Here is a 72,089-nt window from a genome sequence, read left to right on the forward strand (position 1 = left end):
TGGAGTTTTGTCGTCGGCCAGGTGTCTACACTGCCTCGGGGTCGGTGTGGAAGTCGGAGCGACGGCTCCAAAGATTTCCTTTGCGTGCTGGTGTTGCCTTTGGTCGCTTGGGTAGCAAAGCCATCGACTCGGCTGGATCATGACCAGTGTGGATGTCGGAGCAACGGCTCCGCAGATGGTTGTAGGGTGTCGACTTCAGTTGCTCAGGTGACGAAGCGGGGGCTCGCCCGAAGCGCGACCTTGGGTTCGGCATGTGTTCTTGTTGGTTATAAGTAGAAGCAGCGGCTCTGAAAAAGGATTATAGTGTGTCGATTTCGGTTGTTCGAGCGACGGAGTTGACGGCTCATCAGATACGTGGCGTCGGGGTCGATGCATGGGTCGTTGTTGTATCGGTTTTCGGTCAGTTTTTCTTATTAATTGATCAATTCTTCATGTTCTATATGAAAAGGCAGAGCTCCTCCTGGTTTTCTCAAAAAAAAATAGTGGAGCTAGCGGGGTTAATGCGTAATGGCGATGCACAGGTGCCCACAGGGGCAAAGCGAGGAAAAGACCTCTTCCAGAGTAGAACCGGAATTTATAATCATCCAAGATAAATAGTACAATTATTGGTTGCACATACTGGCCATGATAGCTGCACTATTCGACAAGGTTTTGTTGGGTTTTGTAGACACAAATTAGCACCTGCGATCAGGCCATGTGGTTTTTTCCGTAGAAGTCGATGGATCCTATTTGAAACCTAGGATTGGCACTAGATTCTCTCACACGTAGAAACCGAAACCTGGCAAAGCCGAGCAAAGCTTATTTTTAGTCGCAATGATAATATATAATGCAGCACGACTATATCAGCCGATAATATAAAACCATAAAACGTACCGAAGTACATTTGCCTTCCGTCTCTTGTCAACGGTAAATGATTTCCTACAGAAACGGCTGCTGAAGATTACAGAACTCCGAGCATCAATAGTATTCCAGGTAGACCCTTGGCCTGTGCTCCCTTCAAGGACCCTGCAATGCAACATTGTTAGTGACTTGCAGAATATCATCATTTTAAAGAAGGTTAAAAGCAGGCAAAGCTACTGACATACTACTATCAAACAAGCAACTTCTATTAACAAAATGAATAACTTGAGTAGCAGGTAACACCTTTTGCATAAAAACTGCTAGTACTAAAATTAACAATGTTGTTAGCGAAAGAGCAACAAAAATGGCAAGACATGTTATGGGTGCAGGAAAATGTTGCGTCACGGAATATATCCAGAGGGGTAGGAACGGGAGTAGGGAAACATAATGGATTATTCTCTGATTAACTGATAATAAGATATGTGCTCTCCCTGTGGCCGTTGTCACATCCCCTAACCAGGCTATCTCCAACTTCTGGAAATTATATTCTTTACATGGAATCTAATCCTAACAAATCCCAAGGAGATAAAGATGTTCAACTGAGCTGCCCTGCATGTGTGTCCCCTGTAGGGCTATAGGCCCATAACAGGCACTGACGAGTTATTTTACGCACATAACATACAGCATAAGTTTGATAGTCATTATACAAAATAGAATCACATCAGACAGACAAGGAACAGGTTTTGTAGTAAATGTACCAGTCCATTGGATCCCTCTCGGGAGCATCATTAGCTGACATCAAATCATATGACTCCAACTCACAAGTTTGGCCATCACGCACCTTGTACATTAGCCAACATCCTGCAAAATGATTTTGTACATCAATAAAATTCCCCAAATGTAAGTAGTTGGAACAATTCCAGTAGCGTTCTTAAGCACAAGATGAAGATTCTTCAGAACATCAGCTCAATAGTGGACCAACACTAAAGTTGACTGGCCCCATATGATATGAAAAGAACTAGACTGATTTCAAGGTGGATACTGGCGTTGACAATCAAGGAGCAGAATAGGTCTACCAGCGAGCATTTTTAGTCAATGGGGATTAGTGCAATTCTGCAACAGTTTGAAAAATAAACTCAAGACAAGTACATTCTTACTGGACCCTGTGAGATTAGTTGAAAAGTTCCAATCTAGCAAATGGGTAGATCCATATGGCAAATAAAAGAGATGGAAGTGACAGAAAATATCATTCAAATGCCAAGCTTCTTCACAGTTATTATGATTGACAAAAAGTATAAAAAATGAATCCACCTAGGTAACAAGGCATGCACAGTTAGGCAACACCATTTTCATCGGACCAAGAATAAACCAATAAGTTCAAAGCTCCAAACTCACAGGAGTACAAACCAGAAAATATATGCTACTACCTCTGAAAATATATGCTACTACAGGAGTACAAACATTAATGTCTTATATTTAGTTATAGAGCTAGTATTTTATAAAGAAAATGAATAATACTATTGTGAACAAGTTATATTTGTAGAACCAAATTACCTTTGGCTCCATCAGGTTCTTCCCATTTGGACAAGCGAATGCCGTCAAAGGCTGCTGTTGCCTGAAATGATTTCCATATTTTAGGACAAACCCTGATAAATGGATACATGAAAAATGATTAATTTGCAACACATACAATTCCAATTGGGAGCTGCTCACAGCTTGCAAGGACTGAACCTGAACAGAGTCTATTGCCTCTAGGAAATTGATGACCTTTTGTGTAAAAGATATTGCTCTTATAGTTACTTAGTATCTCATCAACTGCATCTAGTGCTACTGGTAATGCTAAGGATGTATGTATTAGATTTCCATCTGTAGCCACGGATGGATCTCCATCATTGTGTAAGTCTGCTTTCAAAGAAACTGCAGAAAGCAATCTTTCAGCAGAGGGAAGTATCTCCTCAAAAATTTGCTGCGATTTTTGATCTAATGTGACTCTCCTGCTTTTGAAGTTGGCATCTTTAAGGTTTTGCATCAAGCTCCTCAATGTGACGAAAACTTCAATGATTCTTTCATTACGGATGTTATTATCACAAAAACAAGAAAGAATAGCTGAAAGAGCATCATATATTTTTGAAACATGAGCATCCACACATCTCCGAATAGGACACGACGAGCAACTGAGTGAGTCTGCTTGGCCCAATTCTGACCTTGCTGTTCTCCATTCCACAGAACCACTTTGCCTTCCAGGTAGAGATATGCTGTTGTTGATTTCAAGATAGATAGCTTTACTAAGTTCCTTGGACTCTTTCCTGTCACGGTTTTCTAAGGCTAAGAGTTCATCACTTGACAATCCACTGCGACACTTTGTAGTTATATTCATTAGAATAGCTGAAACTGTATCCTCGGAGGTAATGGTCCGCCTAGAGAGAACCTGAAAATGTAAGGCATGTGGCATATTAGGTAAAAATGAGAACAATTTCTTCAGAAACAACAAAGATCCCCCCCCCCACCCCCACCCCCATACACACACAAATTGCTCACACACTGAAGATTGTGCATATGGTTGCAGGCGCAAGTAAACCATCGCTCCTGTAGTAAGCACCCTTTTAGAAGGTTTCTTGTCAGCAAAGTGCTTGTATTTGCACTGAGCCTTTGCCAGATGTTCCTTCAGAGCAGCAGTATGTTGTGTATGCTCACTCAACCAAGTCTGCACATCTGCATTACTTGAACTGCGATGACCCGCTAGCTGTTCCACATTTGGTTCATGGCCATACAATGCTCTGTAAGGAATGCAACCTAAGGAGGAATGATAGGTTGTGTTATACCAGAACTCTGCCTGGGGTAACCATAAAGCCCACTTTGTTGGAAACTCATGCACAACACACCTTAAGTACATCTCTAAACATTGATTCACCCTCTCAGTTTGACCATCTGTCTGAGGGTGGTAAGCTGTGCTCATGTGCAATTCTGTACCCCACACCCTAAACAATTCCTTCCAGAAAGCACTGGTGAAGATCTTATCTCTGTCAGATACAATAACCAGAGGAAGACCATGCAGCTTGACAATGTTATTGAGGAAAACTTTGGCCAAAACACTTGTCCAGAATCGTGTATGGTCCAAAATACTTCAGTGCTAGTTTGGGACATGGTCTATTCACCACTGAAGATTGTGCATATGGTTGCAGGCGCAAGTATATCTTCTCTCCTGTAGTAAACACCCTTTCAGAACATTTCTTGTCAGCAAAGTGCTTGTATTTGCACTGAGCCTTTGCCAGATGTTCCTTCAGAGCAGCAGTATGCTGTGTATGCTCACTCAAACAAGGCATGCACAGTTAGGCAACATCTGCATTACTTGAACTGCGATGACCCACTAGATATCCCACATTTGGTTCATGGCCATACAATGCTTTGTGAGGAGTGCAACCTAAGGAGGAATGATAGGTTGTGTTGTACCAGAACTCTGCCTGGGGTTACCATAAAGCCCACTTTGTTGGAAACTCATGCACAGCACACCTTAAGTACATCTCTAAACATTGATTCACCCTCTCATTTTGACCATCTGTCTGAGGGTGGTAAGTTGTGCTCATGTGCAATTTTGTACCCCACACCCTAACACCTCGTTTGGATGTTGATATTGGGCCTTGGAATTAGACATTGGTATTGGTCTGCCCCGAATATCATTGTTTAGATGGCTGTGGCATTTGGAATTGGAAACTGCCACCAATATTGACTCCACCGCCGCAAAGTGCGCGCGATGTCTTCTCCAATTCGGAGCCCCGGTGCTCGATATTGCCTTGCGAAGCCTCTCCCCGCCAAACATACCCCTTCGTTCCTGCGACGCGGAAAGGAAAACGCGGGAGCGATGGCACGACTGGGGAGGTTGACCCGCGGCGCAGGTGAGATCCCCTCCCCTCCCCTCCCCTCATCCTCCCCATGTATCCCCGGCGAGGCCGGGTCGCCCCCATCCTGCTCCCTCCCCGCGCCATTCCTCTGCCCCCTCTCTCACCAGCAAATCTGGCCGGCGACCGAGGTGGTTCCACCCCGTGGCGGCGGCGGCGGCGATTGGCCAGCACGACAAGAGCCTCCCTCGCCTCCCCTCCCTACCAGGACTTGAGGCCCATCTTAACCTCCCCCCTGTTCTCCTCTCACCCGCATCTAGCACGGCGGCTGTCGATTCAATTGATCCCTTTTCTCCTTTTACTTTTGCAAGTCACTTGTTGGTGGTTGTATGGATCTTTCTCAGGAGCCCAATCCAAGGTATGTGATGTGCATATGTGTATATGTGAAATGGATCTAAATCTGGCTAGATATTTGTGTTGGCATTAGGAATTGTAGTTGTTTTACATCACACATGCTCTTGCAATCAACATATATATGTTTGTGGTGCATCTTTTACTTGTTAGAGTTATAATATAAGTCATGTACCCTTTTGTATTTATCCCAATATATAAGGGGTTTCATGCATATAGTCCACCACCTGTACATGTATATCTACCGGCCTATGGCCTCATGGGAATATAAGTTGCTTTCCTAACATGGTATTAGAGCCCTAGGTTCTTTTTTCGCACGCGCAACTCGTGCTTTTTCCTCCTTCCCGAGCTCTCGCTGCAGCCTCTCTCGCCGACGTCTCCTCCCGCGTTGTGCAAGCTGCAGCCGTTCTCCTCCTGCTGCTGCAGCGCTGCTTCTCCAGAACCGCTGGAACGAGACTGCTCCCCGCTCCCGATCCGGTGTGGTTCCTGGCCGCTGCCGGGCTGCTCCCGCTCCCGATCTGGATTGGTTCCAGCCGCCGCCACTGCTACCGCTCCCGATCTGGTTGGTTCTAGGCAGTCGCCGCCTCCAGCCGCCGCCGCCACCCCATCTCGCTTCCGCGGATCCAGATCGAAGGCGGCTCCAGATCAACCCGCCGCCTTGCCTCGGATCCAGATCGAAGTGGATCCAGATCGACGCGGCTCCTGACGAAGCGGACGCGGTTTCAGAAGCAACTGCGGTTCGTTGACTGCGATTCCTAAAAAAAAATATGTCTGCTGCATCCGGCTACGTTGTTGTTCCTCGTTGTCCGGTGATCTTTGATGGCACTAACTACACCGAGTTCATTGGCTTCATGCGCATTCACATGCATGGCATCCGTCTATGGGGTTTTCTTTCTGGCGAGGTCTGATGTCCGCCATGTCCGGTTCCTCCCGTGGCTCGCACTCCTCCGACCCCACCGGCTCTTCCTGCGGATGCTCCTCAGGCCGCAAAGGATGCGGCTAAGCTTGCTGATGAGGCCGCTATCCGTGCTTATGATGAGAAGGTTTTGGTTTATGAGGAGGCTCTTCAGACGTATCATGGTGCTCTGTCTGCTTACACCCAGTGGCTTGATGATGATGCTCGTGCTGCAGCTGTTCTCACTGCTAGCGTTCTGCCTCAGTTTGCCTCTGAGTTTCTGGGCCTTCCTACTGTGTTTGAGATGTGGACTCGCCTTCGTCAGCGCTATGAGCCCTCTGGTGATGCCTTATACCTCTCTATGGTCCGTTACGAGCATGCTCTTCAGTAGGGTGACTCTACTGTTGATGACTTCTATGCAAAGAGTTCTGCTATCTGGCGCCAGCTTGATTCTCTCCGCAGTGCTGGTTGTCGTACTTGCCCCTGTTGCCAGGCTGTCCAGGCCAACTTGGAGTTTCATCGCGTCTACGAGTTCCTGTCTAGGCTTCGTAAGGAGTTTGAGCCTCGTCGTGCTCAGTTGTTTGCTCGTGGCCGTATTTCTCTCATGGAGGCGCTTTCTAAGATTCGTGCTGAGGAGACTCGCTTACGTGGTGCTGGTTTGCGGGAGGTTCCCTCAGTGCTCGCTGCTCGGGCTCTTTCTACGCCACCTGCTGCACCGACCCCTTCTCGCTCGAGTGCTCCGTCGCTCTTGCCCACTCCTTCTGGAGGCTCAGGTCGCCCCCGTCCACATTGTGGCTACTGCAACAATGATGGTCATATTGAGTCCAACTGCTACACGAAGAAGAAACACTTGCGCAAGGCGCGATCATCATCTACAGCGACTTCGTCATCTACCTCGACAGCTTCAGCCATCGCTTTGACTGGGCAGGATATTCTGAGACTTAAGCGTCTGCTCGTTGTTCGAGGTTCTTCCTCGACGGGTACTGCTGGTTCTGTGACTGAGGCTTCCCGCACTGAGCAACCACCTTCTACACAGTCAGGTACATCCCCATGGGTTCTGGACTCTGGAGCTTCCTTTCATATGACTTCTAATTCTTCCACTCTGTCCTCTCTTCGATCACTTGATTCTCCTGTTCATGTCCTCACCGCTGATGGTACTCCCCTTTCTGTCGTTAGTAGAGGCAATCTTACCACTCCTTATTCTGTTCCTGATGTTGCTCATGTTCCTCGACTTACCATGAATCTGTTTTCCGCTGGTCAACTTGCTGATTCTGGTTGTCGTGCCATCCTTGACCTTGACTCTTGTTCTGTCCAGGACCGTCGCACGCACACTCTGGTTGGGGCTGGTCCTCACTGCCGTGATTCTGAGGGTCTTTGGGAGTTGGACTGGCTTCATGTTCCTTCCGCTGCCCACTCTATCGCCAGTTCTTCCGCTTTGGTCGCCTCAGCTACTGGTTCCTTCCAGAAGTGGCATCATCGACTTGGTCATCTGTGTGGTTCTCGTTTGTCGTCGTTAGTTCGTCGAGGTCTTCTGGGGTCTGTCTCAGGAGATGCCTCTTTAGAGTGTCAGGGTTGTCGTCTTGGCAAGCAGATTCAGTTACCATATCCACATAGTCAGTCAGTGTCTAAGCGTCCTTTTGATTTAGTTCATTCCGATGTATGGGGTCCGGCTCCCTTCGCTTCGAAAGGGGGTCATAAATACTATATTATTTCATAGATGACTTCTCTCGTTACACATGGCTCTATTTCATGACTTCTCGTAGTGAGGTGTTGTCCATTTATAAGCGTTTTGCTGCCATGGTTCATACTCAGTTCTCTTCTCCCATTCGTGTGTTCCATGCTGACTCCGCTGGCGAGTATATCTCTAAGATGTTGCGTGGTGTTCTTGCTGAACAAGGGAACTCTCTCTCAATTCTCTTGTCCTGGTGCTCACGCTCAGAATGGCGTGGCTGAGCGCAAGCATCGTCATCTTCTTGAGATAGCTCATGCATTGATGATTGCTGCCTCTCTCCCGCCTCATTTTTGGGTTGAGGCCGTCTCCACCTCCACCTATCTCATCAATTTCCAGCCTTCCGCTGCTCTACAGGGTGGTGTTCCTTTCGAGCATCTTTTTGATCGTTCTCCCGATTATTCGATGCTTCGCTTGTTTGGTTGTGTTTGCTATGTTCTTCTTGCCCCCCCCCCCCCCCCGCGAACGCACCAAACTAACCGCTCAGTCTGTTGAGTGTGTCTTCTTAGGCTATAGTGATGAGCATAAGGGCTATCGTTGTTCGGATCCTATCGGTCGTCGGATGCGTATCTCTCGGGATGTGACTTTCGATGAGTCTCGTCCCTTCTACCCACGCCCATCTTCCTCGACCTTTTCAGTGGAGGATATCTCTTTCCTCACTTTTCCTGACACACCTATCACACCCATCGAGCCTTTGCCTATTCGTTCCACTCCCTCTGCTTCTCCACCTCCAGTCGATTTGTCGCCACCATCTTCCACGGTCTCCTCGTCTAGCATGTCACCTGATTCTACACCTTCATCTCCGGTGACTTCTTCGTCGCCACCCCCCGATTCTACCTTGGCGATTCCTCCTTCCATTGTTCCATCTTTTCCTCAGTGTTACACTCGTCGTTCACGTTCTGTGGATGCCTCTGTGGATGTGCCGTCATCCTCGTCTCAGCCAACTTATGGCTTGCGTTCTCGTCCTCGTCCGCCTGTTGATCGCTTTGGATTTTCCACCGCTGGTGCTGTTGTTCTTGAGCCAACTACTTATCATCAGGCTGTTGTTCATCCTGAATGGCAGTTTGCGATGGCAGAGGAGATTGCTGCTCTTGAACGCACTGGTACGTGGGATCTTGTTTCCCTTCCTCCCGGAGTCCGTCCCATCACTTGTAAGTGGGTCTACAAGGTTAAGACTCGCTCCGATGGTTCTCTTGAGCGTCACAAAGCTCGTCTTGTGGCTCGTGGTTTTCAGCAGGAGCATGGTCGTGATTATGACGAGACTTTTGCTCCTGTGGCTCATATGACCACTGTTCGTACACTTCTTGCCATGGCCTCTACACGCCACTGGTCTATCTCTCAGCTTGATGTTAAGAATGCTTTTCTTAATGGTGAGCTGCGTGAGAAGGTGTACATGCAGCCACCACCTGGGTATTTTGTTCCTGATGGCATGGTATGTCGTCTTCGTCGCTCTCTCTATGGCCTTAAGCAAGCCCCACGCGCCTGGTTTGAGCGTTTTGCCTCTGTGGTGACTGTCGCTGGTTTTTCACCCAGTGTTCATGATCCAGCATTGTTCATTCACCTTTCTCCTCGTGGTCGGACTCTTCTTCTTCTCTATGTTGATGACATGGTCATCACTTGGGATGACCCCGAGTATATTGCCTTTGTTAAGGCCCGTCTTAGTGAGCAGTTCCTTATGTCTGATCTTGGACCTCTTCGCTACTTTCTTGGGATTGAAGTTTCTTCTACCTCTGATGACTTCTTTATATCCCAGGAAAAGTATATCCAGGATCTTCTTGCTCGTGCTGCTCTTAGTGATGAGCGCATTGTTGAGACTCCTATGGAGCTCAATGTTCACCTCTGTGCTACTGATGGTTGTTAGGAAGTATTAGTATTAGTCTAGGAGTCCTTGTTAGTCTATTAGTATTAGTCTATGTTTACTTTCCTTGCACCTCAAGTCATGTGTAATATATATATATGCCCCTTGGGCCTTCAATATAGAAAGTTGCTTATTCCTAACATGGTATTAGAGCCCTAGGTTTTTTTTCGCACGCGCAACTCGTGCTTGTTCCTCTTTCATCACGGCCGCCGGTCTCTCTTCCCGTCACAGCCGCCGGCCGCTCGTCCCTGATCCAATCCCGCCGGCTCCATCTCCCGCGGGATCCCGTCACTCCCGTGATCCAGCCGCCCCCGTCGAAGCTACTGGATCTCGAAGCCCCGGCCCGCCCCGATCCCAGCGGCTCCAGGCGAAGTCACGACTGGAGGCCGCCGACTCCTCCCGACGCGACCTGCCACGATCCCGCTGCGGTGCTGGATCTCGAAGCCCCGGCCCGTCCCGATCCCAGCGGTTCCAAGCAACGTCACGACTGGAGGCCGCCGACTCCTCTCGACGCGACCCGCTGCGGTCCCGCTGCAGGTCGGACTCCACCCGCCGCGATTCTTGATCTGCTTCGATCCGGACTCCGCCGCTGTTTGGACTTGTTCCCGATTCGGATTCATCCGCAGGCCTTCTTCAAGTAGCCGGCTCCACTCGAAATTTCTCCTGAGATCGAACCAGGGTCCTGATTTCGTCGCCCCTGTGCTGATTTCGCCAGATCCAGCGCTGCTCTCGTCCTCCCGTTGCAGCGCCCGCCAGCCGCCGCCCTGATCTCGTTTTAATCTCAATTTGATCCGGCTCTCTGGTTCTCAAAAAAAAATTGAAAAAAAAAAATTGTCTTCATCATCAGGCTACATTGTTGTTCCTCGTTGTCCGGTGATCTTCAATGGTACTAACTACACCGAGTTCACTGACTTTATGCGCATTCACATGCGTGGCATCCGTCTCTGGGGTGTTCTTTCTGGCGAGGTCTGTTGTCCGCCATGTCCGGTTCCTCCCGTGGCTCCCACTCCACCGACCCCACCGGCTCTTCCTGTGGATGCTACTCAGACCGCAAAGGATTCGGCTAAACTTGCTGCTGAGGCCGCTGTGAGTGCTTATGATGAGAAGGTCTTGGCTTATGAGGAGGCTCTTCAGGTGTATCGTGGTGCTCTGACCGTTTACACCCAGTGGCTTGATGATGATGCCCGTGCTGCAGCTGTTCTCACTGCTAGTGTTCTGCCTCAGTTTGCCTCTGAGTTTTTGGGCCTTCCTACTGCCTTTGAGATGTGGACTCGCCTTCGTCAGCGCTATGCGCCCTCTGGTGATGCCTTATACCTCTCCGTGGTTCGTCAGGAGCATGCTCTTCAGCAGGGTGACTCTACTGTTGATGACTTCTATACACAGAGTTCTGCTATCTGGCGCCAGCTCGATTCTCTCCGCACTGCTGGTTGTCGTACTTGCCCCTGTTGCCAGGCTGTCCAGACCAACTTGGAGTTTCATCGCGTCTACGAGTTCATGTCTCGGCTCCGTAAGGAGTTTGAGCCTCGGCGTGCTCAGTTGTTTGCTCGTGGCCGTATTTCTCTCATGGAGGCGCTTTCTGAGATTCGTGCTGAGGAGACTCGCTCACGTGGTGCTGGTTTGCTGGAGGTTCCCTCGGTGCTCGCTGCTCGGGCTACTTCTACGCCCCCTCCTGCACCGACCCCTTCTCACTCGAGTGCTCCGCCACTCTTGCCCACTCCTTCTGGAGGCTCAGGTCGCCCCCGTCCACATTGTGGCTACTGCAACAATGATGGTCATATTGAGTCCCACTGCTACACGAAGAAGAACCGCTTGCGCCAGGCGCAATCATCATCTACAGAGACTTCGTCATCTACCTCGACAGCTTCAGCCATCGCTTTGACTGAGCAGGATATTCTGCGACTTAAGCGTCTGCTCGCTGCTTCAGGTTCTTCCTCAACGGGTACTGCTGGTATTCTGACTCAGGCTTCCTGCACTGAGCAACCACCTTCTACACAGTCAGGACCGTCTCACGCACACTCTGGTTGGAATTGGCCTTCGCCGCCATGATCTTATTTTTTCTCTTCCGCTGCCATCATCCCTAATCTAGTGTGTGTTTTCTAGTTTTCTTTGTTTTCCGCTGCGTCCACCAAATCCGTTGATATTTTGTGTTTTCTCATGCCATGCGAGTCCACCATACCTTTGTTCGTCAGCCTTTCTTTGGTCCTGATCCTTTCTATGCAACTTTTGTGGCCTACTTGCCCTTGTTGTTTTCTATAGGATTGTCTGGATTTCTTTTGCATTGTCGATCTACGTGCATCGTGCCTTATCCGCCGAGCTTCTTTCGCCGACGGTTGTCGTGGACTATGATTTTCTGCACAATATTTTATTCTCTTGATGTGCCATCTTCTTTTGACAACCCATCTTCTCTTGATACTTTTGTTGTATCTTCAAGTGATGCGGCGTCTTCCTCTGATGTGCCATCTCTTCGATGTCTTCCTCTTGATGTGCTATCTTCTTTTGACAACCCATCTTCTCTTGATACTTATCTTGTATCTTCAAGTGATGCGGTATCTACCTCTGATGTGCCATCTCTTCGTTCACTCCTTCGGCGACTCGACAAGTTTTGAAGACTCTTCATGTTACGACGACACTCTCAAGACGCGAATTTGGATTATCATTTTTTTTAGTATTACACTTCTTCAAATGCAATGCTATTGCATACGCTTTGCATTTGAGGGGGGGTGTTAGGAAGTATTAGTATTAGTCTAGGAGTCCTTATTAGTCTATTAGTCTAGGAGTCCTTATTAGTCTATGTTTACTTTCCTTGCACCTCAAGTCATGTGTAATATATATATGCCCCTTGGGCCTTCAATATAGACAAGTTGCTTATTCCTAACAATGGTGATCCCCTGCCTGACCCGACGCGTTATCGTCATCTTGTTGGCAGTCTTGTTTACCTAGCTGTCACTCGTCCGGATATCTCTTATCCGGTTCATATTCTGAGTCAGTTCGTCTCTGCTCCCACATCGGTTCACTATAGTCATCTCCTCCGTGTTCTCCGATATCTTCGGGGCACGATCTCTCACTGTCTATTCTTTCCTCGCTCCAGTTCCTTATAGCTCCAGGCCTATTCGGATGCTACGTGGGCTAGTGATCCTTCAGATCGCCGTTCACTTTCTGCTTACTGTGTTTTTCTTGGTGGTTCTCTCATTGCCTGGAAGACGAAGAAACAGATTGCAGTTTCCTGTTCGAGTGCAGAGGCTGAGTTGCGAGCGATGGCTCTTTTGACGACAGACGTGACTTGGTTACGGTGGTTACTTCAGGATTTTGGTGTTTCTGTCACTACACCGACTCTGCTCTTATCTGACAGTACAGGTGCTATTAGCATTGCGCGCGACCCTGTGAAGCATGAGCTCACCAAGGATATTGGCGTTGATGCTTTCTATGTGCGCGCTGCTGTGCAGGATCAGGTTATTGCTCTTCGGTATGTGCCTTCTGAGTTACAGTTGGCGGATTTTCTGACGAAGGCCCAGACTAGAGCACAACATGGCTTTTATCTCTCCAAACTCAGTGTTGTTCATCCACCATGAGTTTGAGGGGGGGTGTTAGAGTTATAATATAAGTCATGTACCCTTTTGTATTTATCCCAATATATAAGGGGTTTCCTGCATATAGTCCACCACCTGTACATGTATATATACCGGCCTATGGCCTCATGGGAATATAAGTTGCTTTCCTAACATTACTATCCTATAGCAGGTCTTCATAGTTGCAACTTGTTGTGCGTTTTTGCTGTTTGATGTTTGCTTGATTAAATTATTATCAACTTATTTGATGGCTGATAACTAAATTATTGTGTAGTTCCATTATGTCAGACCAACTAGACTTGGTTTCCTACATAACTGAAGAGAACAAGAGAAGAAGAAAAAAACAGATTGTTTTGACAAAACTTTACTTTGAATCGGTTCTTCTTGGGATGGCATACCTTAGTACATTGAGAGCACCTCACGGACTGGGGAATTTTAGTGATGATGAGCACAAACACACAATTATGAAGTATTTGTTGGAAGATATGTATGATGGGTCAGAAGTTGCATGCTATGATCAGCTTCGTTTAACAAAAAGAAACTTTCATGATTTGTGCATCATGTTGCGTGAGAAGTGTGGTCTACTTGATAGTGTGTACGTGGCTATCGAAGAAAAGGTTGCCATGTTCTTGCTAGTAGTGGGGCATGGTCTGAAAATGAGATTGCTTCGAGGCACATACAAGCGATCTTTGGGAACTATTAGCACTCATTTTTCTGAAGTGTTGAATGCCATTCTATCGCTGCATGGGGACTTCATTAAGTTGCCTGATGCTAATGTTCAACCTCCCGATGATTACAAATGGAAGTGGTTCGGTGATGCACTCGGAGCATTAGATGGCTGCCATGTAGATGTTTCTGTTCCTGTGGCTGCCCAAGGGAGATATAGGAATAGAAAACAAGCTATCACTACTAACATGCTCGGTGTGGTGGACTGGAATATGAAAATTCTATATGTCTTGCCTGGTTGGGAGGGTTCAGCTTCCAACTCTGGTTGGGAGGATTCCATGAGAACTGACCGTCAAGATGCATTTGTTGTACCTCATAGTATGGCTATTTCTCTTGGCATCTTGTTCTCTTTAATTAGATATGCTACCTAACCAACTTTGAATTGTTTAACAATAGGAAAATATTACTTGGTTGATGCTGGTTACACGAATGGTCCTGGATTTCTAGCTCCATTCAGATCCACTCAGTATCACTTGAAAGAGTGGGCATCAAGTCAACAACAGCCCCAAACAGCCAAAGAGCTATATAACTTACGCCATTCTCGTGCTAGAAATGTAGTAGAGAGAACCTTTGGGTTGTGGAAGAAGTGGGGTATCCTTCGCAATCAGAGTTTTCTTTGACATAAAGGACCAGGTAACATATGTCCATGTGGTGTTCAATAAGAGGCCTAACTACATGACAAATGCTTACTTAAAAGAATCTTCTTGCAGATTCGAATCATCAATGCTTGTGTGTTACGCAACTTTGCGAGGGATAGACAATATATGATGGATGACTTACTGCTGCAGGAAGTGGATAATGAAATAGATGATCAGCCAATTGAGGCTGATGATGCTAACACAATCACAAGTGTTCAAGTCACTAATGAATGGACCAACTTCAGGAATCAATTATCTAATGACATGTTTGCTGAATATCTTGTTGCGCATGCAGATTTACATCCGTAGGATGACATGTGGTTTAGTTAGATGGTGTCTTCTCTTTTGTTCTAGCTAGATGGTGTCTTCTCTTTTGTTCTAGCTGGATGACATGGTCTCTTGTGTGCATAGCTTATTGATGGTGACTTTTGGATATTTTGTACTCCCTCTGTCCCAAAATTCTTGTCTTAGATTTGTCTAGAAACGGATGTATCTAAATATCAAAACGTGACTAGGTACATTCATATCTAGAAAAATCTAAGACAATAATTTTGGGACGGAGGGAGTATATTATCATCATGTGAAAGCAATTAATACATGTTCTCATTTGTTTGCCAATTTTTATTCAATTATTTACCTGTAGCACAATGGTTGAAGAAACAAAAAAGAAGTCTAGTAGGAATTACTTGACATGGACAGATGAGATGGATAAAACATTATTGGATGTTCTTGTTGATCATCACAATAGAGGTGATCATGCCCAAAATGGATGGAAGCCACATGTCTATAATGCTGCTATAAAAGCGATACGTGATAAGTGTGGACTCGACATCACAAAGGAGAAAATATGTTGAAGGATGAAGACTTTTGATAAGCATTATGAAGTAATTAGCAAGATTCATTCTCAGACTAGATTTGGTTGGGATTGGGTCAATAATAAGCTCCTCATGGATAGTGGTGATGTGTGGGACAAATATGTGAAGGTAAAAAAAAATGTTCATTTTTTTATTATACTATGTTATATGCCAGGACCTAATTTACTATGTATGTGTGAGCAGGCTAATGACAAACCAGCTTGTTACAAGAACAAGGAAGTGAAGAATTGGGAGGCAATATGCACGATATACTTGAAAGATCATGCAACCAGTGAAGGTGCAATGACTTGTACTGAAAGTGAAGTGCCACCGATTGTCCCACATGTAGTAGCCACCGAAGCCTCACCAGAATTGCCCCTCAAAAGGATGCGAACAGGTGAAGCTATCTTGTGCATGCTTGGAGACATGAAAGGTACTTTCCAAGATGCAATGAAGTCACTTGAGCCACTAGAACTGCCCAAGGTTACTCCTCCGCTTGAAATCCTTGCCGCACTTGAAATGATACCAGATTTGGCTCGTCCAGACATGCTACGAGCATATGGTAAACTCATCCTTAGTGAACGCTTATTCCAAGCGCTTATGCAGTTGCCCATTGACTTTAGAAAGGAATGGTTGTTGATGTTGAACAAGAATAATGGTGTTTGATTGCTTTCAAGCGCTTGGAGTTGCTTTTTAGCATCTGGGCTACATTGTCACCTTCGTTTGCTTCATGTAATAGCTATGAACTTATGGTACTAATTATTAGTATGTTATTGTAATGATGGAAAACAAATGTATGAGACATGATTTACTATGTTATGTGCTGCTGTTTTCGTATAATTGTTGCTGTTTTAAGTGCTATTGTTTGTATACAAGTGCTGTTGCATACATGATATTCATGTATAATTTTTTTGTGTGTAAAGTGCTGCTATTGTACTCTTTATATATAATTCTTCAGAAAAAATGCTCGCATATATTGCATATAATTTAATTGTGAGCATTACATCAAAGTACAATGTTCATTCTATGATAAATGAGCAATTCCAAATTCCAATGTAGAGAATGACCATTCAAACAAGCTTCAGAATTGATTCCAAGTGTCAATTCTTTGCACATGCAAACAATAGAATTCGGGTTCAATGTCAATATCAAAGTATGGGAGATTTGATATTGGGTCCAATTCAATTCCATGGTCCTGAATATCAACATCCAAACAAGGCATAAACAATTCCTTCCAGAAAGCACTGGTGAGGATCTTATCTCTGTCAGATACAATAACCAGAGGAAGACCATGCAGCTTGACAATGTTATTGAGGAAAACTTTGGCCACTGAGGCAGCTCTGAATGGGTGTTTCAGAGGCAAGAAATGACCCACTTTTGAGAAACGATCAATCACCACGAGTATTGCTGTGTATCCATCAGACCTAGGCAATCCCTCAATGAAATCTATACTGATTTCCTGCCAAGGACTATCAGGGATGGGTAGAGGTTGTAGCATACCTGATTTTTTGCACAGCTCATGTTTAGCCTGTTGACAAATGTCACATTGTTTGACAAAGTTCTCCACTGCTGTTTTCAAACCTTGCCAGGTGAACAACTGTTTGACTCTTTGATAAGTAGACAATATGCCGGAGTGTCCACCTATGGGACTGGCATGAAAAGATTGAATGAGTTTGGTTTGCAGTCCAGTATTTGTGGTTTGCAGTCCAGTATTTGCTCCTACCCAAATCTTGTCTTCATGCTTGATCAGTCCCTCTTACAGTTGAAACCCAGGGCATGCCTTTGCATCCAGAGCCAATTTCTGTAACATGGATTGAGCCATAGGATCCACAATGTAAGAATTTAAAATTTCTTGCACCCATAGTGGTTTACTTGTTGATATGGACTGAGCAACAAATAAGTGAGCCACCCTAGACAAAGCATCTGCTACTGTATTTTCCACACCCTTTTTGTACTGGATAGTAAACTGCGGTCCCACTAGCTTTGTCATTGCTTTTTTTTAAGATCTGAAGTCAAATGTTGATCCCCTAGATGACACAAGCTTTTCATGATCTGTTTTGATGATAAAAGGTGCTCCGGATAAATATGACCTCCATCTATCAATGGCCATCATAATAGCTAGAAAATCCTTTTCATAAATGAAAGTTTTCTGACTAACCACTCCCAATGCTTTGCTGTAGTATGCAAAAGAATGTCCTTCCTGAGACAGCACAACTCCCACTCCAATGTTGCATGCATCAGTTTCTACCACAAATGTTTTATCAAAATTTGGTAAGGGTAATACAGGAGTGTTGGCCATAGCTTGCTTGAGGCTATGGAAAGCTTGTTGGGCAGATTCAGACCACACAAAAGCTTGTTTCTTAAGAAGAGTAGTGAGAGGTTCAGCTAGCAGCCCATAATTTTGGACAAACTTCCTGTAATATCCAGACAGTCCCAGGAAACCTGTCAGCTCAGTGATTGTTGTAGGCACATGCCATTGTAGCATAGCCTCTGTTTTCGCAGGATCAGTTGCCACCCCTTTATCAGATATAATATGCCCCAAGTATTCCATAGATTGTTGGGCAAAAGCGCATTTACTTTCCTTCACAAACAGCTGATGTTCCTTGAGAATATCAAACACAGACTGCAGGTGTTCTAGATGTTCCTCAAATGTTTGACTAAAAACCAATATGTCATCCATGAAAACCAATACATATTTTCTGTTGGCCCTGCAAACAAAGAATTCATCACACATTCAGAAGTGCCTGGGGCTGTGGCCAAACCAAATGGAACAACCCTGAACTGAAATTGCCCATGGTGTGTTTTAAAAGCAGTCTTAAATTCATCTTCTTCCTTCATTCTGATTTGATGATATCCAGCTCTAAGGTCCAGTTTGGAAAACCACTTAGTGCCCCCTAATTCATCAAGCAACTCATCAATCACTGGCATAGTAACACAGGAGAAGCAAATGGACTCATACTGTGTGTAATCAGACCAGATTTCAACATTTCTGTCACTTGTCTCTCTATTTCATCCTTTTGCAGGGGAGAGTATCTATAGGGTCTGCAATTTACTGGCACAGCATCAGGTACCAGGTGAATAGAGTGATCCAATGCTCTATGACGAGGTAGTGTCTTCGGTTCTTGAAACACTGTTTGATTCTTTGCTAACAACTGTTGTACTGCAGGAGGTGTCGTGGGAACAAGTCCGATAGTAGAAGTTAGGGGTACGTAAGGAGAGGGCAGAGTCCTAGCTACTGCGAGATTGTACACACGAATATATGAGTTTAGGCCCCTCTCGTGGAGGTAACAATCCTACGTCTCAGTGCTCAGGAGCTTTTGTCGTGTGGAATGTGTAGGTTACAAGGGGTGCGGACCCTTGTGCCGGAGGGAAGGGGTGGCTTATATAGATTGCCCTGCCCCTCATCAATCCCCGGCAACCAAGGCTTCGATCATGGTAATAAAGGTAAACGTTACTGGTAACGTACGTAATAAATGCTACTTATGGCGACCATCGAATGCCTGCCCATTCGCCTCCTTGAAGTGGCTTTTGATCTTCTACGGTAGACTGGCTTCTTGTTCTTCGGAGTGAAAGGCAACTGCCGAATGGAGGGAGAAACCTCCAAGTGGATGTTAGTGTCGAGTGACACATGCGCCATGGTGATTCGAGTCAGAGTCTTCCTTGTAGTCTTGAAGTCCTCCAATGTAGTGTCCTTAGGTAGGATATGTAGGACCCTACCCTAGGTACATATCCCCAACATTAGCCCCCGAATGGATCGGGGTTCAAGTGGAAAAGGGTCGACGCAGATTCTGATAGGACACACAGATCCCGAATGCATTTAGGGCTTCACAGAAGTATGCGTCGATTGAAGTTTTTGTCATTCACCCTGATCGATTCTGTCTTGACATGCGTCCGAGTGAACTTGAGTACGGAATCTGGTTCGAGCGGTAAGCAGGGTCCCTTGATGCGACGGGTCGCTTCGTCGGGCCCGGATTTCACGGGATTCGAAAATTTGATAAGCGCGCGTCGCGCGATGATGACGCAACAACCGTACCAAGTGGGGGCATGACGCCTCAATCTTCGTGTCGTCTTTAGCGCCACGTACTACGCTTCCTCTAAAATCGGGATACACAAGGATCCAGCGGCCCCACAGGTGAGCGACTCACTCGGACAGTTATAAAATGGGACGGTGCTAGGGCTGGAACAGTACTCCGCCATTCCCCTCTTTTTCTCCGCCCCTCTCTGCTCCACGCGCGCCGCTCAGCTCCGTCTCGACGACCGCCGCCGCGATGACGAAGGGGAAGACGGAGAAGCTCGAGCGCGCCAAGAAGGGAGTCAAGGAGAAGAAGCCGTCGGGCGCCCGATCTTCGGCGCCGCCGGGGCAGATCCAAGGAGATTTCCTTCGGTCGACCGTCACGGCGGAGGACGTCAAGAATCTCGTCGTTGACGGGCTGATAGCCAACAAGTCGTGGAGATTGCCGGAGGGAGAGACCGAGCCAGAGCCGCGCGAAGGGGAGCGGGTCCTCCTCCTCTCCCACGTCGAGCGAGGTTTTTCTCTGCCTCCCCATCCGTTCTTCCGTGGGTTCTTGAATTTCTTTGGCGCACAACTTCATCATTTCCCTCCGCATGCCATTGCATACCTCTCTATGTTCGTAACATTGTGCGAATGCTTCCTGGGTTGTTCACCTCACTGGGGTCTGTTCAAACACATCTTCACCATTCAGTCTCAGTCGGTTAAGAAAGCCAAATCTAGTGACAGTAAGACCCATGTCACCCAGCTATGCGGTGGCCTAGGACTCCAAAAGAGGAGCAAAAGCGCGTTTCCGGCAATGATCGACTTGGTTTTATTGCAAGGATGTTGCATCTCCCAATATGTCGACTGACCTTCCTCCCTTCACATTAGAGCGCCCCACTACTCCCAGAACGTTGAACGTGGCTGAGGAAGAAAAAGTCCAGGTAGGAATTTTAATGAATGCAGTGGTAAATTTGGTCCGTGGCAGAGTGACTTGTATGGACCTACTAGAGGCATTTCTCAGTCGGCGAATCCAGCCCCTTCAAGCGAGGGACCACACTATGTGGCATTACTCGAGCGTCGAAGATACCACTCGGACACATCCAGAGGAAGTCACTGAGGAGATTGTTGCGCAGTGGCTCGGAAGCATCACTAGAGCCTGTGACAACCCTCCGTGAGCCAAGCGAATCCTGCCCTTCTCTGCCAAGAACCCGCCGCCGAACCTGGTGAGTTATATCTTTGTCGAATGCTTTCATATTTTGTGGAGAGATCGGGTCTTCAGCTGAATGACTTTACTGTTTATAACTTGCAGGAGTTAACGAACATGTATTCGCCCGTACCAAATGGAGGACGGTCATGGCATGATGGCGGAGAAGAGAGCGCAGGCGGCAGCGTAGACACTGATTATGCCGATGACGGTGAAGGTGGTGATGACGACTCAGAGGAGAGCGAGGAAGATGTTCCGTCTCCTCCGCGCACCGAGCAACGATCCAAGCAGCGCCAAGACCCAGCGGCTCTCCCAAGCAAAACCTTGGCGTCGCGCACCAGGAATCCGAAGCGCGACCGGGCCGCAACCTCTGAGTCGACTGAAAAGGTTGCAAAGCAGCCTAACTCTGCTCCGCCAAAACCTCGGAAGGCTCTGCCCCGTATGAAGATCATCGTGTCCGTCGCCTCAACTTGAGTGTTCATTTTTCCTTCTTCTGTTGTTGTGGAACTTCATGTTTTTACTGAACGAGTGAAATTTCCTTGCCAGAGCTGCTACCTCGGCGACGTCACCTCCGCGAGACGAAGATGAGCACATGGAAGTGGAAACTGCTGACGTGGCCACTTCTCAACGAGGTATAACAAATCTTCACCCTGCTCTGCTTCTTGGAAATGATCCGTCGATTGAATAAGTTAACGTAGTCGATTGGCAGCTCCAGACGTCATCCACGTGGACGATGACGAGGAGCCTCGCAGGTCAATTGTTGCGTTATCTCAAGAGCTTGGCGACTCTTCTAGAGCTAAAGCTGGACTTGAGGTTCCGCAGTCGAGTGCCCCGCCAGCACCTTCAGCTCTTGTGGTTTCAGCGCCGATTGGACAACTTCAGGCCACTCTTGTGACCTCAGCTGCAGCACCAACTCACCCGACGCCCGCGTTCTCTCTGCACCGCGTCCCAGAGGACCAGACTGGAGCTGGTAAAGAAGCCATGATCCAAGCTGAGCAAATGATCTTGCGAGTGAAGGAGGCCTACGAGGCCAGCAAGTTGGCTTATGATGCCAGCTCAGCGCTTCGTGCCAATGTCCGAGTAAGTGCGATTGTAAGTTCATTTCTGATTGAATTCCTTCTGATTGAATTCCTGTCCATCTTGACTCTACACCCACTGGGTGTTTTCTTTTGGTGTATACTTGCTTGTTTCCCCCTCGAGTAAAATCATGTCTTAGTCGAGTGGTTTCTAGTCCAGTGGGGCACGTTGAGTGCACCCACTGGGTGTAGTCCCCGAGATCATTGTCGAATGGCGAAGACGTCAACAGGGGTCTTAAATTTGTTTTTGATAGTCACTTGGCACTCGACAGGTCGGACCTGGTCGAGTGATAGTAGGTCCAGTGGGGGCACGCTGAGTGCACCCACTAGGTGTAGTCCCCGAGACCGCCGTCGAGTGCTTGCATCGGCGGGGGTCTGATAGAGACAGTTTTGCATGTTTGCGCTCTTTTTTTTATTACTTGGATAGGCCGGACCTGGTCGAGTGGTGTTGTATCCAATGGGGGCACGCTGAGTGCACCCACTGGGTGTAGTCCCCGAGACTACTGTCGATCGTTTACGATTGGCAGTGGTCTTAAGAACTTGGACTCGGGGTCCTTTTTTGTACTTGAAGCATGCTTGTCACTCGATCTGTCGAGTGAGTTCTTTTTCTTAGTGTCTCCACCTCTGAATGCTTATCTTAGGGATGGAAAGGTCCGAACTAGCAAGACTTACCCTGCAGGTTTCATGGACATAATTTCCATCAACCATGATATGACGCTTTGCAGGGGTGTGGGGTGGGGCGGCGGGCCGCCACCAGTCGACTAAACTTGCTCTTTTCCACTCGGGAGTGGAGAAATATTAATGTCGACTGAACTACTTCTTTGTTGATTTCAGAAAGCCTGTGAGCTTGGCACTAAGTATGTCGACCTGGAGAAGGAGAAAAACCAGCTTCAGCTGGATCTGGAGGTGGTCAAGAACGACCTAAACCGCGCACAGACCGAGCTGAAGACCCTGCAAGGTAATCCTTGTCGACCAATCGCACTATCATTTTTATCTTCCATCCTTTGAACTAAGTGACCACACTCGAACAGGCGTGCGTAATGAGAACCGCCGACTCCAAGCGCGACTCAACAATGTTATTTCTTTAGATATCATGAAGAAGGCGCTTGAAGACAAATATGAGGAACTCGCTGAAGCACAGAAGGTGGCGAGGGAGAAAACCGAGGCTTCTGAGAAGAAGCTTGCCGCAACTAGCAAGTTGGAAGAAGAAAACACCAAAATCAGGCAAGAACGAGCCGATTCGATGAAAAGGGCTGAACAGCTGACCAAGAAAAGGAACGGTCTGGAGAACTACTTGGGGGACTTTGCGAAGAAGATGTTCGACGTGCTTGAAGGTAACTTTCTTTAGTCGAGTGAATTTGCTTAATTTCCTCAGAACAGTGGCGTGACCAACCTTCCATTTCCCCTTCGTGTAGAATTCTGCCAGGACTTTGACAAGGAAACCGAAGAGATTGAGCCAAATCTGGATCCTATCAAGTCACCCGTCGGAGACGTTGTGGCCATGAACATGTTCCGCCTTGACGCTCGTCTCAGAAGTGTTCAAGGGTATGTCACCCGACTGAAAGCTGTGCTAGTGAAGATTGACAAAGAACTGTGGCCAGAAGACACCCTCAAGACCGAGCTCGAATCGATGATGGTCCGCCTCAACAAGATTCCCAGTCGAGTACAGGCATGGAAGAAATTTGTTGCTCGCTGCAGAGCTGACATGGCGCTTTCACTCGTCCGGGTCCATTGCAAGGAGGCCAAGGAGGACAAGCTGAAGGTTCTCCAGGTGGCCAACACGAAGAAACTTCAATTTGAAAACTTCATGGAGACCTTCATCGAAGCAGCCACTCGGATCGCTGACGGTGACGGGATTGATCTCGACACCTTCGTCGAGCCCGCAAGCACCAGCGGTGCTTGAGAAAAACTTTACTTGTAGTTCAACCTTTATTTGCCTCGGTATGTCGAATGATGGTGTAACCGTTCAAAACTTCATTCAGGTCTTAAGCTTGAGTACTTCCGCACGCGTGGACGACTTTTATCCGTGCTAAAGATCTTGGATTTATTTGCATTTTGCTTTCCAATTATTTGTTTGGCTAAGTCTGTTTGGTTTCCGAATGAGATTGATGCTCATTACTCAAAAAGATTTTGAACTTAGGCGAAGACTGATTCGCAACTAAGTTTCCGAGTGAAAGTGTTGCTTGTCACTCGGCAGGGTTTTAAACTTAGGCCAAGACTGGTTCGCAGCTAAGCCCCGCGAGTGAGAGGAATGTTCGTCATTCGGAGTAATTTTTTAAACTTAGGCAAAGGCTGGTTCGCAGCTAAGCCCCCGAGTGAGAGGAATGTTCATCAATCGGAGTATTTTTTAAAGTTAGGCGAAGACTGGTTCGCAGCTAAGGTCCCGAGTGAGAAGAATGTTCATCACTTGGAGTATTTTTTAAAACTTAGGCGAAGACTGGTTCGCAGCTAAGCCCCCCGTTGAGAAGAATGTTCGTCACTCGGAGTATTTTTTAAACTTATGCGAAGACTGGTTCGCGGCTAAGCCCCCGAGCGAGAAGAATGTTCGTCACTCGAAGTATTTTTAAAACTTAGGTGAAGACTGGTTCGCAGCTAAGCCTCCGAGTGAGAAGAATGTTTGTCACTCGGAGTATTCGCAGCTAAGCCTCCGAGTGAGAAGAATGTTCGTCACTCGGAGTATTTTTCTAAACTTAGGCGAAACTGGTTCGCAGCTAAGCCCCCAAGCGAGAAGAATGTTCGTCACTCAGAGTATTTTTTAACTTAGGCGTAGACTGGTTCGCAGCTAAGCCTCCGACCGAGAAGAATGTTCGTCACTCGGAGTTTTTTTTAAACTTAGGCGAAAACTGGTTCGCAGCTATACCCCCGTATGAGAAGAATGTTCGTCACTCGGAGTATTTTTTAAACTTAGGCGAAGACTAGTTCACAGCTAAGCCCCCGAGTGAGAAGAATGTTCGTCACTCGGAGTATTTTTTTAAACTTAGGCGAAAACTGGTCGCAGCTAAGCCCCCGAGCGAGAAGAATGTTCGTCACTCGGAGTATTTTTTTTTAAACTTAGGCGAAGACTGGTTCGCAGCTAAGCCCCCGAGTGAGAAGAATGTTTGTCACTCGAAGTATTTTTTAAACTTAGGCGAAGACTGGTTCGCAGCTAAGCACCCCGAGTGAGAAGAATGTTAGTCACTCGGAGTATTTTTTTAAACTTAGGCGAAGACTGGTTCGCAGCTAAGCCCCCGTGTGAGAAAAATGTTCACTCGGATTGGTTTTTGAATATGAGAGTGTAAGGTCGGAATCAACAAAACACCGCGGGAGTCATAACTTTGATAAACAACATTGTCTAGAGTACTCTTATTACATCAATCAACTCAGTCGTCAAGTATAAAAACGTCGAAGTAAATCTGCGTTCCAAGCACGTGGTTCGTCGATATTCTTCTTGAGGTTGAAGAGGTGGTAGGCTCCATTGTTCAGCACTTTGGTGACGACGAAAGGACCTTCCCATGCGGGGGCGAGCTTGTGAGGCCTCTGCTGATCCACTCAGAGCACAAGATCACCTTCGTGAAACGACCGACTCCTGACGTGTCTTGCGTGGAAGCGACGCATATTTTGCTGGTACACAGTCGACCGTATCAGAGCCATTTCACGTTCTTCTTCCAAGAGATCCACACCGTCTTGTCGTGCTTGTTCAGCTTCAGCTTCTGAGTAAAGATCTACACGGGGAGAATTGTGAAGGAGATCACTCGGCAAAACGGCCTCGGCTCCATACACCATGAAGAAAGGAGTACGCCAGTCGACCGGTTAGGAGTCGTCCTCAAACCCCACAAAACAGACGGCAATTCAATAACCCAAGCTCCAGCTGCACGATCAAAATCTCGCATGAGTCGAGGCTTCAACCCTTCAAGGATAAGACCATTTGGTCGCTCTGCTTGACCATTAGTCTGGGGTGCGCGACGGATGCGTAATCCACTCGAGTGCCTTGGGCGGAGCAAAAGTATCTGAACTCTTCCGAGTCAAAGTTTGAACCATTATCTGTGATGATAGTGTGGGGGACTCCATACCGGAATGTTATCTCTTTTAGGAATTTGATAGCGGTGCGTGAATCCAACTTCTTTATGGGTTTAGCCTCAACCCACTTGGTGAATTTGATAGCAAATGCGTGAATCCACTTTGTCCCGTTCGGAAAGGACCGACCATATCTAAACCCCATACAATGAACAGCCAGACGAGTGGAATAGTCTTTAGGGCAGACGCAGGCTTATGTGACAAGTTTGCGTAAAACCGACATCCTTCGCAACGTTCAACAATTTCCTTAGCCATTTCGTTGGCGCGCGACCAGAAGAAACTGGCTCGGTATGCTTTGGCAACAATCGTCTAAAAGGACGCATGATGACCACAGGTCCCCGAGTGAATTTCCTCTAAAATCAGTCGACCTTCTTCGGGAGAGATACGAAGCTGAGTTACGCCAGTTACACTTTCTCTGTAAAGTTGTATATCCATCACAGTAAAGGCCTTGGACCTACGGACGATCTGTCAAGCTTCAACCTCGTCTTCTGGAAGTTCTTGCCTCAATATGTATACAATATATGGCACCGTCCAATCGGGCGTAATCACCAGAATCTCCATGACTAGATCTATGACTGTTGGGATGTCAACCTCAGTCGGATTGGAGGCGCTTATTGCTTGTGGGGGCTCTTCAATGAAGGGATCTTCCTGCACCGAAGGAGAATGTAGGTGTTCCAGAAACACATTGCTAGGTACAGGCCTCCTAGTGGATCCGATCTTTGCTAGATCATCAGCTGCTTGATTCTTCACTCAGGGAATATGGTGGAGTTCCAAACCTTCAAATTTCTTCTCAAGCTTCCTTACTGCATGGCAATATCCAGTCATGGCAGGATTCCTGACGTCCCACTCCTTCCTTACTGCATGGCAATATCAAGTCATGGCAAGATTCCTGACGTCACACTCCTTCAAATTTCTTCTCAAGCTTCCTTACTGCATGGCAATATCCAGTAAAGGAGTGCCTCGTATTCGGCTTCGTTATTGGTGGAATCAAAGTGAATCTGGAGGACATAACTGAGTTTGTCACCCTTTGGAGATATCAATACCACGCCAGCACCGGACCCATTCAACATCTTAGAGCCGTCAAAGAACATGGTCCATTGTGCCGAGTGGACTTGAATTGGCTGATGCTGTTCTGTCCACTCGGCCATGAAGTCGGCAAGCACTTGAGATTTGATGGCCTTCTTTGCTTCTAACTTAATATTAAAGTATAGGAGCTCAATAGCCCATTTGGCCACTCGACCAGTCGCGTCTCGACTGTTGCGGATCTCAGACAATGGAGCATCGCTGACGACTGAAACCGAGTGATCTTGGAAGTAGTGTGCCACCTTCTTCGCTGACAGATATATACCATAGACAAGCTTCTGATAATGAGGGTACCTTTGCTTGGAAGGAGTCAATACTTCAGAAATATAGTAAACTGGACGCTGGACTTTATAAGCCTTACCCTCTTCTTCTCGCTTGACAGTGAAAATTGTACTGACAACTTGGTTAGTGGCTGCAATGTATAGGAGCAAGGGTTCTTTGCTGTGCGGAGCAGCAAGCACCGGCTGGGTGGAAAGCAGGGCTTTGAGTTCAACAAACGCTGCTTCTACCTCAGGATTCCACTCGAACGTATTAGACTTCTTCATTAGTCGGTATAAAAGCAAAGCCTTCTCTCCGAGGCGAGAAATAAACCTACTCAAGGCCGCCAAGCAGCCTGTGAGCTTCTAGACATCGTGCACACGCTCAGGGCGTTGCATTCGGACAATGGCACCAATCTTCTCGGGATTGATGTCGATCCCCCGTTCAGAAACGAGGAAACCAGGTAACTTACCACTAGGAACTCCAAAAGTGCACTTGGTTGGGTTTAATTTGATATCATATTTCCTCAAGTTGGCGAATGTTTCCACCAAGTCAGACAGCAGGTCAAAACCTTTGCAAGACTTGACTATAATATCATCCATATAAACCTCGACATTCCGACGGATTTGGTCGAGCAGGCATTTCTGAATCATACACATGAAAGTAGCGCCAACATTTTTCAGACCAAAAGGCATGGTCATATAACAGAAACACCCGAAAGGGGTGATGAAGGCGGTCTTTATTGCATCTCGACCAAACAGACGGATCTGATGGTAACCAGAGTATGCATCGAGAAAAGATAAACGCTCGCATCCCGCAGTTGAGTCGACAATCTGATCGATGCGGGGAGCGGAAAATGATCTTTCGGGCAGGCCCGATTGATATGTTTAAAGTCAATACACATGCGGAGCGACTTGTCTTTCTTGGGGACCATGACGACGTTCGCAAGCCACTCGGAGTGGTAAACCTCGCGTATGAACTTACCCTCCAAGAGTCGAGCCACCTCCTCGCCGATTGCTTTCCGTTTCTCTGCCGCCGACCGACGCAAATGCGCTTTGACGGGCTTGGCCTTCGGGTCGACTCTCAGTCGGTGCTCAGCCAGTTCCCTAGGTACACCCGGCATGTCAGAAGACTTCCATGCAAAGATGTCCCAGTCCTCACGAAAGAACTGTGGCTTCCTATTTGTTGTAGTGTCGTCGGGATGTTAGTCGGGGCAGCGTTGGGATCTGTTGGGTGAATGTTCACTTTCTTCACGTCACCCGCCGACTGAAAAGCAGACTCAGAAGCGGGCTTCTTGGAACGCAGTAGATCAGTGGGATCAGTATTCTTCTTGTATTCTTCCAACTCGACCATAGCCATTTGATGGTCGGCAATCTTGGAGCCTTGCTGAAGGCACTCCTCAGCCCTTTGTCGATTCCCTGTGACTGTGATCACACCCTTGGGCCCGGGCATCTTCAGCTTGAGGTACGCGTAACATGGAGGGGCCATGAAACGGACATAAGCCGGTCGACCAAGGATGGCATGATACGTGCTCTGGAAGTCTACAACTTCAAACGTCAACTTCTCTTTGCGAAAATTCTTGTCGGTGCCGAACACCACATCCAACGCGATTTGACAGAGTGATCTGGCCTTCTTCCCAGGGATGACTCCATGGAATTGCATGTTGCCCTCACTAAGTCGGGACATCGGAATGCCCATCCCCTTAAGGGTATTTGCGTACAAGATGTTCAATCCACTCCCTCCGTCCATGAGAACTTTGCGGAGACGAATGCCTCCCACAACAGGATCTACCACAAGGGCTTGCCGACCGGGGGTAGCGACATGAGCAGGGTGATCCGACTGGTCAAAGGTTATCGGGGTCTGTGACCACTTGAGGTACGTCGGGGTGGCAGGAACAGCCATGTTGGCTTCTCTGTTTATAACTTTCAGTCGACTTTTGCTTTCTATATCGGCAAAAATCATCAGTGTGGCATTGACCTCAGGAAAATCCTCCTTATCCTCATCATCCTCCTTTTCAAAAGTTCTCACTCGACTGCTTTTCCTTGAACTGCTGGATCAACAATCTGCATTGTCGAGTGGTGTGCTTGGGCAATATCAAATTGCCTTCATCATCTTTCTTCGTGTCCATTGCACACGGCATATCTAGAACGTCTGTTCCTGACTGATTCTTTAATTTCTTTGGGGTAAATTGTCCTTTGGATTTCCCCTTATTCTTCCCTTGTGCTGCCAGAGAAGCTGCTTCTGCCTGAGCAGAACCATCAGTTTTGCGCTTTTGTTTCTGATTGGAATTGCCGCCGCCAGCATCATTGTCGACTGCTTTTCCCTTGCCGCTGCGGAGGCGGTCCTCCTCTTCGCCATTGGCGTATCAGGTGGCAATCTCCATCATCTTGCTCAAGGACATATCTCGTGTCCGACCAAACTTCAGGTAAAGCTCTCTGTACCTAACACCAGCCTTGAAGACGCAGACGGCTTGGTGCTCGGAAACATTTTTCACCGTGTGATGGAGGGTGGTCCAATGCTGAATGTAATCTCTCAAAGTTTCATTTTGTTTCTGCACACAGTGTTGCAGCTCAGATAAACCAGCAGGACGTTTGCACGTGCCCTCGAAAGTTCTGATGAACAACCGGGCAAGATCCTCCCGACAATAGATGCTAGAAGGAGCCAATTGATTAAGCCATGCTCGGGCTAAACCGTCCAGCATCAAAGACAAATGCTTCATGGCTACATTGTCATTGCCTCCACCGATCTGCACCGCCACTCGGCAATCGTCTAACCATGTTTCTGGCTTTGACTCACTAGTGAACTTGCTTATTCCAGCCGCCAACCTGAAGTTGGGGGGAATCTCAGCGGATTGAATAGCTCTGCTGAAACATTCAGGGTCGGGAACAACGGCACCACTTCCATTCTGATGATCTCTATCATAGCCATCTCTGTGAGCCTTGCCTCTGTCAATCCGCCTCTGTGCGAGTACATTCCTCGCATCGAACCCAGGATTCCGCTCATCGCCGAACGGGCGCCTATCGTCATAGTGCCGGGGCACATATGTACAACTGCGCGAAGGAGTGGCGGTCGTCGCAGTGATAACGAGGAGCAAACTGATCTTGCCCCTGATCTCTACACTGATCTTCGCAGTAACCTCCGCCTCTGCGACGCAAAGGTGACCCCGGGTTGTGAGCCGACTGAACTGTGTCTGCCCTGGGTGAATCAATGTGTAATCTGTTGTGCGACTGAGAAACAGCTGAATTCTGATGTTGTGCTGCCTGAAGCAATGCTCGGATCTGCTCCAAACCTTTGCCAGCCTCTGAACCTGACGGTTGAATAGAATCTGCAATCCTAGAAGCGGCCGCAACATTCAGAACTGGAGTACGGACTACCTGGCCGTTGTTCTGAGATCCACTCAGAAATAATTGTCGTTGATGTCGACTGGAAACTGGTAGACGCTGGCGGGTACGCTCGTTGAGAATATCCTCATCTCGGCGCTGCTGCGCGTTCGATGGTTCTCCAGCCTCGCGCCCGCCGCAGCCGAAACCAGGCGGGCTTTGATGTGAACCCGCCATGAAAACTTCAGCTGCAGTATCGCAGCTCTCGCACTCGAAAGGAACAGCAAACTGATCTGACGCCGAGTCGAATGCGTCGTGAAGTGATTCGGCAGGCTCGATAGCTGCAACCTGCGGAGATGACGCTTGGCAAGCCGCCGCATGACTCACCCAATGCTGGAGCCGCGAGCGACCTGATCGCTTGCGGTGACGAACAGCGGGGAGAGCAAACGACACCGAAGTCGTCGACTGCCGAAGAAGAACGCCGCAGGAGCTTGCACGGAAGTGTGGCGCCCCGCGGATCGGGAGCGCCTCAACGTCAAGAGGCGCTTCTTGAAGCCATGCCGAGTCATCGGCGACGAAGGTGAGCGCACCGAAACGGATCTCGTGGCGCAGGAACAAACCACCGCCGAAAGACACGACGAAGGAGAAAATTGCAAACTCGCCGGAAGTCGCTTAGACGCCTGCCCCACGGTGGGCGCCAACTGTCGTGGGAACAATTCCAACGGTAGAAATTAGGGGTACGTAAGGAAAGGGCGGAGTCCTAGCTACGGCGAGATTGTACACACGAATGTATGAGTTCAGGCCCCTCACGTGGAGGCAACAGCCCTACGTCTCAGTGCTCAGGAGCTTTTGTCGTGTGGAATGTGTAGGTTACAAGGGGTGCAAACCCTTGTGCCAGAGGGGAGGGGTGGCTTATATAGAGTGCGTTGTCCCTCATCAATCCCCGACAACCAAGGGTTCGATCATGGTAATAAAGATAAACGTTACTGGTAACGTACGTAATAAATGCTACTTATGGCGATCAGTCGAATGTCTGCCCATTGGCCTCCTTGGAGTGGCTTCTGATCTTCTGCCGTAGACTGGCTTCTGGTTCTTCCGAGTGAAAGGCAACTGTCGAATGGAGAGAGAAACCTCCGAGTGGATGTAGTGTCGAGTGACACATGCGCCATGGTGATTCCAATCTGAGTCTTCCTTGTGGTCTTTAAGTCCTCCAATGTAGTGTCCTTAGGTAGGATATGTAGGCCAGGCCTATGACCCTACCCTAGGTACATATCCCCGTCAGGAGGCACTTCCACAGAGGGTGTCATTAATATATGATTCAGTATAGTTGTAGCCCACACATCATTCCCCTTCTCCCACTTACATAGTTGTTCGGCTGATATTTCTTTGAGTTGTTCTTGTTAAACAATGTGTTTGGGGAACTGCTCGACACCCTAAACGTGGGTGCGGCTATCTCATTATATAGAGGTACCAAGAGGTATAGTACAAGTCATATACAGTTATATACAGACACGCTACGTATATACAGTCTAACACCCTCCCTCAATCTTAACTGTGGCCTGAAGTACAAAGCAAGTTAAGATTGTGCCTACATCCTACAAACTGAGGCTGTGGAAGAGGCTTCGTGAAGATGTCAGCAAGTTGATCCTTGGAAGAGATGAACTTGATACGAAGTAGCTTTTGTGCAACACGTTCCCTGACAAAGTGATAGTCAACTTCAATGTGTTTCGTTCGGGCATGGAAGACCGGATTCGATGAGAGGTATGTAGCACCGATGTTGTCACACCAAAGTATCGGAGGCTGATCTTGAGAGACTCTCAACTCTCTCAACAAAGACTGTACCCATATGAGCTCAGCTGTGGCATTAGCAACCGCCTTGTATTCAGCTTCAGTACTACTGCGAGATACTGTAGCTTGCTTGCGAGCATTCCAGGCGATCAAATTAGGACCAAAGAATACTGCATAGCCCCCCGTGGATCGCCTGTCATCAGGACAACCAGCCCAATCTGCATCTGAGAAGGCCGAAAGCTCACAAGATGTAGGCAGGCTGAAGGAGCAAGCCATACGAGGCGGTCAGACAGACATAGCGCAGAATCCGCTTCACAGCTGACCAATGAGACGTCCTAGGTGCATGAAGATACTGACATACACGGTTGACTGCATAAGAGACATCCGGTCTGGTGATAGTGAGGTATTGCAAACCACCAACTAGGTTGCGGTACTCAGTAGCATCATCAGGTGAAAGAGGGTCTCCATCAAGCGCAGACAACCGATCAGTGGCAGACATAGGAGTGGTAGTATGCTTGCACTTCAACATACCAGCACGGCGCAGCAAGTCGAGAGAGTACTTATGCTGAGTGAGAGTCAACCCAGCAGAAGACCGTGAGACCTCCAGACCAAGGAAATAGTGCAGAGCACCCAAATCCTTGACAGCAAAAGCTCCACTCAGCGAAGAAACAAGACGCTCGGCAGCAGCATCAGACGAGCTAATGAGGATGATATCATCCACATAGACCAGCATATACATCGTCACCTCAGGACGCTGCAGAAGGAACAGTGATGTATCAGCCGTGGAGGAAACAAAACCATGAGCTCGAAGAACCGAGCCAAGGCGTGCATGCCATGTACGAGGAGCCTGCTTCAGTCCATAGAGAGCCTTCACCAGGCGACAGAGATGCTGAGGACGTGCAGGATCAACAAAACCAGGTGGCTGACGCATATAAACCTCCTCCTCTAGAACTCCATGCAGAAAGGCGTTCTGCACATCAAGCTGACGGAGAGACCATCCGCGAGTAACAGCCAAAGAGAGCAGCAAACGAATGGTAGTAGGCTTGATGACTGGACTGAACGTGTCTTCATAATCAAGACCATACCTCTGTTTGAAGCCCTTGGCAACTAACCGTGCCTTGTAGCGTTCAATGGAACCATCAGCATGCTTCTTGACCTTGAAGACCCACTTGGAATCAATAATATTGACCCCAGAAACAGGAGGAACGAGTCGCCAAGTATCATTCTTCAGGACAGCTTGATATTCCTCCTCCATAGCAGCGCGCCAGTGTGGAATACCGAGAGCAGCCTGAAAGTGTCGAGGCTCAGCAGTGGGATCAGCAACGGCATGGGCAACACAAGCAGCAATCCATGCAACAGTCCCATCAGTGCGCTCCTTTGGACGAAAAACGCCAGCCTGACTGCGTGTACGAGGGCGAAGAGCCACAGCAGGAGGTGGCGCTGGCGGCGACGAGGCTGGTGACGACGTCGGGCCAGACGCAGGCGAGGCGGTGTTTGGCGATGCTGGGCCAGCGTCCGTCACTGGCGAGGCCGGTGATGATGGGCCGGGCGAGGCCGGCCCGCTCGGAGCCGGGGCAGAGCTGGCCACGGGGCCAGGCGACGAGGAGGTGGCCGAGGAGGCTGGGCCAGGCAAGCCCAGTTCGGGCGAAGCTGGGCCGAGAGAAGTTGGCGCGGGGGAGGCCGGCACGGGCGAGGCCGGCACGGGCGTGACCGCCACGGGCGGTACGGCAGCGGGCTGGCGGGCGCGACCCGGCGTGCATGCGCCATGCACGGGATCGACGACGCCAGCGTGATCGACTTCGGTCGCCTGATCATCCAGAAGCTCAAGGCGAGCACCACGTCCAATACCTGCAGCATGGTTAGGGAGCAACCTAGGAGCATATGCAACATCTACAAATTGATCAAGCGAAGGTAAAGCGGAGTGCACAGGTGGTGTAGGAGTAGTAGAGTTGTTCGGAAGTGCAGCAAAAGGGAACACGCTCTCATCAAACACGACATCACGAGATATGTAAACGCGATTGGTGGGAATGTGAAGGCACTTGTACCCTTTATGAAGGGAACTGTACCCAAGAAAAACACACTTTTTAGACCGAAACTCTAGCTTATGTTTATTGTACGGATGAAGGTGAGGCCAACATGCACATCCAAAAACCTTCAGAAAAGTGTAGTTTGGGAGTTCATTGAGCAAGAGTTCAAGAGGAGTTTTCATTTGCACGAGTCGTGAAGGAAGCCTATTTATTAAAAAACAGGCTGTGGAGAAAGCATCACTCCAAAACCGAAACGGAACGGAGGCATGAGCTAGTAAAGTAAGGCCAGTTTCTACAAGATGACGATGCTTACGTTCAGCAGCGCCATTCTGCTGATGTGTATGAGGACAAGACACACGGTGCGAGATCCCAAGCTTGTTAAAGAACGAATTGAGATGATGATATTCACCCCCCCCCCCAATCCGACTGAACATGAAGAATCTTATGCTTAAGGAGACGCTCAACATGTGCTTGAAACTGAATGAAAACATCGAACACATCAGATTTACGCTTGATAAGATAAAGCCACGTAAACCGACTGTAAGCATCAATAAAACTGACATAATAATTATGGCCACTGACAGACGTTTGGGCATGACCCCATACATCAGAAAACACTAGCTCAAGAGGCTGTTGAACTACACGACTAGACTCAGAAAACGGAAGCTGATGACTCTTGCCTTGCTGACAGGCATCACAGACAGTTTCAGCAATTTTATTGGACACAACTGGAAGTTCATGACGATGCAGAACATGACGAACTATGGGAGCAGCAGGATGACCAAGGCGCGCATGCCAGTGTGAAGACGACACGCGAACACCAGTGAACACCTGGGGGGCATGCGGCGCAGGAGGTGCAGGTGGCGCATCAAGCGCATAAAGGCCATGGCGGAGACGACCTCTAAGCAGAACGGCTCTCGTGTACCGATCCTTAATAAAAAAGAAGAAACGGTGAAATTCAGCGAAGACAGGATTATCACGAGTAAGCTGAGGAACAGATAACAGACTGCGTGTAGCAGAAGGAACACGAAGAACATTACGAAGGTGCAGTTTTCTAGAATTGTGTGTAAGAAGAGCGGCCTGACCAAGATGTGAGATGCGCATACCTGCTCCGTTGGCGGTGTGGACCTGATCATGACCGCGGTATGGCTCCTGGGTGGAGAGTTTGCCCATCTCACTCGTCAGGTGATTGGTAGCTCCTGTGTCCATGTACCATGCCGAATCAATGGAGTAGGACGGAGTGTGCCCGTGCTCGGTGCCCGCCACAGCAGCAGCCGCCTGCTTGTCATTGCCTTTGCCATTGTTTCCAATGCCGAGGAAGTCCTTCTTGAAGCGTCGATGACAGCGTGAGGCGATGTGACCCTCAAGACCGCACAGTTGGCAAGCTTGCTGAGCGCCGCAACAGTTGCAGCAGGCGCGCGGGCGACCCCTGCCAGTGACGGAAGGCGCAGCGGCGCGGGGCTGCTGCTGAGGGGCGGTCGCCGGCTTGCCGCCAGCTGGCGGCTTCTGAGGTTTGCCGCGGGTTGCGGCGTTGGCGGCGGAGAAGCTCGGGGAGGCGTGGCGCGCTTTGATACGCTGTTCGTGGCCGAGGAGGCGTGAGTAGAGCTCACGAGGCTGAAGGGGAACGTCGCGACCATTGATGTTCTCGATGAGATTACCATAGTCGTCGTCGAGGCCGTTCAGGACGTAGGTGATGAAGTCCTCGGGGCGAAGCGGCTGGCCAATGGAGGCCAGCGTATCAGAGAGGCCAGTCAGCTTGTTGAAGTAGTCTGTGATGCTGCTGTCACGGAGCTTCGTCTCGCCCAGCTCAGTGCGGATAGCATGAGCATGAGCACGAGCATGAGACTGAGAGGCGAAGCTGGTGTGGAGCGCCGTCCATGCATCCCGCGACGTAGAGGCGAAGAGGACCAGCGACGAGACGCTCGGGGTGAGCGACGACTGGATGACAGAGAGGATGGCCTGATCCTGGGCCACCCACGTATGGTACGCTGGATGATACACCGGCGGGCACGGAAGGGTGCCGTCGACGTAACCCTCCACGTAGCGGCTCCGAAGGAGCGGCAGCACCTGTGCACGCCAAGCCAAGTAATTGTCGGGCGTGAGCTTCACCGAGATGTGGTGCGAGAAGTAGAAGGGCGACGGCGTCGCAGCATGATCAGCGTGAGCCGATGGCGAAGACGCGTAGTGATCCATTGGTGGCGCCATCTCCAGGGACGGTGCAGGAGCAGCAGGCGCCACACCATCATACGCTGACGACGGGTAGGCGCCGTAGGTCGGCGCAGGTAGGGCCCCATAGGGCGACGCAGGTGGGGCCCCGTAGTGCGGCACCGTAGGCGCGGCGTAGGGCTGCATAGGCGGCGCACCGTAGGGAGGCGCCAACCAGGAGGACGGCGGCGTCGATGGGGCCCCATAGGCAGGGGGGCCGTAGTGCGACGCGGGCGGGGCGCCGTAGGCCGACGCGTGAGGCGCGCCGTAGGTCGGCGCGGGCGGGGCTCCGTAGGTCGGCGTCGAGTGGGCGCCCGAGGGGACGGGCGCGGAGCCACGAGGGGGTGGCGGCGCGGCCACGTTAGTCAAGGCAGACGGGCCACAGGAGGAGGCCGGTGGCAGCGGATCGCCCCCCGCACCAGGCCCGACGGCAGGCGGCGGCTGAACCGATCCCAGCGAGGGCTGAACCGGGGATCGAGGCTGCCACCACGCGAGGGGAGTGGAGGCGAGGAAGGGCGAGGCAGAGGCGGAGGCCGTCGCGGCGGGAGGAGCGGCAGCAGCGGCTAGGGCCGGCGCTGCGGATGAGCCAGCGGCAGCGGGTAGGGCAGCGGAAGACGACATCGTAACCTAATCTGATACCATGTTAAACAATGTGTTTGGGGAACTGCTCGACACCCTAAACGTGGGTGCGGCTATCTCATTATATAGAGGTACCAAGAGGTACAGTACAAGTCATATACAGTTATATACAGACACGCTACGTATATACAGTCTAACAGTTCTTGTTGAACTGGTATCACTCCTTGCAGTCTTATTTCTTGGCCCTCATGCTGAAACCGTATCCATCTCTCTGCCTAGTGACATTTCATCATTTTCCCATTGTCCCAACCAGTCCATGCCCAAGATAATGTCATGCCCACCCAAAGGAAACACTTGCATGGAATCACTGATACTATGTCCTTGTATCCACCAGGTCAATTGAGGCACAATGTCACTACATGACACTAACTCTCCATTGGCCACCCTAACCTGCAGTGGCATTGACAACTTTTCTATTTTTACTGCTATCATGTTTAACAAGGCCTAGTCTACAAAAGTATAACACGAGCTTCCACAGGCAATGCACATATCGTCGGCAGAAAAACAGAGTGTATAGCCTGCTTGTTGATGGGCAGATGCTCAGCGAGCACGACGAGATGGCCCAGGCGGCCTTTGCTCACTTCGACGGGCTGCTTGGCACAGCGGCCGACCGCGCCCACACGCTGGACTTCGAGCACCTCATCCAGCCAGCTGACCTGATGGCCCTAGAGGTGCCGTTCAGCCCTGAGGAGATTTGGGAGGCTGTGCGGCGCATGCCGGCGCACAAGGCACCAGGGCCGGACGGCTTCACCGCAGAGTTCCTGCGCGCGTGCTGGAGCACCATTAAGCAGGACGTGCTTGAGGGCTTTGAGCAGCTCTATGCGCTGAGGGGGCGTGGATTCCACAAGCTCAACCAAGCACTGCTCACCTTGCTGCCAAAGCGCGCCGATGCTCACAAGCTTGGCGACTACTGGCCGATCTGCCTGATACACATTGTGGCTAAGCTCTTCGCGAAGGTCCTCTCCTTGCGCTTGGCTCCGATGCTCGACGGCCTAGTGAGCCGCTATCAAAATGCTTTCATCGCCGGACGTACCCTCCACGACAACTTCATCCTAGTCTGGCAATCCCTCAAGCTCCTGCACCAACTGGGCGCGCCGAGGATCATGCTCAAGCTCGATCTCACCCGGGCCTTCGACTCCATATCATGGCCCTTCCTCTTCGAGACCTTGCGCCAATATGGCTTCGGAGCGAGGTTCCGAGAGTGGCTGGCCATCCTCCTCTCCTCGGCCAGCACCCACGTCTTGCTCAATGGAGTGCCGGGACCCCCGATCTGGCACCGTCGCGGGTTGAGACAGGGTGACTCGACATCCCCGCAACTCTTCGTCCTGGCCGTCGACACGCTCAGCCGCCTCATGCAACGGGCGCTCCAGGCCGACATTCTCCGGAGCCTCCACCCCCGACGCAACATCCCGGCTATCTCGCTTTACGCCAATGATGTGATGCTGTTCTGTCACACCTCGACCGACGAGGTCCTCGCTATGAAGGGCATCTTAGGGGTCTTTGGCTCCGCCTCCGGCCTGCACGTGAACTACGGCAAGAGCTCTGCCACAGCACTTCATGGAGATGAGTCGACCGCCGAATCGCTTGCGATTCTTGGCTGCCAGACGGCGGCTCTGCCCATCACGTATCTGGGTATCCCCCACTCCACGCGCGGCCCCTCCACGGCTCAGATGCAACCTCTAGTTGACAAGGTGGCCGGCCGCCTACCATCGTGGAAGGCATGGCTCATGAACAAGGTCGGGCAGCTGGCGCTCATCAAGTCTGTGCTTAGTGCCATCCCCATTCACCAAATGCTCGCCCTAGCACCTCCGAAGAAAACCCTGAAGCAGCTCGAGAAGATTCAGCGTGGGTTCCTCTGGGCCAGACGTGATGCTGCTCACGGTGGGCACTGCCACGTGAACTGGCACCGGGTATGCCGACCGCTTGAGTACGGCGGCCTGGGTGTCCACGACCTAGAGCGCACGGGGCTTGCCCTTAGGCTCCGATGGCTATGGCTCTCGCGGACGGACATTAGTCGCGCATGGCATGGCCTGGACCTGCAGTTCACCCCCGAGGAGTACGGCCTCTTCTATGCCTCCACCACCATGCAGATTGGAGACGGATCGACAGCACTTTTCTGGGAGGACCGATGGCTCCTCGGCCTCTCCATCCGCGAGCACGCGCCCTCGTTGTACTTGTGCATCCCCAAACATCGCAGAAAATCCCGGACGGTGGCGGAGGGCATTGCCGGCAATGCTTGGGCGAGGGATATTCACGGCACTCTTGGCCTTCAAGAGATTGGGCAGTATCTCCAGATTTGGCTGCTGGTGTCCCGCATCACCCTCTCCTTAGAGCCGGACACGCTTTCCTGGAAGTGGACAGCCAGCGGCAGCTACTCAGCCAGGTCCTGCTATCTAGCCACCTTCCACGGATCTATCACTTGCCGGTCCTGGAAGTTGATCTGGAAGGGTTGGGCCCCTTCGAAGGTCAAGATCTTCCACTGGCTCGCTAATCAGGACCGCTGCTGGACTGCTAAGCGCCTTGCTCGCCATGGCCTAACACATCACCCTCGGTGCCTCCTTTGCGACCAAGAACCGGAGACGATACAACACCTGCTGCTCTCTTGCCCATTCGCGAAGCAGACTTGGCATGGGATTATGTCTTGGCTGCGACTCCCGGCACCGGTGCCCGACCAGGACGCCACGCTTCAGGACTGGTGGTTGCGCGCTCGCGATGCCACGCCACCCCCGCTCCGCAAAGCGCTGGCCTCGATTGCGCTTCTCGTGCCTTGGATGATCTGGAAGCATAGGAACGCGTGTGTTTTTGACCATGTAACCCCATCGCTAGTTGAGCTCGCCGATGCGATCAAGGATGAGTCCAGGAGTTGGGCCAAGGCAGGGGCCAAAGGGCTTAGGGTCACCCTGCCACCCTCCTGGGACGTGCATTGATCCGTTTGTAACACCGTTGTACTAGCCTCTTAGGAGGTTGTCCCTCCCTCTTTTCAATACAATGATACGCAAAGTCTTTTGCGTTTTCTCGAAAAAAAAGTCTACAAAAGTATGTGTGCTACCAGAGTCAATCGGTATGAAAACCACTTGATTTCCCACCAATGCTCTCAATTGGATTGTTTTAGGATGAGATGCACCTGATAATGCAGTAGCTGATTTAGTTGCACATTCTTCAGAGTTGTCTGTGACTAGAGCATCCAACACTGCATCAGAAATTATCTCATGAGGATCTACCAGTTCAGCTGCCTTCAGTACAGTGGTTTGATTACAATTGTGACCTGGTATGAACTTTTCCCCACACTTGTAGCACAAACCATTTGCACGTCTATACTCGTTCAACTGTTTAGCTTTCCAGTTCCCCTGTGGCCATTTGATTTTTGTTCTCAAATCTGCCAAATGTAGTTTTACCAGAATATGTTTTTTGGTGTCTATGTTGCATCAGCAAACCTTCCTGCACAAAGGCATACATTGCTGCAAGTTGTACTGTTGTAGGCATTTGAAGTTCCATCACATTCCTCAGCTCCTCTTTTAGTCCCATGATAAACCTTGTGACCAGAAATGTATCACTGAGAGCTGGCTCATACAATCTCACAGTATACACCAACTGCAGAAACTGCTGCTTGTATAGCTCCACACTATCCACCTGTTTTAGTGACAGTAATTCTTCATTTTCTGTCTGTACACATTCACATCAAATTCCTGTATAATAGCTGCACAGAACTTTTCCCAGGATTGAAATTCACCAGACTGTTTAACTGTTTGGTACCAGTGAGCAGCATGGTCAGACAAATACAAGGATGCAGAAGTAACCTTGAAACAATCAGGGATGCTATATAACTGAAAAAATGCTTTCCACTTATCCAACCAAATTCTGACATCAGAACCATCAAATTGTGGGAAATCCATTTCGGACATCCAGCCGCGCCGTGCTCCTTGTTCCTCAACTGCTGGCTGCATCTGTTGGTCGGGGTTCGACACACGCACCCGAACTTGTGGATATCGTGGCGGTGGTGGTCGCTGCGTCATCAACACTGGCGCCGCACCCAGTATTCCGCCCGACACCTCTCATGCGGTTGGGGACGAGCTCTCCCCGCTGCCCTGAACCTGTGGTAGCTTCCCGCACTACACGGTGAACAACTGCTCCTGCTGCCTCCAGCTGAGCGGTTTAACCTTCATTTGTACCTGATCCAGACGAGCGGTTTGCTCGGACAACTTGGCGTCGAGTGCCTCCAGCTGAGCACAGATCCCGTCGACCATGTCCAATTTGCCCTGTGCAGCGCGTATGTCGGCGAATTCCTGCAGCATCCGCTCCTGGAAGGCCTCCATCTGCTTAGCGATGAAGCGCGTCTGCAGATTTGGCTTGAATGTCGTCGTCTCGCGTGATTTTCCCCCAAATCAACCCACCTCAGGTCTGGAATTACGCGGATCGAACCCTAGGGTGATCCGCAACCTTCACGTTGGATTTGCTGGGTATGATTCGGGAAAAAAAATGTGGCGCGACGGATCGGTGGCGCTGATACCAGATTGTCACGACTAGGGGTCAGCCTAGCCTACCAGCGGCGAGCTTGAGTTAGAGATCGGAGCTGGGGCGAGATTTGAACCAGAGAAGGGAGAGATGAGCTCAGGATAAGAGAGGGGAAAACAGAGCAGAGAGGCGAGGATGAGCATATTTCATTTCTTTCGATGCCTCTGTCCTCAGCACGGCTCGCTTATATACCGAGTCGATGTACACACTTACAAGGCCCATGACCCAATCGACATTACCTGGCGCGACGGCCCACCAGACTGTTTGAATTCAATTACTCCCTCCATGCCTTACCACTTCCTGTCGCACACATTACGCCCCCCAACCCCCAACGCAGCCCCTAACCAAGCAAGAAAATTCTACCTCATGCCACTTTCTGGTGTAGCGTTTAGTTACATCATGTACTCCATCTTTTGAGATACCAATTGCATAATCTAATTTCTTGTTCCACCTAGAAAATCGATGCAACACAACATCAATATGAAGTGAAAATTAGACAAACTATTAGATAAATTTCATGTCAAAATAATATGCAGAAATCAGTTGGGTAGAATTGTATTTTACCCTTTCTCATACAGCAAGGGATTATCATAGACTCCTTCGCATGGATCGAAGTGAATCCATCTAAACATTCCAGAACTGTGGCATTAATAAAAATGGTAATAGAATACCGCATTTGAAGCAGTGGACTGGTTATACTAACCTCCCATAGAGGTTTGAAAAACATTCTGTCCAAACATGATCAGTGAAATCCAGAATCTGTAAAGTAAAGAATAGGCATGTTCAGTTGTTGACCACAGTAGAAATAAACATTTAGGGATTCATTTGCTCTACACAGAACTATAGCAGAACTTAAATTGTCTTTGTAAAGAAGCATATTTATTTAACTACACAAGAGTAAAGACCAGTCAACGATGGGCGATGTAATTTTGGGACCACCCAGGACAAAAGAGTGGCAGCAATATGGTGATTGGACGAGCACTCCAATAAGTGGTTTTTGGAGGAAACAAAGCAACTGAATGATGAAAAAGAATACTCACAAGAAGCAGAGACTGAAACCTTTTCCAGGAGATATAAATCAGTTACGAATCTAGTCTAGCGTTCTGTACTTTTTTTACCAGGTAGTGTTCAGCTCTGAAGCACCGATACGGCTAAAGTTGCCGTGCCCGGGTACCGCACGGCGCCAATGCGGCGATACGCACGATATGGCTGGGATACTCATATCCCAGGCGTATCATGATTAACGATTTCTTTTAAAGGGAAAAAAGGCCTATACACAGGGGACACGCTCGGGACACGGCGATGCAGCCTTGAGCCCAATAGAAGCCCATGTATATGCATATGCATAACCCTTCTCTGTTCGACCTCGTGATTGGACCGAGGGCGACCCCAGGAGCGCGCCACCGCTCCTGGATTGGCTCGCCACTGCCGCCTGGAATGTCTCGTCGCCGCGGCAGACCCCAGTTCATGTCGGGGTCAAGCAGTTGGCGTCAGGCGTGTCATGGTCTAGTGGTGGTGGCTATCGCCGCTGCTCCTATCCGTCCCGGCGCAACTGCCAGTTGTATAACCCTGTTCCTGCTCCAATCATGCAGACGACCAGGCAGGCAGTGCCGGCGACAGTCATCGTCGTTGTGGAGGTGATGCCAGCAAGGGATGGTGCAGCCAAGAAGCTGAACCATGCCCAGGTCAATGAGCTCACCCTCAAGCACGTGTTCTTTCATCGGCATCCTTGATTCAGCTAAACAGGAAATATTCCAGTAGGCATGAGTATAATACTAGTTTATTGCTTGAGTACGGCAGTGTGCAGGAGCGGCTGGTGGAGGAAGCTTGTAGACTCCAATACTCCATGGCCGAGGACAGGACATAGAGCATGGACCTCATCAGTTTCAGTAAAATTCAGTAGGGAGTACGTTCTTATTTTGCGTACACCCTAAGGAGTTGAGAACCTTGATGATCATTGAGGACTTGAAAAGAGGCATGGAGGAATGGGACAGTATTTTGATCTCATCTCACACATTCTATTATGTTTTGTCTTTATTAAATGTCATTTTATTAATTCTTTATATATAATGTTTTGTCCCTATTAAATGTCATTTTATTAATTATTTATATATACTGCTGTATCGATATATTGCTGTTTCTAAAAGTTGCCGTGTCCCATGTCGCCGTACACGTATCGCCGTATTGGTGCTTCATAGGTGTTCAGAACTTCAGTGTCTCATATAATTGTAATATTAGCACATGTTATTCAATGATTATTTGAGGGAAATTCAAATGTTGTTTCAATAATTATTTGAGTGGGAAATCAAAACCAATTGTTTCATACTAACAAATTCGGTAACTGAATAATGTGGACATTTGACAATTCTGCATTCAACTGAACCACCGAATATGATATGGACCGCCGATAAACCACTTGAAAAATATGGAATCACTTACAGTGAAGGAAACCATAATCGTTACTGCAGCTACTACGAATTATGAGCATTATGAAACTAACCAAAGGGCGGTAGCCTTTTTCCCCCTCCCGGGTCGCACGCGTGTGCGGCTCCGGAGGCCCCCGAGGCCCTAGTAAAGGAGGCAGCCTGATCTCCTCCCCCAGGCCGCTGCCGCCGCCGGCGGTGGCGGCCGCGCCCGGCTGTCGAAGGCAGCGGGTGCTGGCGGCGCCCCTGACGGACCCCTTCGCGCGGAGCGGGTCGTCTTCGAGTCTGCCTTGGAGGTGGGGTGGCTGGCGGCACGATTCTCGATGGGGGTCGCCGGCGCATGGCGGGGAGCGCGGTGGAGCCAGTCGAGGCAGGCTGCAGAGAGGCGATGAAGGGCGGGGCGTTGGCGCTGGTGGGTGGCGGTAGCGCAAGCCCTCTGCCATGGAGGCGACGGCACCATGGAGGCCTTGCAAGGTAGGGTTCTTAGCAGGCAACGGCCCGCGGGCGGCCGGCCATCTTCGCGTGGTGGGCGGGCGGTGATGCCCCCGGAGGCGTTGGCGCCGAAGCGGTCGGTGGAGGTGCGGTGTGGGTCAGATCCAGATCCGATCTCGGTTTCGGTTTGGGCCTGTGTGTTGGTTCCTCCGCATGGCAGTCCCATGGTGCAGGCAAAGGCCGTCGTGGTGGTCCTGGCCCTCGCACGGCGCGGTAGGTGACTGCGGTTCCTCGTGTGTGGATGGACCTTGGCTGTGCGGCTTCAATGGCAAGTTGCAACGGTGACGGTGGTGCAAGGTTTCATGGGCAGGGCTGCCTTACCTGGAGGTGTGGAGATACGCAACATTACGGATGAAAATCCTGTCCGGTCTTGATCGGGCCGGGACGATGACGCCCGTGGGTGTCATTTCCTCCTTGGAAGCGTCGTCGAGTGTGTCGCCATGTCCCTCACTCTCTTGGTGTTGGCAGTTGTCTCTGGGCAAAAGCCTTGAGTCGGTGCAGGATTGGCACGATGGCGGCGTCGACGGCAGCGGCCCTCTATTGGGAGCATCATGTCGGGAGACATGGCGTGGAGTCATGTGTTGCACTTCTCCGGTGCTCGCTGTTGCCCACGATTGTTCTTCTTCGGCGCAATGTACGGTCGTCGCTGGTGAATCCAAGACGATGCCTTCTTCAAGTCGGATCGAGTCCTGCCATCCTCTTGCCACCTCCTTTTAGGCATTAAGGGGGGATGGTGCATCGACAAGGGAAGCTTGGCGAGAGCTACTGTTCTTTGGAGGTGACCGATGCTGGTCGAGACGCGGCGGGGTATTTCGTTTTTGGGCAAGCTCTTTGCTTTGTAGTTGTGTGGTTGTTGGTGGCTGTCTTTGGACTAGCCAGATGTGGAGTTGGTGCTACCCTTACTGTTCCCTTATGCTCATCACTATAGCCTAAGAAGACATACTCAACAGACTGAGCGGTCAGTTTGGTGCGTTCGTGGGGGGGGGGGCAAGAAGAACATAGCAAACACAACCAAACAAGCGAAGCATCGAATAATCGGGAGAACGATCAATAGGTGGAGGTGGAGACGGCCTCAGCCCAAAAATGAGGCTGGAGAGAGGCAGCAATCATCAATGCACGAGCCGTCTCAAGAAGATGACGATGCTTGCGCTCAGCCACGCCATTCTGAGCGTGAGCACCAGGACAAGAGAATTGAGAGAGTCCCTTGTTCAGCAAGAACACCACGCAACATCTTAGATATATACTCGCCAGCGGAGTCAGCACGGAACACACGAATGGGAGAAGAGAACTGAGTATTAACCATGGCAGCAAAACGCTTATAAACGGACAACACCTCACTACGAGAAGTCATGAAATAAAGCCATGTGTAACGAGAGAAGTCATCTATGAAAATAATATAGTATTTATGACCCCCTTTCGAAGCGAAGGGAGCCGGACCCCATACATCGGAATGAACTAAATCAAAAGGACGCTTAGACACCGACTCACTATGTGGATATGGTAACTGAATCTGCTTGCCAAGACGACAACCCTGACACTCTAAAGAGGCATCTCCTGAGACAGACCCCAGAAGACCTCGACAAACTAACGACGACAAACGAGAACCACACAGATGACCAAGTCGATGATGCCACTTCTGGAAGGAACCAGTAGCTGAGGCGACCAAAGCGGAAGAACTGGCGATAGAGTGGGCAGCGGAAGGAACATGAAGCCAGTCCAACTCCCAAAGACCCTCAGAATCACGGCAGCGAGGACCAGCCCCAACCAGAGTGTGCGTGCGACGGTCCTGGACAGAACAAGAGTCAAGGTCAAGGATGACACGACAACCAGAATCAGCAAGTTGACCAGCGGAAAACAGATTCATGGTAAGTCGAGGAACATGAGCAACAGAATAAGGTGTTAAGAGTGCCTCGACTAACGGCAGGAAGGGGAGTACCATCAGCGGTGAGGACATGAACAGGAGAATCAAGTGATCGAAGAGAGGACAGAGTGGAAGAATTAGAAGTCATATGAAAGGAAGCTCCAGAGTCCAGAACCCATGGGGATGTACCTGACTGTGTAGAAGGTGGTTGCTCAGTGCGGGAAGCCTCAGTCACAGAACCAGCAGTACCCGTCGAGGAAGAACCTCGAACAACGAGCAGACGCTTAAGTCTCAGAATATCCTGCCCAGTCAAAGCGATGGCTGAAGCTGTCGAGGTAGATGACGAAGTCGCTGTAGATGATGATCGCGCCTTGCGCAAGTGTTTCTTCTTCGTGTAGCAGTTGGACTCAATATGACCATCATTGTTGCAGTAGCCACAATGTGGACGGGGGCGACCTGAGCCTCCAGAAGGAGTGGGCAAGAGCGACGGAGCACTCGAGCGAGAAGGGGTCGGTGCAGCAGGTGGCGTAGAAAGAGCCCGAGCAGCGAGCACTGAGGGAACCTTCCCGCAAACCAGCACCACGTAAGCGAGTCTCCTCAGCACGAATCTCAGAAAGCGCCTCCATGAGAGAAATACGGCCACGAGCAAACAACTGAGCACGACGAGGCTCAAACTCCTTACGAAGCCTAGACAGGAACTCGTAGACGCGATGAAACTCCAAGTTGGCCTGGACAGCCTGGCAACAGGGGCAAGTACGACAACCAGCACTGCGGAGAGAATCGAGCTGGCGCCAGATAGCAGAACACTGTGCATAGAAGTCATCAACAGTAGAGTCACCCTGCTGAAGAGCATGCTCCTGACGAATCACAGAGAGGTATAAGGCATCACCAGAGGGCTGATAGCGCTGACGAAGGCGGGTCCACATCTCAGATACAGCAGGAGCCCAGAAACTCCGAAGCAAACTGAGGCAGAACACTAGCAGTGAGAACAGCTGTAGCACGAGCATCATCATGCCACTGGGTGTAAACGGTCAAAGCACCATGATACGCCTGAAGAGCCTCCTCATAAGCCAAGACCTTCTCATCATAAGCACTCACAGCGGCCTCATCAGCAAGCTTGGCCGCGTCCTTTGCGGTCTAAGAAGCATCCGCAGGAAGAGCCGGTGGGGTCGGGGAGTGGGAGCCATGGGAGGAACCGGACATGACGGAGAGCAGACCTCGCCAGAAAGAAAACCCCAGAGGCGGATGCCACGCGCATGAAGCCAATAAACTTGGTGTAGTTAGTGCCATCAAAGATCACCGGACAGCGAGGAACATCAACGTAGCCGGATGCAGCAGACATTTTTTATTTATTTTTTGGAACTCAGTCAACGAACCGGGTACGCGTCTGACAGCAGGATTGGAGCCGACGCGATCTGGTGAGATGAGGCGTCAGATCTGGCGGAGCCGTCTAATGGGAACCGCCTCGATCTGACGAGGAGCCGCGTGAGGGAACCACGTCCGCGTGAGGAACAGCGTCCGAGGGAGCGGCCTCGAGCTGGCGAGGAGCCGCGTTCGCTGATGGCACGTCCGCATGAGGAACAGCAACAAGGATCCGGCGACAGAACCAGGAGCGGAACCAGGAGCTGCCTCGATCTGGTTGTCGCGTCGGCTGATGGGAACCGCGTCCGAGGGAGCGGCCTCGAGCTGGCGAGGAGCCGCGTCCGCTGATGGGAACCGCGTCCGAGGGAGCGGCCTCGATCTGACGAGGAGCCGCGTGAGGGAACCACAGCCGAGTCGATCCAGAAGCCGAGATGCGGAACCGGGGAGCGACGACCTCGATCTGGAGCCGCCTCGACATGGGATGGAGCGACGCGGGACGAGGCGAGCAGGACGAGGGCCGGTGCTGATCGGGAACCCACGACGAGGCGAGCGGGACGAGACGAACGGGACGAGGTGGGGAAGATTAGATCGGGAAGAGCACGAGTTGCGCATGCAAAAAGAACCTAGGCTCTAATACCATGTTAGGAATAAGCAACTTGTATTCCTATGAGGCCATAGGCCGGTATATATACATGTACAGGTGATGGACTATATGCAGGAAACCCCTTATATATTGGGATAAATACAAAAGGGTACATGACTTATATTATAACTCTAACAGCAGCAAGTTGTAATGGTCTTGCATGTTCAATTCTCTTCTTCTAAAAAGCTATGGTACGCATTTTGCGTACTCTCGAGAAAAGAAAAAAACTAACCAAACGAGCTTCGTATCCAAAAACTCGACAGTAGAATGTGAAGCAGTTTGCCCATTCTCCACAGCGTCCTTTCCTAGTTTGTATAAGCTTAGAAAAAAACAAGAAATGTTAATTTCCAGCCTGGTTTAAAAAATACACACCCACTACCAGGATCAGAAGAGGCTAGGACAGCTTACTCATACCTTATGCGGATCATTGTACCTTGGGAAACGGATGATGCTCGAACAATGGTTGCACCTAAAAATAGTATATATAAATATAGGCAAATGAAGTTCTAAAAGTATTGATAGTACAGCACCAGGTGCGAGGAGATAAAGTCTTAAAAGGATAGAAGTACAGTTGTTCTGGTATGTAGGATCTTATAATGCTACAATGCTGTGGGGCCATTCCAAAGCTCTAACTAGCATCCTATCGTGCTCATAAAATACTGATCATGTCAACCTGCAAATAATCCTGCCTAGATTGTAGGAACGGGGGGAGAGAGGAGTACGGGAGGGAGAGAGGAGTACCTCCAGCACAAGTGTTTTGTGTGTGGCGGCTGGTCTCAGGAACGGGAGATGGCTGGGAGCCTCCTTTTAGGTTAGTCCCACTACATGGGCCTGGGCCCTAAGAGATAACTTGTATGGGCTGGGCCATACCGGTTCAACACTCCCCCTCAAGATGGGTGGTAGATATCTATCATTCCTATCTTGTCACATGCCAAGTTACAATCCTTTGTTCCCAGACCCTTTGTCAAACAATTTGCAAACTGCTGCCCAGAACTGACATGAGTAAGGCTGATGACCCCGGCATCAAGCTTCTCCTTAATGAAGAACCGATCAATTTCCACATGCTTTGTCCTATCATGTTGAACTGGGTTATTAGCGATGGCTATAGCTGACTGATTGTCACACCACACCTTCAAGGGCCCCTTCCTTAGAAGTTTCAACTCGCTCAGTAGGTACTTCACCCAGAGCATCTCACACAACCCTTGAGATAATGCTCTATACTCAGCTTCTGCTGTTGATCTAGACACAACCGGCTGTTTCTTGCTTCTCCATGATACCAAATTTCCTCCCACAAACACGCAGTAACCAGAAGTTGATCTTCTATCATCTTGACAACTGGCCCAGTCAGAGTCACTATAGCCATCCACCTCAAGATGTCCACTCTTCCCAAACCACAACCCTTTACCCGGAGTCCCCTTCAAGTATCTCAGGATTCTGTGCACAATATTAAGATGCCCACTTCTTGGTTCATGCATGTATCTGCTCACCACCCCCGTAGCATACGTAATGTCAGGCCTGGTATGACACAAGTACAACAACCTTACAACCAGTTTCTGATACTCTTCCTTATTCACTAGCTCTCCTGATTGTGCTGTCACTTGGTGATTTTGTTCAATCGGAGTAGGGGCAGTACGACATCCCATCATGCCCACGTCACTCAAGAGATCCAAGGTGTACTTTCGTTGGCACAAAGAGATTCCCTTCTCTGTCCGAGCCACTTCAATGCCAAGAAAGTATTTTAGGTTACCCAAATCCTTTACCTCAAACTCCTTGCTCAAACAACCCTTCAATCTCTCTATTTCCTCCTCATCATCTCCAGTGATGATAATGTCATCCACATAAACAGCAAGAATGGTGATCTTCCGATCAGAGTGCTTGTAGAACATCGTGTGGTCACCGTTACACTGACCATACCCCATACCACGGACAGCACGTCTGAACCTATCAAACCAGGCCCTTGGTGATTGCTTCAGTCCATACAAGGATTTCTTCAGCCTGCATACCTTCCCCGTAGTCTCTGAAGTACCAAAACCTGGTGGTATTTCCATGTACACTTCTTCTTGCAACTCACCATGCAAGAAGGCATTCTTGACATCTAATTGATGCAACTTCCACCCAAAGTTTGCAGCACAGGAGACCAATATCCTTACTGTGTTCATCTTTGCCACGGGAGCAAACGTTTCATCATAGTCAATTCCATAAGTTTGACTATATCCCCTGGCGACCAATCTGGCCTTATACCGTTCCACCTTCCCTTCAGGATTCTGCTTCACTGTATAGATCCACTTACAACTCACTGCTTTCTTTTCTGCCGGTAATGTGGTTAGCACCCATGTCTTGTTTTTCCTTAGTGCTTCCAACTCTTCTATCATCGCTTCACGCCACCTCGGATCTTGCTTTGCAGCCTTCCAATCCTTTGGAATTGACACAGTTTGAAGGGAGGCAACAAACACCTTATATGTGGGTGACAAAGCCTTATAAGACACAAAATTGCCAATATCAAGATCATCACAAGCATCATCCTTCGGTAGAGCCTTCCTTGCTACTTCACCCTTTCTTGCCGCTTCACATGTAGCCTTTCGCAATGCAATGGGCAGCTCCACTGTGTCAGATGAGCTCGTCTCACTATCTTGCTGCTCCCCCTGCACTCTTGCCTCATTGCCTTGTTGTTCCCCCTGCACTCTTGCCTCACTGCCTTGCTGCTCCCCTTGCACGTGTGGTTGCCGTCGAGAGTACACTAGGGTGTTCGTCTGCCATCGATCCCGAACAGGAACCCGAAGAGCACCAATCTTAAGTGTATCGACGGTTGGCTCGACGGGAACCTGCACATCATCATCAGTGAGAGTACTAACCGGAATTGTTCCCACTATTGGTTGGACCTAAACTTGCACATCATTAGCAGTGTTATTGCCCACAGAATCACCCTGAGTATGAGACACATCCTTCTCCCCCTCTTGACCATCGTGCACATAATGTAGGTGGTCAAGCTCTGCAAATAGCAGACTGAGATCAGTCGGCGTACCATAGAATGGCTCGGACTCCCTGAAGGTAACATACATACTCACGAACCTGCGTTTTTCAGAGGGAGACCAACATTTATACCCCTGTTGACTAGAAGAGTATCCCAGGAAGACACACTTCACTGCCCGAGGATCAAGCTTTCCAACAGATGGTCGGTGATCACGAACAAAGCAAGTACTGCCAAACAACTTTGGGGAAACAACAAACTTATTATCTCCAATGAGCAACTCAGACGGAGATTTCATACCTAATATCCTGGAAGGTGTCCGGTTGATCAGGTACGTGGCTGTCATAACTGCTTCATCCCATAAGAACTTAGGCACATTCATGGTAAACATTAATGACCGAGCAACCTCAAGAATATGACGATTCTTCCTTTCGGCCACTCCATTCTGAGGTGGAGTGTCCGGACATGAAGTTTGATGAAGAATCCCTTGGTTAGCCATGAAATCCCCAAAAATATTGTTCACATACTCTGTACCATTGTCAGTCCTGAGCACGTTGACCTGCACCTGAAACTGGTTCTTTACAAGAGCATGGAAATTCTAAAAACAGCTAAACACCTCATCCTTGTGACGCATCAAGTAAATCCAAGTCATACGAGAATAGCAGTCAATAAAGGTAACAAAATACTTCTTTCCATTCATTGACACTACTAGGCTAGTCCATACATCCGAATGAATGAGCATAAAAGGAGATATGCTCCTAAGCCCCTTACTCACATATGAGGCTCGTGTGTGTTTTGCATATTCGCAAGCATCACATGTCAACTTGCCCTTGCCTATTCCACACATAACATCCGGAAAGATTCTACTCATCTTATCAAAAGATACATGACCCATTCTACAATGATGGATCATCGCCTGCTTCTCCTTGTCCTCCATGGTCGCAGCACACACCAAGTCTGGTTGCACCTCCTGGTCCATGTACCAGAGCCCCCTACGCCTGGTGCCAGTCCCAACCGTCTGGCTCGTTTGTCGCTCCTGAATCAAGCAACCGAACTTGTCAAGGATCACACGACAGTCTATTTGATCAATGAGAGCACTGAAAGAGACCAAATTGACAGGAAAAGCTGGCACATGCAAAACTGACGATAATGAGATGGCTGAAGTGCATTTGACTGTGCCAACCCCTACGACAAGCTGATTGGTACCATCGGCAGTTTGTATGGTGCCCTTGTGAGTAGAAGCATGCTTATGGTAAGACTCAAACACACAGGAATTACCCGCAACATGCTTAGATGCTCCAGAGTCTAAGACCCACTCTAAAGCACTCTCATTAGGAGGAAGACATGCCTTCATCGAATTACCTTCATCAGTGGAGGCCCAGTGAGCAAAGTCTCCATAGCAATTGCCCTTCTGGACCAGCTCAATAATTTGTGGCACCCTCTAGCTTCATGTCCAGGGGTGACATTTCGAGCTTCTGAGCCACTTCCTGTCGAGGAACGATGGCCCCAGAGTTGGAGTTGGACTCGGCGAGGATCTTAGCGAGCTTCTCGAAAGCCTCAGCAAGCGCATTTGGTTCAGCCATCTCCAATCCGGTAAACAGCAGCAGCAGCCCTCAGCAGCACAGCCCTACAGCTGCACGGTTGGTCCCTTTACGCCCCCTGGCTAGCAGCAGCACCCAGCAACTCAGCAGCTCCAAGTGCAAGCAGCAACCACAGCCTCTTCCTCCAGCAGCAGTTCTCTCCCTCCTTCCTCTGCAAACAGCAGCAGTTCTCTTCCTCCTTCCTCTGCAAACAGCAGCAGTTCTCTTCCTCCTTCCTCTGCAAACAGCAGCAGTTCCAGAGGATCTTGGCCTCCAACAGCAGCCAACCCCCGCAGCAGTTCTCCAGCTCCCGGTCCCCTGCAGACACACGCACACACAGCAGCACAACAAGGAGCTGCCCTTCTCCACTACCCTTCTCCTCTTCTCCTCCCGCAGCACCACAGACCGTTGGAGACCAAGCCGCTCCTCAGCTTCCTCCTCCTGCCGCGCAGCACAGCAGCTCCACCTCTCCTTCTTCCTCTGCCGCGCAGCACAACAGCTCCACCTCTCCTTCCTCTCCAACGAGCCGCACCTCCTGCGCAGCCACGCCGCGCCTCCCAGATCTGCCGCTGCCTCGCCAGACGCCGCCCAGATCCGCCGCCACCTCGCCGGACGTCGCCGTCGTCTTCTCAGGCCCCGCCGTCGCTGGCCTCTGATACCATGTAGGAACGGGGGGAGAGAGGAGTACGGAAGGGAGAGAGGAGTACCTCCAGCACAAGTGTTTTGTGTGTGGCGGCTGTCTCAGGAACGGGAGATGGCTGGGAGCCTCCTTTTAGGTTAGTCCCACTACATGGGCCTGGGCCCTAAGAGATAACTTGTATGGGCTGGGCCATACCGGTTCAACAGAGATGACACTCAGAAGCGCAAAAAGGATTTGTCTTATGCTGCAGGAAAAGTTGTAGGGTACATAATTTCCTGGAATTATAGCTGACAGACACTGAACATGAAGCCGATGAGAGCGCACCAAAATAATATAGCATATGTAACCAAGGGATAACTTGGGTAAGATGTGAGATCTAGCAGGGCACAAGATGCATCTACCATGGTATGAAATTTCAGATCCAAATTTGGTCCATATATTAGATCCTGCTGCAGACAGGAGCAAATTCAAATGAACAGCTTTCAATTACATTCAAAGCAGAATTTTTATCAAAAGTTTATCAGAAATTGTGTGGCAAGGTAAATGCATAGCATGTGAATGCTGAGAACTTCAGAATTTTTCATAACTTTTTGTTCCTCCAAAATAAGTGATATCACATCTCACCCAAAAGGATAAACCTAGCCAAATCGAGACATACATAACCAGGCTTCAAGATGTGGAATTGTGATTTACTTGGATAACAATTTTGCAAGTTGTTGAAGGAAACATGACCGTTATAAAAATAAATTCGAATTAAGATACCAGAAGTAAGACCAACTAAATAAAAGTTTACTGAATGCTACCTATAGATCTCGACACGCGAAGCACCAAATTCAATTTCTGCGGGAAGTGGGTTTCCCATTCCAATCATAGATGTTTCACGGTCACAGATGTCACAAGCTGCTGCATTAACCCATCTGCAAAGACAAGGATCACTGTTAACCAAGAAACATTGTTAACCCATTTGCAAAGATAAGCATCAATGTTAAAAGATGAAGCATACATTAGCTCCATCATAAGTTGTTCAACCACATGTAAGGCTGTATAGTGTGTACTGAGTGTCGTGGAAATATAGAAATCCAAACATAAATACCACTGATAATTTCTTCTCTGTACTACTAAAAAAGAATGTAAGGTTCCGTGTTTCACTTTTCTTCCCACCACCCCTTCGTCCAACCTTCCCCGTATGATAATCAATCACCTTAGTTTACTTACCTTCTGAACCAATTCCACTTCAATTTACTTACCAAACTTCTCATCAAAATATAAGGTAAATCACGGGCAGGGTTTGATAAACATTCATTTACACAATTGCATTAATATGGGCAGGTAAATCACAAGCTAGCGCACTCGAATATTTATATCCCGTTGCAACGCACGGGCATTGTCCTAGTGCCATAAAGGCTCGATGAAGTTCAAAATGATAGTGTTTAATCTCTATGTTCCACGGGCTCAAGTGAAACCATGCAAAGTACCACTGGACATTTGTTATGGGCATACTAATCACCTGAGGCATTATACTTTGTTTGACTCCTTTGACAACACTGTTCAATGTTACAAATAGCATTACTTTTAGAAACTAAATTCAAGTTTCTTCTATATAATTCATTAAAAATGGCAAAAGTAGTGCCATAGAATATATGATAGCTGCCACGTGGGTTGGCCACCCACATGCTATCTTGGGCTCCAATTAAGGGATATATTCCTGTTATTTTAAGTTAGGAATCATACCATTTAATAAAACAATTAGAGATAAGATATGAGTTTGTTACCTAGGTTTGAGTTGTTGGGCCTCTATATATAAGGACAACCTCTCGAGTTGAATTAATCAAGCGAGAAGAGTTACGATCTATCTCACATCTACTTCATACTCGTAATCCCTAATCTATACCCTCTCATAGTTAGCTAACACCCAGCGATCCTCCTAGCAGTAATTACCCTCATGAAACCATATCAGACACAACACATTAATCATTTGCAAGAAGAAATGATAGGAAAAAGGTGGCATGAGAGTATTTCAATAACCTGAATGATTGCTTAAACCAGAAAAGCAATTCCAACAGAAAGGCATGATCCTCTTCATTTTTCGAAGGACTGAAGGTCCCTTCCTACTAAAGAATCTTGTATGAGAATTTCGGGCAAGACATCCCTTCAAACATAGAACTTGATATAGCAATCCACATCATTACGACAACAAAATATCCAGACGCAGCCATAGTGTTAAAATATATAATCGTAAAATACTGAACTTTCTTTGGAGCCAAACTTGTACCAAAAAATATACTTTATATTAAGTCCAAGGAAACATAGTTATGTAGAAATATAAAGAACATCAAGAGGGGAAAAAAAGTAACTAACAGAAAGCCGAGGCAGAAACAGAAACCTTGGCCAGTGAAATCAACGCCTTCTCCTTAAGTTCATCTACAGGAACCGTCTTCAGAGCTGCTTCCTGATGCACCGAATCCTCGTACTACATCCAAAATGAGTGTTAGCAAACAAGAACCAGAAACAACCACAATATTAGGGAATGTTTTGCAAATGAAAAATATTCCAATTACATACCTTCAGAACCTGGCGCATGTATGGCTCAACTCTTTCTCTGAACACCTCTCCTCTGTCACTTTGTATGCTGTACTTTTGCAGTAGAAGTGCCTCTTCTTCCGCCTAAGAAAAATTCAGTAAGCATAGTTATATTTTCCTATGGATGCCCTTTGGCTCAAAGGAATGAAAGAACTTTCCAAATTCATAAGGACTGCTTTCCTACACCCCAAATCCATAGAATCATGGCAAAGAGGGTAGCCCTCTTGGAAAATTTCCTTTCTGTCCTAACTATGGCATCACTCAGTCTATGTAGAAGATTAATGTGGACGAGGCTTTCCTGCTCCCACAGCATGCTCCGATCCGTGCTCCTGACTTGCTCATTTACCATCCAACGGCCGTATCAATTTTTCCTCCCCGTGCCCTTTTCCCAGAGAGAAAAAATGCAAATAATCCCCGTAATATGTATGACATCTTCTCTCGCACGCGGCCAGCAGCGGATGAAGCGTGATCTCCAGCATGACCACATTGTGACATTCATACACGTACGGTCGCATGGCCAGGAGGATGAAGAACAGTAACAACATGTCGTCGCACCACAGCTTCATGTCGTCTAAGTATTGGCGATCGACTTTGGGTTGCCCATGGTAGCGGGCGGCTGCGACTGGCGGCATATCAATCTCGACCAATTCGTGTCTCACCATGCCGGGGTTTTTGCACACCATAAGCTTGAACCACCTGGACGGTGGACATGCCCAGCGCCAACGTCACCGACACGGCGAGGAAGACGATCAGATCAATCCCGCCAGGGCGCCTCTTTCCTTCGCCGCTGGGACGCGTAAGGTGAGTTGTGCGACGAGGAGGTCGGTCGGTACCCAGCAAAAAGATGGCCATAAAGTACGGACGAGCAGCGAGCCTATGTGCGGCCGTCCAGCGAGCGCTTGCCGCCGACACGCCACGCACTCCTTCGTGGTGCCGCACGAATGACGTGAAGGGCGAGCATTGTAGGGACTTGGAGCCCCGTGTGTGCAATAGCTCAACGAGCTTACGAGGATCTCCGGCCATGGGTTTTGACGCTTCGTTATTACAGTTGTATAAGTACGGGAGGGAGACCAAAATACGCAACTATTGTTTGCCTATCATTTTTATGGACAAATTGCATAAGGGAGGAAAAATGATTCGGCCGTTCGATGGTAAATGAACGAGTCGGGAGCACGGATTGGAGCACGCTGTGGGAGCAGGCAAGCCTCGTCCGTTTATCCAGTGGAGCAATCAAACAACTTCTATTACCAATTCCAGTGTTTCCAATTCCTGTATGATTTAGCATGTCATGACTCATGATATCCTATTCCTATGTTCAAAAGGGGGTCAATATTTGGACTTCCTTCTCTCCCTTTTCCCCTAGGTGAAGTACTCAAGTATTTAAACAAGGGATGCAACTGTTTGCTGCCCTCAAACTACATTTATGCAAGTTTGAACAGATGCATGTAGACTTCATGAAAATCAAGCATAACTCTTGCCCTTTTCACTGCCCAATCAAACAGAAGTGATCTCAAACAGATGTAAACAGTACAAGACCTGTCGATACCATCCAAACTGCAATGCAGTAAAATGCAGTGCCCATGTTTCACCCTAGTCCTACCCCAAACTCCAAAGCCACCGCGTGAACTAGATTACCAGATCAATCTGCACACTAACCAGGAGCAACTCCTGGACCAATTCCATACCGCATTAGACCATCCGATACAGCCTGGGATGTCATAAAAACCGCACCTGAATCATCCTCGTGAGCTCCTCGTCGGACTTCTCCTGCGCCCTCATAGCTGCAGCCGCCGCTGCGTCCACGTCATCCCCCTCGCCGATGGGTACGAGGCGGGTGACTTCGGAAATAGACTTGAGGTCGGTGACGTCGTCGACCACGGAGCCATCCGCCTCCACCTCGATCTGCACGGGCACCACACCGGATCAGAGTACAGCGGAGCTAAAGCACCATCTGATCGCGGGGTGTGTGTGGTCTGGAAAACTGCACCTCAATCAACCTCTTCAGTTCCTCGTCGGACTTCTCCTGCGCCGTCGCCGAAGCCGAAGCCGCGTCCGCGTCCTCCCCCTCGTCAATAGACACGAGGCACAGGCCATCGGGAATTGACTCGAGGCCTGTGCCGTCGTCGACCACGGAGCCATCCGCTTCCACTACGATCTGCACGGGCATCACATCGGATCAGTGAACAGCAGACCGAAAGCACCCCGGATGAACGCCGGGTGTGTGTCGTCGGGGCGGGGATCGAACCTTCTGGAGGTCGGGTGGGACGGAGGTGAGCGAGAAGATCTGAAAGCGCAGGACGTCGAGTCCGTCGTCCGTGTCGTACTCGACCTCGTGCTCCTCGCCGGCGGAGGCCTGCCGGACTACGAACCTGCGAGCCACCATAGCGTTATCTCTGTGGACCACGTCGCGACGTAGTCCAGGGCCTCAGGGGGTTGCGTGACAGGTGAGACGAAAGGTAGTGACTGAAGCAGCGCATCAGGGTTCACATCATTTTACATATACTAGCAAAAGGACCCATGCGTTGCAACGGGAGAAAGAAATACCACACGGCACATACTCTTAATTTATAAAAAATGTCTATAATTTGAGAATTTATAGTTACGATACAAATAAAGATGGTCTTATCCTACAAAAATGGAGTTCAAAATTTCACAGGTCTTTTATTTTAACATGGCTTGCATGTAGATTTAATACGTACAAAGAATCAGTCAAGTGACCTTCAGTTTCATCTCTAATCCTGATTTTGTTGACGTGTTCATTCCCAACCTGGATGAGTACCGGTATGAAAGAAAGACGAATAATGACTTATTTATTAAGATTGCACCCTAGATAGTATTTTTATTAAACATTTAACAGATAAAATAATATCATATTTAAATTCTACATATTTTTCTAATCAAATTCCATGTATAATATGTTAAATTTGGAGTTACGGTTTAAAAGATATGAGTATTTAAAAAAATATTTAATATATACCACGAGGTTAATGTCATAAACAGTAAGGGCTTTTTTGTAAAATCACCTCGGTGGGTTTTTCGACGGAAGCAATAGCCTCTTTATTATTAGGTAAAGACTAGCAAAAAGGCCCCGTGCGTTGCAACGGGAGAAAAAATACCACATCCTTTTAATCTGTTTATAATCATTTTGATTTATTATAAAATAATGATGGAGCGCGGGTTGAATAATAAAAATTATAGGGGCTTTTTTATAAAAATGCCGCGTTGGTTTTCCGACGGAAGCAATAGCCTCTTTATTATTAGGTATAGATTTAGGGCTCCTTTGATACAAAGGAATTTTATTGGATTTTTGAAGGATTTGGATCTTTAGGATTTTTTCCTACGATGGTCGTTTGATTCGTAGGATTGAAATCCTTTGGAATTTTTTCATAGGATTCATTTGTACTACATTTTGGAGAAAAAATTTCATCCACTCAAACCTCTTTGTAGAATTTCTTTGTTTTTCTTGTGCTATCAAACACACTTCCAAACCCTGTAGTATAGAAAAGGACATGCCACTCTATTCCTATGTTTTTCCTATTCCTGCATTTTGAGAATCCTACGAATCAAAGAGGCCTTTAATGGGGACCGTTTCCTACCCGCGCGCCGGTCGGCCCCTCGCGCGCGGGGGCGCTTGCAACATTTTTTCCACCCGCGCGCTTCTCTCGTCAATGGATGCAACATTTTTTCGTCTAAATATGTTGCAATCAGCATCATTTTTGCTGCAAGCGTTTTTTACTATTTTTTGTCTTAGTAAAAAAGCTGCATATATGTTTGGTTGCAACTCCAGTTCGTCGGATTTTTCGTTACAATCGATGTTTTTACTTTTTGCTACAACTGTGTTAATTTTTGCTACAACCGGCATCATGTTTTGCTGCAACCGTTCACTAAAAAAGTTGCATACACGTCACGTAAATATTTGTTACAACCGGTGTTTGACTTTTGCTACCACGTACCATCATCTTCGTTTTTTTGCTACGATCACGTAGATATTTTTTTGCTACAAATTTTGTTTTTTGTTGCAACCGTTGAAAAAATTGTTGCATCGCATCGAAATTTTACTGCATAGGGGAAAAAATATTGCACGCGGATCCAACGGTACGGACGACGCAGGGTTGGTGGATCCTGCGGCTCGCGCGCGGCCGGCCGAAAGTTTGGGCCGGTGCGCCGGCGCAGATCAGTCCCCATATTTAATTGAACGACATGTTCGTGCGTACAACACTCAAACCACGAGTACATGAGTTCACTTCAAATATTGTATGTTTTGAATTACAAGACTTCTAAAAGAAATTCTAAAGGCGCATAAATGTTGGGCCGTCAAAACATCATGCATAAAAAATAGAGGGAGAATAGACTATTCACATCAAATACTTCTGTTTTTAAAGTTGGAGCTAGCTGAAAGCCAAACAGTATAAAACTGCTTTAAGGTGGAGCTACAACTCCTCGGTGGAACTGCTCCAAAGTGAAGTTGGTGGAGTGAAGCTGATTTTTTTGAAGTGGAGTAGTTCCAAACAGGCCCTTATTAGGCCAACTCCAACTCAGACTATGAGGGTAGGAATGGGGCGTGTCCGCGTGAATTTGGATTTGCTTCGGTTAGAACAAGTCCAACGAGATATCCAAATGAACGACGTTTTTGTCCGTTTAGGTTGGCTGCCCGTCCGGCGTCCGTCCTGTTTTAGATTTGGATCGGCAGTGCGTCCAACGCGCCTAACCATTTCATGTATATACATAAATTTTTAAAAAGGCTCGCAGCCATAGATCATGCCAGCAGCCATGTCTCATGCCGGCACCATGCGAGCGCCGGCATACAATCACCTCACAGTTCATGTTGACGCACTCGCCAGCGGCCGGCACACATGCCAGCACACAAAAAAGAGGTGGGACTATCATGCCATCGTGGCCCCGTGGTCATGCCAGCACACCTGCCGACATAAAAAAAGGCTCGCGGCCATAGATCACTCCTCGTTGAACTTGACCATGTTCGAGTGCATCTTCTCGAATCATGACCTCTTCCTTGACGACACGGTGTTGATATCCACCCCGGTCATCATGTCTCGTCGGGACCGTAGCCAGCGGCCGGCGCACCACCATCGAAGATCAAGTTATGCATGTAGTCCTCACCGCCGCCAGCCAACATTTTGTTGAACAGGTTGCGTGCGCCCGGCAGCACGTCGCCTGGCATCTGTTACGCGCGTTTCCTCGTGCCTCCGTATGACGAGCCACCGGCCACTAGTGTGGCGTTGAGGTCGATGGGCGCGGGAGCGGGCGTGGAAGGTTGTAACGCCCATGATGTGGTCTTATCCTTATTTTTGGCGTGAGGGCCTCGACAAGGATAGAAACGCATCGCGTCGTTTCGCAAGAATGGATATCGCTACAAGTACATGTACTGAAAAAATGAGCATAAAGAGTTGGCTTACACTCACCACAAGCTACATCAGAGTCACATCAATACAATACATACAATCATCACGAAGAAGAGCACGGTCCGACTACGAACAAAAACAAACGATAAAAGAACGATGGCGATCCTTGCTATCTCAGGCTGCCGGCCTGGAACCCATCCTAGATCGATGAAGAAGAAGAAGAAACTCCAAATAGCACGATTAGTGTGCTCACGTCAAAGGAACCCTTTGCCTGTACCTACAACTCGTGTTTGTAGTAATCTGTGAGCCACAGGGACTCAGCAATCTCATTTCCAAAGGTATCAAGACTAGCAAAGCTTAATGGGTGAGGTAAGGTTAAGTGGTGAGGCTGCAGCAAGCGACTAAGCATTTATGAGTTCTGCCGATTCGCGAACCAAGCCTTCCTCTCCAGTGATGTGTTGGTCTTGTCCACGCTCATGAAAGCAAGTGCCACCTCTTTAGTTTTGGTGTCCGCCATAGTGGCATCGATCTTGAGCTTCTTAAGCTAAGTGGCCTCCTCAATGTGAAGCTTCCTCTTCTTTGTTGCCTCCTCCATGTCAAGCTTCCTCCTTTCTGTGACCTCCTCCATGGCAAGCTTATTCGTTTGGAGCTCTATATATATCTTTGTTTGCTCCTCCTTTCCTTTGCTCCTCCTCTCGTCCCTCGCTTCCTTTTGGCTCATCATGTTCTCCAAAGTGCCTTGCGAGGCAATGAAGACGCACCACGCCTCTCATCGGCTTTTGAGCTTGTCTTGCCCCTCGGTCTCTTGAGCAAGTCTCCCTCGTCAGCCACAGCCTTCTTCCCTCCTTTCTTCTTACGAGCAACATATTGGTCTTTGAACTTAGCACAATCTATGATGAGCACCCAACAATGCATAAGAGTGAACGACGTGTTCTTGTGTCGGGCCTTGAATGCTTCCAAAGATTGAAATGCCTACACAATCATTGATGACGATGCTAATGTAATAGGGAAGGACAAACGTGTATGAAAATGAAAAATCATGCCGACATAAATGGACAAAAAATATAAAGGCAAGAGGTTCATACCAAATCACCAATACCAAGGCCACTCACGGGACGGCCTTGGATGCTCTCAAGTGCGGCACAATACTTGTTGCACACTTTTTGAATGAATCCCCATCTCTTATGGATTGAGTTGATGTTGCGAGTGCTCTCAAATTGATAGGTGTCAAACTTCCTTCGCTCATGGAAAGTTGTATGAACCTTCCCCAAAATATGGCACCTTTTTGCTCGGCACCTCTTATCACATCTCCCACTATCTCAATCCAACTCTAGCAAATCAATTTGTCCTCTTTTTGGGTATATCCATGCAAATACTTTGCTTCTTCTTTTGTGCCTCGTCCCTTTGGGTGAGCGCATAGATAAACACCAATGGTTCTTGTGAAATGTCGATCTCTTCCTCCTCATCTTCACAATACAAGTCATCATCTTCATGCCATTAGTTGCCATGGTCGTCTTCCTCTTCATCATGGACGGCGAAATCAGTCTCCTCATAGTGGCAGCGGTCATCCTGGCTCTGGGTCTCGTCGAGATCAATAACATGGCCTTGGTCGAGGTGCTGGCGCCACGACCCTCGAAGATGGCGCTCTCCATGAACGTCGAGCAATCAGGGTCTTCGGTTGTGGGCGTCAGTTGTGCCATTATGTCGAACAGCTTGCGGGCGCCAACAAAGCTTGCCATCGGAAACGACTGGGGATGCTTGTGGCCAGCGCCACAGTACCCCCGGCATTACATTGAGGTCGATGACACCCGTGGGCGTGATCGAAGTGACCACGCTGCCCTCTGGCGACGTGGAGAACCGTGTCGGCCCATGGCCGAAAGGCGGCAGATCAGGTGCGATGGACGAGTTCAGCGACTTGAACTAAGGAGGATGACCGACCGGTGATCACGTGCTCGCCGTGGCCGTGGCAACGACCGAGAGGATGGTTGGCGCTGGTCTGCAAACCCAAGCATGATAAGGGCATGCGCCTTGGCGACGATGGATTCCTTCTCCTCGGTGTTCGCAAGATGTCGCGCTTGACGTCGGTCGCGGCCTTGATGGTGTAGGCCTCAACTGCTTTCAACTCATTCGTCTTTGACCGTCGGCCCCTTCTCTTCGCCTAGTCGGCGTCGAGTTTGGCGATCTCCTCTCGCGTGCACTCGAATCAAGGCTTCTTGGGACCCTTGGGACCTTTCTTTGTCGTGGGTCGTGCAGACGCGCTTGCATCGCTGGGGTTCATTGGGTCACCGTCCATGGAGAAGGATGGAGGGGAGGGGTGCGTACCAAAAATACACTTTTGTCCGTTTGCTCCCGTGCGTTGGGCCACGATTTGTGTATGTTTACCCCCAAACTGATGCGGGTGGACGATTTGGAGACGTGCATTGGAGTTGTCGTTAAGTCGTCACAATATTTACAAGGACGGATGGAAGATCTCTGGGGTGTGCTAACCAGACATGGGAACCACCCCTAGAGAGAGTGCATGATTCGTTAAATTGTGAGGCTCAAAATTTCAGCTCGTAAATTCATGACTAAACTTACAAAAATCAAAGGTCGAAGTATTATCTAAGATTTCATGTATGATTTCTCCATAGCTTGACGCGTTTTTCTTCTAGATATCTTCTACCACAATCTTGCAGTCCGACGCCACATGAATATGTCGTAGATATAGATGATCTAAGAGGGCTAGCGCCTCTGTTAGTGCGAAAGCCTTGAGAATTTGTGGATCAGTGATGTAGCGGAAAACTAGCACTGAAGCTCCCAAAAAAGACATGTTGCATCTCTACTTATCGTCCCCACTACTCCATATCTTCCCGTCGACAAAACATTCACATCAACATTTACTTTGGCACTATTCTAGATTGGCTCACGCCACTGGGATGATCTATGGGCCCTGGTAATCTTTGGCCTCGGTTGTGTTGTATGCAAAACATGGAGTTTGGATAAGTATCATGTGATGAACCCATTTTATTGTCAACGGAGATTGAAAGATGTCCTCGTGGATGGCTTTCTGTCTTGCACTCCAGATTGCCCACATCGTCATAACTAGCCGCACAAAGTCTTCATTGATCATTATTTCATGTAGCACAAATATCCAATCCTTTGATCTTTCTTCTTGATGATCTACCAATTTCTCTACAAGCTCCTCCGATGCCAAAGCCCATACACTACTAGACACAGGGTATGTGAACAAAGCATGCCTCCAAGTGTCCCTCACCCCGCAAAATTTGCATGTGTCCTATGTCGACATGTGATGGTGTTTTAGCAACTAACTAGTAGGCATAGATTGCCTAGTTAGCCCCTGTACGAGCATCGGGAGCTTAGACGGAACTTGGATATGCCAAATGATGCTCCATTGCTTACTCTTCTGTTGAGCATATGATGACCCCCTCGGCTTCATGCACCCATGCCTCCATGTGCATTTTCTCCTTAAGATCGACTGATATGCAGACCCGACACTTAAAGTTCCACGAGATTCTATATGCCATGCCCAAAAATCCACAACCCTCTATGTGCACAGAGGTATGTTGAGGATTTCTGATGCATCAAAAGGGGTAAATATAGGTCGTACTAGCCCCTCATTCCACAAAGTTGTGGTAGCATCTATGAGCTGTGCTACCCTATTCGGCGGTTGTTGCACTAGCGAGGTGATAGGGCGTTTGAAGGTATCTCTAGGGATCCAATCGTGTGCCCAAATATCCGTTGTTTCTTTGTCGCCTATTCTTCTCATTGACCCATGTGCCAAAAGTCTCGGCGATCTAAAATGGTCCACCATACTGGTGCTGGATGAGCTCCCAGATCAACATCTAGCAAAGAACGGCCCGAAAAGTACACTTATTTTAGGATCATAGTGCTAAGAGATGCTTCATCTATCATTGTTGGATAGACTTTCCTTGCCAATAGAGCCAGATTAAAAGTCTCCAAGTCTCGGAAGCCAAGACCACCCATGTGTTTAGACATGGTCATGATATCTCATGCCACCCAACTAGGTTTTCTCCTTCGAGGTTTGTTACCCCATCAGAATTGCCGGATAATGGACGTGATGTTTTCACAGAGCCCCCTTGGCAATCTAAAACAAGAAATAGAATAGACGGGTATAGCTTGTGCCACGGACTTTATCAACACCTCTTTGCATGCATAAGACAATAGTTTTTCCATCCAACCATTTATGTTCTCCCAAACTTTGTCTCTCGGGTACTTGAAAGTTACATTTTTTGAATGTACGACGTCAGTTGGCATGCCCAAATACCTATCAGATAAAGATTCATTTTGGACGTGCAAGGATTATTTTACCTCAATTCTCACCAACCCTTGACAACCCTTCGTAAAGAAAATAGACGACTTCCCATGGTTTATCATCTTCCCCGATGCACCATAATATATATCCAGTAGGTTTGACACTACAATTAATCCCTATACACTAGCCTTGAAAAGCAACAAGCTATCATCTGCAAATAAAAGGGGGTTAATGGATGGTGTCGTGGGGGGCATCTTAATACCTTCTAGTGATGACTCGGAACTGGATTTCAGGAGGCATGAAAGGCCCTCTCGTGCAATCAAGAATAAGTAGGGGGAGATTGGGTCTCCGTGCCGGATTCCTCTCGATGGTTTGAATGAATCAAGCTTCTCTCCATTAAACATGACTAAGAAAGATACAAATGACACCACTGCCATAACTATGTTGATCCACTCTTCTGCAAAACCAAGTTTTGTCACAATAGCTCTCAAATAGGACCACTCGAGTTTGTCATATGCCTTCATCATATCCAACTTTAAAGCACAGAAACTGTTGGATTTTGATCTGGACCGCTTCATAAAATGCAAACACTCATAAACACATATTATGTGGTCTGTGATTAGCCTCCCTGGGATTAATACTGACTGTTCTTCAGATATAATATCTGGCAATATGATCTTTAGTATATTTACAATCACCTTTGAAGTTATCTTGTATAATAAATTGCAGAGACTGATGGATCTAAACTGAGCTAGAACAAAGGGGTTTGTAACCTTCAGGATGAGTACAAGAATTGTATCATAGATCCACTCGGGGCTTTCTTCTACATGAACTATCCTCATAACTATCTTTGTAACCTCTTCACCATAGATGTCCCAATGACGCTTGTAGAAGTAGGTGGGATACCCATTTGGACCAGGAGCCTTGGTAGGAAACATTTGACATAAAGCATGTTTTACCTCCTCATTAGTACATGGTGCACACAGGGAAGCATTCATCATGTCAGTTACCTTCCCTCGGACATGGTCCAGCACTGTGTCCACATTCTGGACCCCCTCCGAGGAGTACAGGTTCTGGTAAAAAGAGTTGGCCATTACTTGTAATTCGGTAGGGTCAGAAACAATCATGCCAAGGAAATTTTGCAAGGCTTTCACCATATTTTTCTTCCTGCGCAGACTAGCTCGAAGGTGGAATAATTTAGTGTTTTTATCCCCCTCCGAGAGCCACTCAATTCTTGCATGTTGGCACCACATTATTTCTTCTCTGTGATACATCTAAATCAGTCAATCATTGACCTTTAACTCGGCATGGGAAGGACCTGATCTGTGTGGATCGCTGCAGAGCTCCTCGAGAACTTGCTTCACTTGTTTGATTTCCTTCCTAACACTTATGAATATGTCTCTGCTCCATCTTCCCAAACCTTGCACTAAGTTGCTTAGCTTTTGTCTCAGCTGGTCAACACGGGTACACGACGGTCCGTCACCCCATCCCTCTATCAAAAACTATCGGAGACCCTAGTGTTGCTCCCACATAAGCTCATATTTGAAAGTCCTTGATAACCCCAAAGTGTAGGGGATCGTTTGTAGCCTTTTTCGATAAGTAAGAGTGTCAAACCCAACGAGGAGCTAAAGGTAGAACAAATATTCCCTCAAGTTCTATCGACCACCGATACAATTCTACGCACATTTAACATTTGATTTACCTAAAACAAGAATAAAACTAGAAATAAATTGCACGGTAATAAAGAACAAGTAAAAAAAAAGTTAGGTGTTGTTTAGTAGAAAGCTTTTGTGTAACGCAAGAAAATAATTGTCCATAGGCAATTGAATATAACATGATAGATACCTATCATGTGAAATGAGGGAGAGGCATACGCTAACACACTTTCCATAGTTGGATCATATGCACTTATGATTGGACCTCTAGCAAGCATCGGAAACTACTAGAAACCATTAAGTTAAACCCGACCATAACACTAAACATCAAGTCCTCTTTACTCCCATACGTGCACAACTCCCTTACTCGGGTGTAAGTTTCTCTCACTCTCACCACCCACTATAAGCGAATCATGAACATATTGCAAACCCTCCAGCGTGTATCCTTCACGCGTGTGCCTCATGGAAGGCACCTTATGTAACATCCCAATTTTCCTAATTGGGAATGTTTTACATTGTAGCTAAGCACCTATGCATATCGATTTAAATAAAGTTTGCATTTGAATTCTTTCGACTTTTGCTTTTGCGTTTCTTTTTTTTCGCACGAGAAGTGCTGGGAAATAATCTCTTGCACGCAAAAGAGAGCAGAGGAAAATGATCCTCCAAAGTGCGAGGCATTTTTGAAATATTTTGAGTCAATAAAGCCAAAGTTTTATCGTGAAAATAATTGCAAAAAGAAAATATAGCATAAGGGATTTTTTTTCTGAATTTTTTTTTAAGTTTTTATTTTTGCCTTGGGAAAATGTTAATCGGGTAGAGGATATTTTTCTGATCATTTTGGTATATAATACCCTATATTTTTTTTGTTGTTGTTTCCTTTTATTTTCGTTTTAGTTTCTAAAAAAACAAGCGGGAGATATTCCGGGACTAGATCCCATCGCGAGGAAACAAATCCCAGGCCAAACCGCAGCCAAAAATATCTGGCCAAACCCCCCACGCACCTCAACCCCCACGCACCTCCTCTTTCTTTTTTTTCTTTTTATTTTCTTTTCCCCTTTCCTTTTCTTTTCTTTTTTTTCTTCTCTCTCTCTTTCCTTCCCTCTTCTTCTTCCTTCCTTCCTTGTTCTCACGTGATATACCTTTTCTCCCAGCGAGCCAGAACTTGCCATGGCAGCCTTGATTTCCTTCCTCTGGAGCCTCTCCTCTCCCCCTATAAATACTCCCCACCGCCGCCTCGCCCCGTTCCCCACCTCGCCACGCCGTCCCGCCGCCCCACGCCTCACCTCACTGCCCGCCGGAGTTCGGCCGGCAAACCGAAGGCAGGAGCCTCCCTGCTGCTCACCCCGGCGCCTCCCTCACCTCGCCGGCGCCGCCACTCTTCGCCGGAGGACCGCCTCCACCCCCTGGGCCCCTCCGCAGCCGTCCCCGCCCACGGATACCTCGCCGTCGACCACCACCGAGCCGCCACCGCCTCTGTCCTCGCCGGAGACCACTGCCCACGGTGAGCCTCTCCCTCTGTTTCTCATTCCACCGTTAGATCTTGCACCAACGCCTGAGATTAGAAGTTAGGTACCCTTTCGGTTTTCAGACAAAGACCGAGACGGTTTTACTTCACTTAAGTTTTAGCCGAGAGGGTTTTCTTAAGTTTCGGCCGTTTGTTAGTTTTCCCGCAGCACTCACCCCCCTTAACCAATCAGGGACTGCCACGTATCGGTTAGAATCTGTTTTCTTTTTCCGTTTAACTCCAAAACAGAAAAGTTTCAAGTTTGTTTTGATCATAGCTTTTGATCCCGAATTCCAATGGAGTCGAAACTTGTTCCAGTAGATAATTTTTTTTCTGTAGTTTGTAAAAACATATAATTTGTCTATGTTTGAAATTTTCAAATTTGAATTAGATCAGATTTAGTTTAAACCTTGTTTTGCTTATTCCAGGAGTTTAAAAAATGATTTTGATTTGATTCTTTTTGCTACTGCTTCCTAGTGATTATATATTACTGTGGTAGAAGTTTAAAAAAATATATATTTTTACTTGGGTTTTTAACAGAAACAAGTTTCTGCCTTAGTGACGTATAGTAAATTCTTTCACTTAGGCCATAGCAACTTTTACTTGTGATGTTATTTTTTACTTGTTGTTTGATTGTAGTGCTTATGGTGTGGATTTGTTTGTATCGGTAGATCACCCGGAGTGCGAAGCTTGTTACTTAGAAGCGCTCGATCAAGACAACTATCACCAAGGCAAGTCATTTTGATCATACTATTTCCTAAGTTTTTCGATGCATGGTAGTTTCACCTTTCTTTGCCCAATTGCATGCTGCTTAGGTACTTGGAAATTTTAGTATAGGTTGTAGTATCATGTGGTAGGCACACAACAACCCCGATACTTGGCCCCGGGACGACAAATTTCATATTGCTATGCTTGAGTAGACGGGATTTCGGTTGAGTGCATAACACGAGTGATGCGAGGTTGATTAAATAATCAAGACCGGTTAAGACAAGATTTTCAAGATCTCGGATGCAATGCAACTCTGGGTGAAGGACGGTTGATCGGCTCCGTGGAGAAACCAGTGGATGACCCGGGATGCTGGAGACGGCCATGACATCTTGCGGAAAGCTTCACCCAGGCTCGAAGAGACGGACGGAGGCTTCAAGACCCAAGGCTTACCTGCACAGCCACAAGTCATTATGGGCTCTGGCTTGGTTGGACAACACGGCGACTCTGGACAGGCGGTGCTAGCAAATGTAGAAGAACGGTAGGAATGGATGGGCACCGACAGGGATTCAGAGGGACCCGTTGAAAGACCATGTTTTGATCATCCAGTCTTCAAACACCCTGAAGTGCGAGGACATACTCGGAGGCGATCAAATCTTGTGGGGAACGTGTGCAAAACTCTGCAGAGTGCCCAACCTAATCGATTAGCCGTGTCCACGGTCATGGACAACTTGAGCCGAAGGCATTGAAATTCCCCTGAACTCTCGACACAACTTAATAATGATGTGGGAGTTAACAACAACTCGGGTACGAGAATTGGTTGGCGGAACCATCTCGTTAACAACAAACAAATGTAGTAATATTTTGCTTCCAGCCCCTCTTGTTGTAGGATAAAATTGGCTTTATGCAAAACTTATAGCCCCACCTGCCAAATATGCATGTAGAGATAGTTGATTATTATTTTACCCCCTCTCTTGATGATTTGCCGGCATATTCCATATGCTGACCTACACGGCTGCAACGTATTATGTTGCAGAGTACTTTTCCGACCAGGAGTGAGGCTATGATCTATGCTCAGCGACATGCCCTGGAGTCGGATGGACTCGTCTACCTGATGCTTCCGCTAGTCTTCGTTAGATATCTCATGAGATAGCCTTCAACCACTTTATTGTAATCCATTATTGTAATAAAGTACTCGTTATGAGATTTCGATTAATAAAGCTGTGTGATTGAACTCTTGATATATACATTGATGTACTGAGTGTGTACCAGCATGATCTTGGGATGGTACGGAAACACCAGAGGCTTGACTCGTCTTGAGTCGGGTCGCTACAGAAACGGTATCAGAGCACACACTGACCGTGGGACGTAACCTCTAGGAATGGAAAAGCCTTAGGAAGAAAACTATTTTCTTATGTCTATAAATCCTCTATTTCCTCTTCTGATCATTTCTGACTTCTCTCCGATTTTCCAATGTTTTAGATGGCCACCTTCATCCCCGTTAAATTCACGGAGTTTTGCCAGCCCGACGCCACTATGCCTTTCGGAAAGGAGCTGGTACAGATCACCAAGGACTTGAGGATTGCTCTGCCGACTATCACAGGGAAGTCGACTTCGTCTTACCCGGAGGATTCACGCTACAGGATCGAGGTGCACGTTCCCGGAAGGACATTCGAGCCGCGCACTGAGCCGGTGGATTTCAAGTTCATCGCACCCAACTGGATTCTCGGAAGGGACATGGCGGTCCATTGTGCACTCGGACGTATCAAGGAAGTGTACAGAGGCTGCCCTATTTCACCATACCTATTCACGGTATCCCGGAGAAGAGAAGATGGAGAAATCATCTCAAGCAAGACCAAGGACACTCTCCTGTCCTATGCCCAGACCTTGGAGAAGCACAGCGGGACTCTGGAGCATCGTGTGATCAAGGACGCCATGAAGATCAAGCAACTGTTGCTCCGCGAACTCGAACTCGAAGAAGCAGCCCGGGAAGCCCACTATGAGCACGAACTGGAGGTGAAGGACTTTCTGGAGAGGATCGAGAAGCTGAAGACTCGAGTTGCATACCTGGAGGAGAAACTAGACATGGGCGAGAACCTTCATCCCGAAGGTGACGTAGCCCCCTTGATCAGCACCGACGAGGACTATGAAGAAAGCTCCACCGAAGGACCCATCACCATGCTTTTCTGAGGAGGACACTTAGACTAGACCACCAAATTTATTTTATCGTTAAACGTTTAGGCCGATGTTTAGGATTATCGAATTTTGTATCCCCTTGTGAACCTTTGTGATGGTATTGAATAAAATGTGTGGTGTGATACTTGTTTGTTGCATTTCATATGGGTAGTGTAATTACTCTTAGACCATTGTTCTATGCTAATCTCACCCCTCCACAAACATCAGATGCCTCCAAGACGTGCCCCTACTTCCAACTTTCCGCCGGAACTCACCCAGTTGATTCAGCAACAGAATACCCTGATGCAGCTGATCATCCAGAACCAGAACAATAACAACAACCATCGTCCACCCGA

At 48.4% G+C, this 72,089-nt stretch overlaps 1 protein-coding gene across 3 annotated transcripts; it reads right to left on the bottom strand.

Annotated features, from left to right (window-relative positions):
* Positions 1 to 559: 559 nt before the first annotated feature.
* LOC123425958 (peptide-N(4)-(N-acetyl-beta-glucosaminyl)asparagine amidase) lies at positions 560 to 58,533 on the bottom strand. Of its 3 annotated transcripts, none has more exons than XM_045109736.1 (17): positions 58,307 to 58,533; positions 58,049 to 58,216; positions 57,793 to 57,963; positions 56,044 to 56,145; positions 55,865 to 55,951; positions 55,507 to 55,589; positions 54,285 to 54,398; positions 48,708 to 48,762; positions 48,526 to 48,612; positions 42,216 to 42,271; positions 42,077 to 42,136; positions 41,876 to 41,963; positions 3,045 to 3,268; positions 2,395 to 2,486; positions 1,599 to 1,701; positions 874 to 1,005; positions 560 to 778 (listed from the first exon to the last, which is right to left on the bottom strand). In XM_045109736.1, exons 1-17 carry the CDS (start codon positions 58,442 to 58,444, stop codon positions 688 to 690), a joined length of 1,851 nt encoding a protein of 616 aa, XP_044965671.1. In that variant the 5' UTR covers positions 58,445 to 58,533; the 3' UTR covers positions 560 to 687. The 3 variants fall into 3 exon arrangements, with proteins under 3 accessions (XP_044965671.1, XP_044965670.1, XP_044965672.1); XM_045109735.1 differs by having other exon boundaries at positions 2,395 to 2,455; positions 2,531 to 3,268; XM_045109737.1 differs by lacking the exon at positions 3,045 to 3,268 and having other exon boundaries at positions 2,395 to 2,455; positions 58,307 to 58,532.
* Positions 58,534 to 72,089: the final 13,556 nt, after the last annotated feature.

Source organism: Hordeum vulgare, chromosome 2H, assembly GCF_904849725.1.
Source record: "Hordeum vulgare subsp. vulgare chromosome 2H, MorexV3_pseudomolecules_assembly, whole genome shotgun sequence".
Lineage (NCBI taxonomy): Eukaryota > Viridiplantae > Streptophyta > Magnoliopsida > Poales > Poaceae > Hordeum > Hordeum vulgare.

What these genes read in the sequence shown, in the direction of transcription:
- LOC123425958 (XM_045109735.1), bottom strand. Translation starts at nt 58,444, where the DNA reads ATGGTGGCTCGCAGGTTCGTAGTCCGGCAGGCCTCCGCCGGCGAGGAG. An exon ending in TCGCGTGTCGAGATCTATAG is followed by an intron (nt 48,763 to 54,284) that starts GTAGCATTCAGT and finishes TACTATTTTTAG; the next exon opens with GTGCAACCATTGTTCGAGCA. An exon ending in ACACCAGAAAGTGGCATGAG is followed by an intron (nt 3,269 to 41,875) that starts GTAGAATTTTCT and finishes TTACATTTTCAG; the next exon opens with GTTCTCTCTAGGCGGACCAT.